Raw genomic sequence first — 62,416 nt, 5'->3', positions numbered from 1 at the left:
TATCACTGCAGGCGGAAAAACCCTATAGAGAGTTGAGCACACGCTGGTTGGAGATATGTGGTGTGTATAATGATTTAACGAGTGGTGGTGGTGGTGGTGGGGGGGGGGGGGGTAAAATAACATAATAAAGGAAGATATGGATTTCTATAATAATCTGGAAGTCAATATGTCAAAGAAGATAACAGTCGTGTTGACTTCACTGCAAAGCGAGATGTAGCTACCGTTCACAGATATTAGATAACAGACTTGAAAAATACATTTACAGTCAGAAAAGGAAGCAACACTGATAAGAGTTTACATGAAAAAATACACGTTCATGTATTCAAATTTCAGCCTTTTAGAAATGTCAGTGAAAGGAAAACTCTACTATATGTTAAAATACTTTCCCCTGTGCACTAATTTAGGTGTATTTGAGGGAAAACGTACCAGTTAGATGTCATGTCGGTGAACATGACGGCCCTCGGGATCCACATCCCAAAACAAGACATGGTGGCGATGACCTGAAACAGAGTCATACATCATGAGCATGAATTTAGATCTCATCTTGTTTTTCAGAGGGCCTCACACCGGAGAGCTTGAAACTTGATACTAGATTGATTATTAGAAATAGCAGGTTTATTATAATATCAAAACAGGCCCGAATGCTTACTGGTGCTGCACCACTTATCCAGATGAGGGTCGTCTTCTTGGGGTAGGGCAGTTTTTTATAAATATAGACGCACTGCTCCAAGTACAGCAGCAGGGAGACGCAGGACATGAAGGTGAGCATGGAGTACAGGCACCATTCAAACACATCTAGCTCTGATTTAAAACGGAGAGCAGGGGAGAGAGAGGGCATTATTTCATAGTACAGAACATATGTATTTATATGACACTTAAATAATAATAAATACACACAAGCAGCACAAAACAGATTTAGCTTGGGTGAAATATTAGATTGTTTTTGAACGGAGTCAAATAAAAAAGGGAGAACTCAATATCATTTGGTTCATTTAAGAAACACAGCTGCACACGTGACACTGCTGAGAGAGCTGTTAATGTCATTAGCTCAGACTGTTGATAAGGACACATTATCAGCGAGCAGGATTTGGTAATGTGGATCACTTACGCTTTATTACGTCCATGGCCAGCGGTGGCTCTTGTAAACAAGCTGGATCGATGGTGCTGTTGAGGGTTTCCTCCATGGCAGGCAGATATTCCTCTTGACCGAAGTTTAAACAGAAATGTCTTTTAATTGAACTCTGCTTTCTCTCCTTGTAGAAATTACTTCACTAAAACCTGATCAGTTGTACATAACAAGGTCTACTTAAATGATTGGTCTTGCATTACATTGCTGTGTCTGCCGGTGGATTCTAGTAGCAGATTGAACAGCATTCAAGTGTACTTTACCCCTGAGGTGACTTTGAAGGAGTGAGGGCGGGATGACACCTTACAAGTTTATGAGAAAACCATTGTTAGTCACAGTCACTCATTCATTCACAGACTTAAGTCAAAGTTATTAAAATAAACACAAAGGTCAACGTTTTAGTTAAAAGGGTTTAGACCATTGAGTGTCACAGGAGATGTGAACTTTGACAGGGTGTGTTGTTTCCTTCCCAGTAAATATAGGATGTAAAAAAATATCAAGGAACTTCCCTCAAGTTCAAGCTACGATAAATCTATGTATTTTATGATAATGTTTTAGTGCCATCAGTCCAACATACATCACATTACATTCTTTGCATTATTTTGTCATTATTTTGTCAGCTCTCTCCCAAAATCTGATACTGACGACTACTTAACTATGGAAAATTATTGCTATAAAGAATGTGTTGTGAGCATCACTGTAATGCAGGCAGAAAACATCTTTGGACATAAGGGTTATTAATCAGGTTTAACTAGTAAATCTGTGTATTATCAATGGGGAAAAGAAAGATTCACCTTTTACACACAAATAATCACTAAATGTCAGTTGGAGAAGCAAAAGAAATGTAATTCACTGTTGACGAAATTGTTCTTCTTACACATCTAGATTGAATGGAAAATTAAGGTTTGCAATTTACTAAGAATGTCAGCATGACATCAAAGTGAGAAAATAAACAAATAAATAAGTGGATGAAATTTGAAATAGAAAGTTTGCGAATGATAATTAGAAAAAATATCTTATAAGGAAGCTATTACAGGTTCTGAGGGTTTACTTTTTCCAAAGTCAGGCACGAGTGAGAGGTGAATGGCACTGAGGTCATTCACCTTTTTCTGGCAGCAATCCTGATCCCAGCTCATCATGTTCCTGTGCAATAAAAGTCAAGAAGCACAAAGTGCTTGTCTCAACACGCCTCAACTGTACTTTAATGAGCTTTTAAAATGAAGGACGCACTCTAGTGTCACAACTATCTCTGTCAAAATCTCTTTGGAATTGTTCCACGTGTTTTCTTTATAATTTCTCCTACACATGTTTGATGTTGGAATATCCACCAATGATTTCTTTACCTAAACAAATGTCATTGACACATTGTTCTTGATGGCCACAAAAGATCCAGTGACCTTCAGATATGACAAGACCAGAGAGTCAGCAGCCATGTTAGCAGCTCTGTGAGAGGTACTAACACACAGCAGGGCTTTGAGCTAACTGCTATCGTCAGCGTGTTTGGTAGGCATAATGTTTGCCCTGCTCAAAAAAGAACAAGCTGGTTCAATTTAAAATAATTTGTAACCTGGCGGCCTTAAAATGTTGAGTTTGCACTTGATTTTGAGTTTCTGCTCCCAGCAGACCACATGACCACATGACAATAATAACATGACAATAAAAACCTGTGCAATACATTACACATTACACTGTGCAATAATAGTTAAAAAAGTTAAAAATAGTTAAAATAGTTGTTTTTTTCTCTGTCTGTAAATATAATATTTCAGTTATTGTTGTTTTTTCTACTGTTTTTTTTTTTTATTGCTTATTTATAATACTTGTTTCATTTTATTTTTCATTTTTTATTTTTTATTTTTAGCTTGTCTTCTTCTACTATGTCTCTTGTGTGCACTTTACTCTACGCTGTTGTAAGTCTGCAAATTTCCCCGCTGCGGGACTAATAAAGGATTATCTTATCTTATCTTATCTTATCTTATCTCTTATCTTAAACTAAGAACAAATAGTTGGGCTGACAAAGGGGCGGCTATAAAAGTAGTCCCAACAATTTTATACTTTAACCAGTTTAACCAACAAGTTTTTAAGCACCACCAACAAGACATTTTAAATTGTACAAACCTAAATCCTAGTTGAGACAACAAAGAATGACTAGTATAACCAACACACTTGTAATGATATCCTGAACTGTACAAAATTGGAATAAAAGTAGTTTGAACTAATCTTGCTGAAACAATTTATAATTTTTAGTTGGGAAAATATAGTAATAACAGTTGACTCCACTCAGCATCTTGTTAAATTAACTTATGTTTTTAAGGCAGCCAGGTTACTTTTTCAGGAATAGTTCATTTTAGTTACAATGTTAAGTTCATTCAAAAAAATCTCAAGTCTGCAAGTTTTGTTCTACGCCTTTTGCAGGCCTTTTTTATCATAGGCCTTGTGTTGAGTGATCAGTGAAATCTGATATAATCCCAATCTGACGATTTATTTTCAAGATTATGAGCAGCCTGCATTTCTCAGGCACAATCATATATGTCATATAAAATACAGCTGGACAAATCCACAGTGATTTTGATAAACTGTAATCCAGTCTGTCCTCTGCAGAGCTGTGTCACTGTCAAGTTAGAATTCCAATTATTCTCATTTGTTACAAATGTTTAAGATGAAGTGTTTAAAATGAAGAATCACATATTTATAGTTTCTTATAGTATTAAACATTTATTGTAACAGAACAATGAAGGTCACCCTGTGTGAACAGTTTCATCTCAATGAATAATAGTTTACAGGCATAATTACATTAGTAGCTCTATCTGCTTGGGATGCGTTAAGCAAAGTTCAGTAGGTGAAGTTATTTATCAAACTACCGTGAGAATGTGTAACATTAACCATTTTTATTATCATCGTCTTCTGGTCACTAAGGCAAACTACACACTGTGCGTTGTATAATTTCCGCTAAAATGAATGTAACACAATGAAAGAGCAGCCAGGAGCACAGAGATGAGCTATTGTGATGACACCACCCCACTCTTTCATTACTGCTATATAAAGTCTGCCTTATCTATCCTGGTTCAGGCTCAAGGACACAGGATCAAATGTCCTTGAGTTTCATTATGTGCTTCTACTTTCTAACCTTCAAATTAATCTTATATTTCAACCAAAACAAACAAACAATAAAGAAGACAGATTTAAATCATTGGCATTAAAACACAAGTTTAAGTAAAAAACAAACACACACTGTTGCAGAGGATTGATCATGAAAGTGAAAACATTCTGTGGAAGAGCTCAATACACATTAAAACAACTAATTAAATATAAATAAAACAAAGAACTCATTACAATAAAATAAATACACTGAAAGACAATTCATTTATAAAAGCTTGAAAAAAAAAAGAATTACAAATATCTATAGTGCATATTCGTGCAGTAACACAAAAACGGAAATCTCTTTGATAATAGTTACTCTCAACTATTGGACACGTGTTTTAAATAGTTTGACATGAGATGAAACCATTTTAAAATAAATTAAACAGTTTTTGGTCCTTACATTTTAATCCCATGTTACCTTCATTTGACCACAGTATAAAATTTGAAATGTAAAAAATAAATCTTAAAAGTGTAAACAGCCCTTTAAATATTTCCAACCATATAAACTAAATCAGACAATTTGATAACTGACTGCTGCTCTTAATAAGTGCACTGTGCTTGGAGTTTAAAACTGATGAGACATTTGGCTCACACTGTTGACAGTGTTGAAATGTCTCAGCATTTCATATGAGTTATACACATCGCTCTCTTTTAGTTATTAATGCTGGATTAATACTGACAAAGGTTGTTTCTCTAGTAGGAATGTATCATGTGATTAATTCATGTATATAAAAACACAGACAATGTAGACGTGCATTGGCTCAAGATGGAAAAAGCAGTCCCAGAGTTTTTCAGATGCAATAATAGCAAAACATCATTTGAATGTCTATGGCTCAAAAACAGGATTAAACCTGTGAATCACCTCAGACAGGTGCAGTCTGCGAGGCCGCTGTACAGTCCATGTTGCCGTGACAACAGTATTGTTGTGGTGCTGTTTTAAAGCACGCTGGATGAAGAACGGTCCGTTTAAAATATATAGAAAACAGGTGTCTTGAGGCTGCACTGTCAAACCCATAATGAGGGCGGAGGACGGCTCCTCTAGAGGTGCTGATGCTCCCCGTTTAAGGCGTCATAGATGTACCTGCGACCTGCAGCAACAGCCAAAGTACAAATAAACACGAGGACAAACCAGCAAAACTCTACAGTATTCACATCAAGTTCACATACCTGCTATGGCTCACTCTCCATATGCACCGAGACTACCTGGCCTCCGTCTGAAAAGTAAAAAGTGACGACACAAGAGGTGTTTCAGGAACTGTTAAACAGTTAATTATTGAGCAGGAAAGTAAATACAAAACTTTTGAAGTAACTACAAGGAACTTTAATTTGTGTTAATTTTTGGCTTTATGTTTGCGGGGAATCTGACCCGATGACAAGCATTGAGAATAACTATTTAGAAATAGTCAATATTCTCGCTGATGTAGGTCATATAGAGGCACCAGTATTAAATTGAGACTGTTTCATAGCTAAAAGATCCTTGTATTAACTCAAACATATAAGCCCTAATTCAACAAATGAAAAAAAATCAGAAAAGGGATCAACAACAAACCGATTTTCTCTTTGCTGTCGTCCGCTGTGTGTTGAATATTGTTACCAAGCACACAAGGGTTGGCCTTTCCATCAGCTGGGCTGTAATTAAAGTTGCATTAGAGGTTAATACCCAGGCAACAGAACTGAAAGGAAACTATATAAAAAAAAAATTAAAAAATATACTAGCCTTTTGCCATTTTGCTGGAGGACACTGTTTGCTTGTTCAGGATCTATGTGTACCAATCTGGTAACAAAGGAATGTCCATCTCCTAGACTAATAAAAAAAAAAAGAGAAAAACAGTATCAGTAAACATGTCAGCATTGGATGGATTCAGGGTGAATTGTGTTTTAGGGTATTTACACCATTAAATAGTTTCTTCAACAATAATGATAGAAATTAAGTTAATACATCCGCTACTACAGAGTTAAACTTAAGGAGGGTGTAGAATAGCACTGCCTATTTATGTGCATCATTTTAACTGCTGAAGTGATTGAAAGCTGCAGTTATATCAGTTCAAAATAGACTCACCTTGAGAAAACTGGAAACATCCAGTACTTTGCTTGGTCTCCAAACACCTCAGCTGCATTTCGACTGAAGCCTAGAGAAAACCCATTCTTGTCCTGACCGTTTGAAAAGACAGGAGCCCGAAAAGCTTCTAAAAATGGATGGAAAAATACAGTCAGTCAGTTGTTTCTTTTAAAATGATGTAATCAAAAGGTGAATTAAATTGCATATTTATTTATAGCTACCTATTGTGGTCCTGTTCTTTCCCACAAGCCACAGATGGTAGCTGAGAAGTGACAGGATGCTGATACAGAACAGAGCAGCCACGAAAAACAGAAACAAGATGTGGAGTTTGGCGTGTGTGTCCGGCAGCTGTTCCTTTAGAGGGGAAAAAAGAACAAAAGTGTTAGTTTATTCAGTCTGTAAGAATATTTCCTGTTCAAATGCCAAGTTATCTTAACAACAGTCTGCAGTAAATTGGAAAACCAAACATTTTATTCTTATTTCATTGCCTCACTACAGCATCTAGCTTGGTATTATCTTAGTGTAAGTATTTTTTTTGCTATAACACAATATACTCCTTCACTGTTGGACGACATGACAAGAGCCATTGTCTCATGCAAAGCAGTATGCTGAAGAGGATCTCCTGATAAGTGATCACATGACAAACTTGTGCAACCCAATGACACAAACAGTAAATAGCGTGATATCTTACAATGCAATCATCACATGCCTCCACCCAGCCTGACTGCACTAGATGTTTTAATTTAATTCAATAAAAAAAAAAAAAATGTTGTCATTAAGAAAATGTAAGTTATTTAAATCTTTTAAAATGGCAACATTACTAAGTTTTAAAGAAAGTTCATGTTTTTTGAACCCAAGGCCGCTGAGTGCTCCCCTTGCAGGGCAGTAAGATCACGCGAGAATTGCAGGATCACATATCACACAAAAATCCATCTTGTCAGGCTTCAAGTAAACATTTTTTTTGTCCGGTAATGCAGTGCAATCATGCAAACAACGTCCTGTGAGGAGCTACTGACAGCTACGTAGGTGTGTGTGAGACGACGCGGAGAGGCCTGAAGAGGTTAGCATAGATGCTACTATAGCATCAGTTATAACAGAACTGGAGAGTATTTCTACATTGAAAGGAGAGCAAAGACCAACACTTAAGGCTGTTCTCGAGGTAAAATGTGTTTTTACTATTCCATCGACTCGTATCGGTGAGAGTTTGATTGACTCCAATCACCAGTAAAGTATTTTTTGTGCCTGCCCTTTTTAAACAGTTTCTAATGATGGCTTCTCAGATGGTTTCTGTGCAACAAACCATCTGGCGTGTGAGGTTAGTTCAATGCTGAACTTAAAAGTGAAATGAGCGTCAAAAGATAAGACAACCACATTAAATGAACAGCTACCACAGTAAGCATTCATGCGCAAGAGCACGCCACTTTAAAAAAAAAGTTTCTGTACTCACTGTCCAGAATTTGATGAAATACTTGATGACTGTAGCACAAATGACGACACAGTAAAGTGAGGCGTAGGCCAAGAAAAGCACAAAGTACTTGTAGTTTGAGAATCCAACACAGTTATTCACCCTGAATGAAAACACGACAGAAACATGACACAAGAGTTAAAAATGCTGATCTCTCTGCATTTTGTGTTAAAGAGAAATGATAATAGGCTGACAGACACCACGGCAAGCCAACCTTATCATGATGGAATAAAAACACTTTAATGAGAAAAGCCTACCAGGGGCAGTGATGGTCCATTTTCAGCACACACCTTGAAAAATGAGAAAAAGGAAAACAGATCTTATTAATACCAACCTGCAGATGTTAATAGACATTTTGATGACCAAGAAGTACCCAGAAGGACCTACAATGCACGAGCAAATTTAGACGTCAGAAAATAATTAGCGCCCAATATTTCAAAAAGAAATGTGAATTTATCTGTGTTGTATTTCAAAACAGCAAAAATATACGTTCTGTTTAACCATTTTATTGACTTATGTCTCACAGCAGCACATTTGCATTTTCTCTTTACTTTCTGTTACCAGAATCTTCAATGTTAGCAGCAGCCAGAAATCATTTTAGGATATTTGGGCACATAAAATCCAATTGAGAATCAGTTTAAACACATCTGCTCCTTAAGGGGAAACGGTAAAAAAAAGGTAGAGCCTAATCATACAGTGTGTACACTTAGAAAACACTCACATCTCGCAGGTTGAGCAGTGATGGCAGCGGTCAGGTTTGACAATCTGGCAGCTGTCGCAGTATCGGACAGCTATTTAGAGAAAATGAAAGCAGAATTATTAAAAGTACCGCTGTAACACTATTACTGTTATATGAAAGGTGGTACAATCACCGTGTATGTGAAGTAGCCGATATTTAAACAAAATGTTAAAAAGGTGTATTTTTCTGCGTTCACATTTCCTCCGTTTAGAAATGTCCTGCTCTTTTAAATGCTTTAACTACATATTCACAAACAAGTTGAATGTGGTTGATAGTGTTATAGTGTCTTTTCAAATGTAACTGTGAAACTGAGTAGGTGAGATCATGATTGTTGTTAGGTAGATGAGCCAGGCGTGGCCTGTAGAGATAACGAGGTGCACCTGAGTCAAATTAACCCTCCTGATACATGCAGCTCCGTAAACACAAGACAGATGAGCATCAGCTGCATTTGCAGGGAAATATCATACAGTGCTTTCTTCTATAAAGAGATAAACAGTGTTGCACTTATATCCAAAAGGGGAAGAAACACTGTTGCAACACATTTATGCAATCTCATTTGAGGCAATGTTGACAACAGTAAAACAGTTACATAACAGAGTTTCCCCCAGTGGTCTGCTATAAAGCAACTGGGAGTTAAAATAGGAAGCGAACCAGTCAGTTTTGCAGCTGCAGTAAAAAGCCTCACCTCCCCCCGCCGTGCGTGTGTACACGGGTAAATTTCTCGCCACTTTCTTAAGAATTTCTTGTTGCGTCTCGGCTCGTTCCTCTCTTTCGTACAGTTCCTTCTCTACTCTGGGCAGACCGAACTATCAAGCGGAGAAAAGACTGAGTCAGAGACAGGCCAATAAATAACATTCTGTAATTGACAGTTTATTTACCAAATCCTAAACATGAAATTAATTTTAAAGCTTACTGCTTTCGAGGGTCCGGCAGGTCTGGACCAAATCGTTTTCCAGTAGGACCATATAAACATGGTGAGGAAAATGTGAAAGATGACCAAAAAGCTGACTGTTGAGAGAAGGAAATACATTAATTTGCATTTATTACAGATCTCTGACATGACATTTGCTATAAATGATTGAATGATGATCACGTACTTCGTTCTGCATTATTTGGGATTGTATCTGCATAAAGCAAACAAAAAATAGATATTAGTGAACAGTAATGAAAGTCCTAATAGTGCATGACTACACATCCCCCAACACACACACACACACACACCACCCCTTTCTCACACCATGTGGCGGCAGCCTGGCACGGCCAGCAGTGACCCACCCATAACAGAGAGCTTTGTTTAAGCAGCAGGGATGTCCCTGTCCCTGACCACAGCTGAGTTACAGACATAACTACAGTACCAACGATAATGCTGATAATGGCATCATCAGTTCCAGGCTGAAATAAACCTACTGTGAGTGGGGGGGGGGCAGCGCACATCACGCCATGCACAACCTATCAACATGTGATGAAAAATACCAACAGTATTCATATAAGCCACTTTCCAACCTGCTTGTTTTAAGCTTGAATGGTCACATTTGTTCATGAGATAAAAGTAGGAAATAATATCCTCTGCTGAATGATGAGTCTATTTACAGTTGTATGTCATTTAAAATCTCTTCGTCTTACTATTATTTTTCCTCTAGGTTTTTGGCTGCATCTCCTACTTATTACAAATGTTTAGGTGAAGGAGGTTTAGTAGCTTGTTCCTAAACAGTTGAACGGGAGGCCATCATCCTCCTATAAACAGTGAATAACTGATGATGCATCGTGTGGTTAAATTATAGCCAACGATTTTACAGCTGGCTTCCAAGGTTTATCCCCTATCGCTCACACAACAATTTAGACTATTGTCAATTGTAAAATGTAATTTTGTGTTCATGGAGATATATATTAAAAAACAATATGCATGCTATTGATGTGGCATTTATAAATAAACAAAGGAAACAACAACAGTGAATTGTAATTAAAATATTCGTATAAAAACTTGCAAAAAAAATAAAAGAGAGCTAGCCTGTCCATTCATTTTCAATACACTGCATTATTAAAACAAAAGGGAAAAAAAACATCTGATAAAGTTCTATCAATCTCTTGCACTTTAATTCCAGTTATTCCAGTTATCTGACTTAAATATTGAATTTTAGCCAGTGCATTACAATTATCATGATGAAGTTATTAATTATGCATTGATGATGACTGCAGAAACTAACCACACAGAAAAAGTTGCCGGATTACATTACAGTTATGAGGAATGCATGTCAATGGTCTGAAACAAAACGATGTAATGTAACATTGACCTGAGGTTTAAATGCATGTTTACAGTATGCAGAATATTTACAGTATGCATCATATTTACAGTATGCAGCATATTTACAGTATGCATCATATCTATAGTATGCAGCATATTTACAGTATGCATCATATTTATAGTATGCAGCATGTTTACAGTATGCATCATATTTACAGTATGCATCATATTTATAGTATGCAGCATGTTTACAGTATGCATCATATTTACAGTATGCAGCATATTTACAGTATGCATCATATTTACAGTATGCATCATATTTACAGTATGCAGCATATTTACAGTATGCATCATATTTACAGTATGCATCATATTTATGTTTACAGTATGCATCATGTTTACAGTGTGCAGCCTGGGGGTGCCTTTAAATCTCACTTCAACCAGCTTATGAAAGTTGGCAACCCTGAAACTGGCAACTCAAGCCCATATCCGCCGTGCGAGAGCTAAATACTTAAAATAAAAAAAAAAATAAAAAAAAAAGTGATTGTACTTACAGACACAGAGCTCCACAACATAAGCGTAATAAGACCAACCGACAACCAGGTTTATAAACAGGACAGGTACCCAGTTCAAAACCCGCTGACAGCACCTCAGCGCATGAGAGGGCGCCATCTTTAATCCGTGCAGGACTTTAGCTGGCGGTGACGTCATGGCCGGGGCTTTTTATACGCTCCGGCCAAAGACCTGACGAGCGCAAACTGGAGACCGGAGGCGCTGCGGAGCATGCGCAGACGTGTTCGATGAAACACAAGGACAGACCAACGTGATGTGCTCTGTTATGAGTACTTTTAAACGTACGAACCAATAATAATAATAATAATAATAATACACGAGTCAGACATCTTGCATTTAACGATCTTTGTTTGGCTGTGAAAATGAACTTTTAACTAAAATAGCCTATATTGAAGACTATTTATGTTAGAATTAACAACATAAGGAAGATTTAAAACAACTTAATTCATGGTCAATACAAAAATCTACTTGTTAAATTCAGTGGCTTAAAGTACATCCATTTAAAGCTGCAATTATTAAATACTTTGGCAATTTGGGGGGGAGAATAAATCCACAACAAGCTGAAAACTCAAAATGTTATGGCAAACGTGTTGGCCCTAAATTACCTGTACACATTATAATTCATATGGACTCATATAGCCACTTGGGTGGTGAACACAACTTTGCCATATCATTCCCATTTATGTTGATATGGTGAACTTATCTTCAGCCACCTCCCACATTTACAGGAAGCGTGTAAACTAGGACATTGAATGGCAGGGACATTTGGGTTGATTATTACTCAGTCTTAAATTAATATAATTTATTACTCAATAACAGACTTCTATAAAGGCGAGTGTGTGTTATCTATTAAGATACTAGACATGTCAAAGAGTAACAAATGATAGAAGAGGAATAACATCAAAACAACATTTAAATGTTAATTTCCTTTCTTTTAAGTGAAGAAACATTATGTAAATTATGATAGATTGCACAATAAACCAGAATAAAGTTCTTCCTTTTTATTTCTTCACTTAAATTACCAGCCTCCTTAGATTAATAACCAATAGTCTGTTTGAAGACCAACAAAGAATCACCAAATCATGATGAGCTTATGTGGAGGCCGCCTTGAGAGAGGAGCGAGTGGCCTTTTTCGTTGAGGAGGGGGAGGAAGGAGGGGAGATAGAGGAGGAGGATGCAGAGGCAGCTGAGGAGCCGGGAGAAGCTGAGCGTCTTCTGGTGGGACTGCTGCTGGGGGAGCCTCGGGGTGAAGAGTACGGTGACAGGGCCTGGATCATTCGGCCACTGCGCTCCTGAATAGCATGCTAAACAAGGACAGGGACAGAAGAAAGTTTTAATGTGCTCTAATGTTGTCTTTTGTACCCACTTTTAATTAAACGTAAGTTATTCCCCACATTACCGGGAGTTCCTTTTATCACTGCCCATAGAAAGGACAAAATGTTGTTATGTTTCGTCATGAGTTAAGTCCATTTGTATTCTTAATTTTCCACTGTATAAACCAGTGTTGGTGCTAGATGTGTTGGTGCCCTCTGCAGATCCTCCTGTTATTAGCAGTTCCTGATTACTCTGAAACTATGGGTGAAGGGACAATATCATATTTTTGATATTGAAGAAACATCTGAACATGTTGATTATAAAGCAAAATTGGAAATTATCCTTTTTTCTATGATTTTTAAGTGAATTTCTCAATTTGCAATGGAGATGGAGACACCATCAGAAATACAACTATCCTTTGTTGCCTATATTAAAGGACAATTTGTGGTTTAATGGGGATATATGCAGGACTATTGTTTTTTCTAATGGTTGCCTGGCAACCACAAGATCACAAAAAGACATAAGCAAATGATATCACTTAAACCTCACTTAAATAATTATCTATCAAAATACAACAAATGTCACCCTAAACAACAAACTTAATGTAATGCTAACGTGGATGAATGTAAAAGTGAACGTGCCCAGGCCCCATCAGGTCCAAAAAGCTCCAGGAAGTTGCAAATGAATTCTCGCGACTTCTCCTCCCACTTGTGGATGAGGTCTTGGCTCTTCTCTTCCACTCTGTAGACAAAGTGTTTGGACTTTTCCTCCACCGTACGGACCGTCTCTTTCATCTTGTCCACCTGTTCCTGGAGCCGGTATTTCTTCTCCTGTCAGTAAAAATTAAACATTTGTGAGTTTGTTCTGTATTGTTTGTTTAAAAAACGTCGATATTCAGCTTTTTAAATTAAATAAATATAGTTTCACTTACGTTAATGAACCCAACATTCAGTTCTCGTGCTGTGTAGCCTCTTTGCAGGTTGCGTCGAGCATAGATGTCATAGTCTCGGACAATACGAGTGATCAGATCAGATGTGGAGATTCCTTCTGTCCTCTCAGTGGCCACGAACATCCCTGACATTCAAACACAAATGATTATCATTAAATCAAGTTATATGAGAAATAACAGGACTAAAAAAAACATTACATGAATATTCATGTCTTCACCTGCTTCCTTGATGTGTTTATAAACATCCTCTGATCCAGCAGAGGTGTAAGGGATGTCATCATGGGCCACAAAGTCAATCTGTGAGTGTCACATGACAGTGTTCAGATTGATTGAACACCAGATACTCTTGTGTTTGTTGCCACTGAATGACATTGTGAGAGGCTGAGTTGCCTGTGACTGCGTGACCTTTGACCTTGTGTTTCTTGAGGAACTCTGTGGAGAGGGTCCAGGGAGCATCACGCACCACCTCGTCAACGTAACGACAGTGCCTCAGGGCGTCGTAGCGTTCATCCTCGGACATCACCGTGTAGCCCTTTAACTTGTGGGTGAGCTCGTCGCTGCAGACTGGAGACACACAGACAGAGTCTTAGAATAAGTATAAGACGGAAGTAAGGATCAATCTTGAATCATTCAACTGGAAGATGTAGCCCAAGAAGCCGTAAGATTGAGATCCTTTACAGGCCATTTCGTTCTAAGATTAGGATTCATATTAAGCTAATAGAGAACCATTTCATTTACACCCTAAGTAACTTTTTTCCTTCATCAGAGGGTGTGAGATCAATACTTTACCTCCGACTATCAGGTAGGTGTTTGGAAACACATTTTGGCCTGCATCAGGGCCCGAGCGTGCCCCGAATGGAAAAGATCAAAGATACCATCAGCATAGATTCTCACCGGACGTTGAGCTACAAGATAAGAAAATATGAAAACACATTTTTAAAATAACATGAGTTTATACAACCTCACCTTCTTTGTGCCATTATTTTAAGAGCTTTACTGATGTAGCATTTTGAAGCTGATAACAGTAAATCATCCACCATAAAATACCTTAATAGTTTTAATCTGTTGCTTACTCTTTAGTCGAATGACGTGACACATTCATGGAGACAAAGATCATAATGAAACCAACCCTAATCAGACAAATAAGTGGCAGCAAAACAATATTATACTGTCGCTCAAATCCCTTTTTACAGCTGATATCAGCTGATACCAACATGCTGAAGCATCTGCAGTCTGTAATATCGCCACTAGTCTTCCCTTATTCCTTGCTGCAAGTAGCTGGGACTGACAAGTGGACTGACTGACAGGTGCAATATATTAATTAGCAATGGAAACAAAAAGTGTTGATAAGTATCACCTGGTGTGCCTCTTCGGGCTTGGGCAATGGTCAACTTTTCGTGGGGAATCTCTGAATCACAACCTGTAGACTTGGCAAAAGCAGCTGGCTCCCGAAGAGCCTGAATACAGAAAGATAGAGAGCAGAGGAGGGAAAAAACATGTGAAGTTTCATCAAATGCTGTATTTTTCCAATTCATCCATCTTCTTAACCACTTATCCGGTTCTACTTATCTTATTGTGAATTAAGTGACAGAATAAGTACAAACTAAACATTCATATTTGCATTCACTCCACAGAGTATTTGTAAAGTTTCCAGTTTGCCATGTATTTGCAGTGTGGGAGGAAACGAGTGTTAATGGAAGTCAAGCATTCAAAAACAAAAGAGGGCAGGGAAACAATTTACAGGAACCAGGTTACTTCTGAATTTAGAGTTCAAGCTCTTCGATATTAACAGTGCTGTTAAATGTTTATTTATTTTAATGAAACAGAAAGGTTTTTGAACTTTACAGGTGTTCCACCCTAGATCTGTTTAAGAAAAGATGTCATCAATGCCTGATAAGCGTTGATGATATCTTGCAGACAGATATGAATAATCAGTCTAAAGTACCAAGTGTCTTCATATGTCATACACTTTGTGTTGTGTGTGGATACATTCAGTACACTCAGCTTTCTTTATCTGCTGTGTTGTAATGTACGTTGAACTCTGATTCTGCTCAAATGCTGGTGCTTACTGTGTTAACATGCATGATTGTTTTTCTTACCTGCTTAAATTTAACTTTGAAACTATTCCCGTATGAAAGATGAGAATTTTATCCCTCCATGCTTTGTATATATTTGTCACTTAGTCCCTGTAGTTAGCCCTCATTTCTCATTTTACTCCTTCATGTAAGAGGCAAGCATACATGCAGGTTTCCACAAACACAAATGTTGGATATTAAAGTGCAGCTTGTGCACTTAAATTCTATGAGTCACAATTTTTGATACATGCACAGCAATCAAAACTGAATAAAATCATAACATATTACTTTAAGATGAAGAATTACTTAATCTACCTTTAAAAAAAAAATCTTTCCGAACAAGTGCTTACTTAATATTATAATCATGTATTGCTGTAGTGTATAAGTGTATAAATAAACATGGATGCCACGTTTCATATTGACAGAACAGGACTTACCCCACGAGGGCCTCCTCTCTGCCTCTGTTGGGCCTGTTGTTGCTGGACGTTGCTGCCTCGGCCTCGTCTCCTTCCAGCCATCCCGGATGTTCTGTTCAACGCCACTAATGCACCGACCTGCCGCTCCTCTCTCCTGGCCTTACTAGTGCACACGGGGGACTCCTAATCGTGTGTGTGTGTGTTTTTAAGTATACTTCCCTTTGGCTGGCCTGACCCTGATGACGGGAGAATGTGGTGAGCAAAGTTCAAGCCACTCTGGTGAAGGTATTCAGGAGGGCAGATTGCACTTGACATCAATACTGAGCTTGTAAGAACTACTCTTTCTTCGAGGTGGTAAAACAGAGGCATGAAGCAACAGGATACTGTATGCAGTGTTTTATTTTTAGTAAACTATATAAATAGTCAAGCTAGATGTGAATGTGAAGAATGCTCTTGTTGTGAATCATTTCTCACATTTCCTTTCTGGCTGTGACACGAAGAGACTAGAGGCTGCTAATAGTGTAACATTTTGTGCAGAGGAATGCAAGATAGGACCAAATATAGAAATTTAGCCCAGAGCTTTTACATTGGTAGCCTTCGGGACCAAACACAGAGGGACGAGTCTGTCACAAGCTGCCCACAGAGAACACACAGCTGGATATTATGTAAAACCTGTTGTGAATACAGTTTTGGTACATCTTAAAAGCAATGCCATGCTGCCCTGCCTACTTGTTTAGTCCAATATTATATATACTAGAGATGAATAACAACACTTTAGTCGGTCGGTTCACCACTTTAGTTCAGATGAAATATTCATTCATGATCCCCAGAAGATGAAGCTTACAGAGTTTTCTGCGAGCACCACCTGACATTTGGGGCTACATTACCTTCATCTCCCTCTCAAGATGAATTATTATAACTTTGATGAACCCTTAACTTTTCACCATCATCATCATCAGATCAAACATTTCACTTAATGAGTTATGAGCAAATGCCTTAATTTGATTTTAGTGCTAATTAGCAAATGTTTTCATGGCAAAATAATAAATAAACATTATACCTTCTATTGATAAAGAGTTATGGGGGTGGAGAGCGAAGTTGAATCTTTCATTTTATAAAAAAAAACATTGCCCTCCCCAGCCTAACCAGTATTCCTGTTAGACCCTCTCTTACACTTTTATTTTTTTTAAAAAGCAATGCCCTCAACACAGTATCTCAAAACAATATATTTATGGCCAATATAAGAAAATAACAATACAACCGCTCTCTAATTTTGAACAAAGCACTTGGTCATTACAGCCACTAAATGAGGGAACTAGAACCGGCTGCTGATTTTGATTCACACTGTTGTCCTCTACATATGACCAAAGAGCATAAGAGATATGTTTTTATGCAAGTATTACAGTTTGTATACAATACATTGCAGAGGTACGGCGGAAATAAAATCTGGTATGAGGAAAAGTTACTTTCTACCCTTCCTTCAGCAAGAATAAACGAAAGTTGGTTGTCACAGAGAGAAAATAAAGGAACAATTCACCCCAAAATAAAGATTTAGTCAACATCAACTGAGACCCAAGGACCAAGTGACACCATGAACCCCCGCTTTCTTTCCATCAATTTGTTTGTAAAGTACAATTATCATAAAACATATGACATACACACATGCACAGACACACTTTTATATACATATACTTATAAAAGACATGCATTCATTTCAAGTAAACAAAAGGTTGTGCAGGAGAGGTGGTAAGCTGAAATAAAGCTTATATAAAGGCCTGCTCTAAAAACTCAAGGCAAGTTAAACATTGAAAACTGAGGGATGGAAATGCTAATACAACTTCCAAACCTCTGAAATGTTCATGACAGGTTGCGGACAATACATTTTGTACTAATTCATAATCAGTGGAATGTGAGAAAACCTTGAGATTAAATTACAGAAAATGATTTGTTGTGCAACTTCTCGCAGCTGTCAGTGTCAGCTGTCTCCAGGTGAGTTTGACGGGTAACTTTGGGGTGAAATATTTCTTTATGCAGAAGTGACACATTCTTGGAAATACCCACAACATGTTTCACTTTCACTCAGACTTCTTGCTCATGAATAAGAATGGAAACAAGCAATGGAGACTGGATTGCTTTTACAGATTCAAACGATCAACAGAAACACAAGAAACGTCTCATAACCGGTTTGTGTTCACAGGAACCAGGAGTGACTTCACAGGAATGTTTCACCTGTGAACACAATGACCTGGGGCAAGGGGTGTGGTTATCCTGGGGAGAGCAAGCAGGGCGGGAGTATTGCTTTGCTGTACCTCCTCTCATTTCCTGAAGTGAACACTGCCCAAATATGTGGAGATACAAACAGAGGATGACCTGTAATGTTCTGGACCTTTAACCAGAGCAGGAATTATTAGCAAAGGTAAGACTCTGATAACAATGACATTTTATGCTTTCTGGTTGTTGTCAAATTTCTTGAGTTAAACCTTGGGGAGACACTGAACACTCAGTAAACATGAGTCGTCAACTGTAGCAGAAGAAAGACCAGATTTTTGCAGATTTGCGTTTTGATTATAATCACAATATCATTGGTTGAGATGAATCGCTCTAGGCGGGGCTAGAAAATCTGTTATTTTTATGGCACAAAAAACATAAATTAGTTTTTTTTCCAATCAATCATACCATTGGAAGGTATGTAAATGAGCAACTAACCTCGTCCCTTTGCTTCGGTCCAGTGAAATTTGCAATCAGAGCAAAAAAATATAAAACTAAAAAAAAAAGTGTCAGAGAGCCACCTGAAGGGTTTGGACTGTATTCTCCCTGTGTTGCGGTTCCATGTTATGTGTTTTCTGTTTGTTATATTATGGGCCAAATCATGTCCGACTGGTGTGTGTTTATATATTTTTATGGTCTGACCGATACCTCTGTCTACAGATCATTTACGCATGCTGGTGTAAAGCATGTTCCTGTGGCAATATCTGACACTGCTCCTGCCGATAACTGTTCAAATATGCAAAGGTAAATCCCAAAGCAAACACTTTGAGTTGTAAATGTCAGTGCACAAACACACACAAACACACAGCCACTTTAGACAATGAGTGTAAAGCAAATGTGCTCCACAAGCAACATTTGAGGAATTGAATTTTCTTATGAAAAACCAACACAGAGCAAATGTTGGTTACTGTGGTTTGCAGAGACCAAAGGCACCGTACAAACATAAACATGTCTCTCAGCTGATATACATGCAGCCATGCAATGGTGGTTTATGTATATGGAAAGCCACATCTATTGTGTAACAGTTCAAAGGTATGTGAACAACACTTGTTCATTTGAGTGCTGTTTTTATTCAATATTCAAATGTTCACACAATGTTAGGTCAATAACAACAGTAGTTCACATACTTAAAAAAACCATAATCCAGTTGCAAACAGACTTCATTATTTCATTTGCTTAGCAGACCGTTAGCAGGCTGTTAGCAGAAACAGAGATGAATGGGGTTTTTTTAACTTTTTGTTCAGTTATTATGTAGTTTGATAACTGATATGTTATCCGATCATGTAATGCTACAGAATGAAACAACACACATCACAGTCTTTCTTGGTTTTTATTCTATTTTTTTGTTGGTTTGTAATCAACTTCATTGTGATCATTTGAGCACAGCCACATCTATACTTCACACCACCACGCCATGTGATTGGTTTGTAATGATCTTACGGTTTGTCATAACCACATCTTGTGCTATTCTGAGGCCCTATGACGAGATGTGACGGTGATCTACTTCATGTGAATTGTCTGCTTTTGACGTATTGTTCCACAAACCCTAACAAGAAGTATTGCAATCTCAGAGTTGCTTCCCAGTAAAAACTTGTTCATGACGTGTCTGTGTGGTGGGCGAAGCTTTGTCAGAATTCAACCTTGTGCTGCACTGAACACTCCCGCACTGAGTCATATGTGGGACTACGTCACTGATAATGCCAGGAACTTTGTATGATAAGTCACTTAAATATAAAAGGTTTCAGGTGAAGGTCAAAAAGGGTCATGTCTCATATAGGCTATACTTTTTTTTTGCCATCCTCCCCTAACCAAATACACCTTTCTCTGCTCCTTCTGTTTTTCACACCATCACTTCCAGCTCAGACATGTGAAGAGTTTTCAGATCTAGATCTCAGCCACGCGATCATTGGGACCAGCCTCAGAATCAGGTTGTTGCTGTACACCAGGGATAATGTCACATGTGGTTCACTGGTGCCCCACACGGACCTGTCCGCACATCCCCGGTTTAACTGCTCCAGGCCGACCACCTTCATCGTGCATGGGTATCGGCCCACTGGATCTCCACCGATGTGGGTGGAGAAGATCACGGAGCTGCTGCTGGTCCAGGCGGACATCAATGTGATCGTGGTGGACTGGAACCGAGGAGCTGCTAATGTCAACTATTTCAAGGCAGTGGAGAACACGCGCAGGGCAGCCAACAACCTCACCGCGTTCATTCAAATAATGCAGGTAGTTGACATTCTCTGCGACCATCTGATGTGTTGTGTGTAACAAGACTAAAGGCTGGTCTTTTTTCAGGAGCATGGTGCCTCTCTGAGCTCAATCTACATGATCGGGGTCAGCCTCGGGGCTCATGTATCCGGATTCGTAGGCGCAAACTTGAATGGAGCAATTGGAAGAATTACAGGTAAGAGGCTGCACTTTAAAACTCAGATTTCTCTATCAGAACAATCCTAAATCAAACCCCTCAGACATAACTGGCAAACAACACAAGAATGATAATAATAAAACTTCAATTTTAAAACAGTTTTGCTAAAATCTCTGTTTCCTTCAGACTAAACAACTTCATGTTTTTGTCCATTTATTGTTATGGACATCTGTGGAGAATTGTGGCATATTCTTACACAGGTACAGAAAAGGCCACTTCAAGAATACGTGACAAAAAAAATTAATACAAAGTGTTTTAAATTGTAATTAGTAAAAAAAAATGGAATAGGTGAAAATTCACTTGGTACGATTTATTGTAATAAGATGTCATATTTAGGCCTTTCAGGAGCAAAATAAAATTAGAAATAAGCTGTGAAAACTAATTTTAAAGATACATTTCACTATAAGAAAGGGATTTTGTGTCATAATAAGCATGCAATGTTAAAAAGTTTAACTTAACAGGATATTCAAGATGCATTGTCTCTAAACATGTCCGTAAATCTCGGTGATTATGTCTTACATTAATATTTTGACTAGTTATTAGACAAATGTGGTAAGATTTGGGGGTTTTCCTAAGTTGATATCTACATCAGTAGAAGAAATATGGCACAAATTGCCACCACAATTTTTATTTAGTTACATAACTTACTTAACTTATCTTCTGCATCAGGTAATAAACATTATAGTTTTGGCTGAGGTGCTTATCAAGGATATTTCATTATAATTGTGAAACTCAAATGAACTTTAATTCTTAAACTGCTAACATAGCAAGCAACTAAGAACACAGAGTGGCAAAGTCCTTGCTGACAAAGAGTTTGGCAGATGTTGGGGACTATATGAAGGTTGAGTTGTTGAGTTGCAGCCACGTATCACAGATCAGGTTTTGGCCATCTGGGCAGGGGTCACCATGAAAATGAATCCACCAGAAATCCCCGTGGAGAGATTTTTGTCTCCACACTGTCTGTGACCACAGATATCTAGGTCAGCACGTCTGGAGTTCAGTCATATAAAACATAAACCAGACATGACGGTATCAAATTACATGAAAAAATATAAAATATGTTTGGAAAAGAGCAATACTGGTTTGTCAGAAATAAAGGGTCCTAAAGTAAGTGATGCCTAAATCATTACATTAAGGTGAAAATCAGTCCGCCATAGAGTGTTATTTCTAGCTTCAATCAGCTAATGTTGGGTTTGAGAATAAACTTGAAGCTCTGCTGAGATCTACTGATGTGATGTTTTCAGCTCTGGATCCAGCCGGGCCTCAGTTCACCGGCTCTGCTCCAGAGGACCGCCTGGACCCCACGGACGCCCAGTTTGTAGATGTCCTGCACACAGACATAGATGGTCAGTTAAACAGAAATACTGTATCATATGTTGACTCAGTTATTTGCAATTGTTTTTAATTTGTTATGTATATTATTGTTTTGACTTCCACAGCCCTGGGCTTCAGAGAACCTCTGGGTCACATTGATTTCTATGCTAACGGTGGAGCGGACCAACCCGGCTGCCCAAGGACCATCTTTTCTGGTAAGGTCTGTAAAATAATGGTTGAAGTTGGATTTATAATCCCACACACGAGGATTATGTATTATAAGAAATGGAACAACGCTGTATGGTTAGAACTCTGACTTACCCCTGTGCAGGAGGATCCTATTTTAAATGTGACCACCAGAGATCAGTGTTGCTCTACCTGGACTCTATGAATCAGACCTGTACCAGCATGGCCTACCCCTGCACCTCCTACAAGGACTTTCTGGATGGTGACTGCTTGAGCTGTGACCGCTTTGGTGCTGCTGGATGTCCTGTCTTTGGTTGGTGCTTTAACTATCTCTTAGTATTGAAGAACACACATTAAAAAAATAAACATCAACACAATAATGAACAATCGTGTTATTTGAATAATTCAATGAGACATAAATAAGTGCATCTTGAAGCATTCTATATATGTATCATCTAGATAAAAAGTTAAAATGTGATGGTCTTTTTAAATGGATGTGACCTGATGCAGCTGTTTCACTCAAATCCAGGTTACGGTGTGACAAAGTGGAAAGATGTCCTTCTGAAGCTGGGCCAAACAAAAACCTACTTCACCACAAATAAGGTCTCTCCGTTCTGCAGTAAGTAATAGAACACTAACAATCGTAATCATAATGCTGCAAGTTAAAAACCTCACTTGAGTATATCCACATATATTAGTAATGTTTAAGGGATTCATAGCAAGCTGCATATCAAATATGAAACTGTGTGTAAGTTTTAGTGGCATCTAGTGGCTTGTGGCAGGTTGCAACCAACTTAGTACCCCTCAGATCAAGAAGATATTTATAATTTAGATAAAGTTAAATATTGTTGTTTTTTTTTTACAGCAAAGTCACTTTATAAAGTTATTGATATCTCACTGGAAGCAAATGTAAAATGTCAAGTAATTAAATAATGTTACCGAGTGAAGTTTATAAAGAATCAAGAACATCATGAGTTATCTGGAAATTCATCAGTATCAGTCGTTTCCAGTCGTAAACATAGCGGCGGTGGCCAACTGAATTAGGTTCCACTTTTGTTTACATGTACACCTGCAACCACCTTTTGCTCCATGTTAACGAGGAGTATAAAATAAGAAAATTAATTCTAATTTCATCTGACGTTTTTTCATTCACGAGGATGATTTCAGCCAAAAAATAGGTCATAAATGGTCTGCCATCAGTTATGAAAAGAAGTCTATATATACTACAGTAGTACACTAAGCCTTTTAAATACATTATTTATGTATATAAAATGTAAAAAAAAAAATGGTGGACATTTTTTAATAAAAAATATGAATCTCTCAGTGACAAACTACAGGGTGGAGGTGATGATATGGAACGAGGAAGTACGTTATGGATACATCACGGTTAAACTTCACAGTAACGGTAAAGAAGCAGTGGCCACCATTGACCAGTAAGTCTTCACTTTATTTATCATTAATTATGTTGCAAATATTCCACCAGGACTTCTCTTTGTCCTCCTGTTACTGCTTTCTCTCAGTAATGTCTATTTTCTTTTTCTCATCAGTAAAGAATCGGAGTTCAAGAAGCACACAGAGACCACGTTGTTGGCCCATTTTGACAAAGACGTTCAGTCAGTGAAAAAAGTGTCTCTCAAATTCTCCACTGGGAATGTATTGAAGCCCAAATATAAGCTCCGTGTTCTACGAATCCGTCTCACACATCTGGAACGCAAGGAAAGGTATGAAACACAAGATTTATTAATAATGTGTAATATCTTTCAGAAATTTGATCTATTTGACATTGAATTTTAAGTGTTTTCCCTATAGTAATGTTTTCTCTGTCCTTCATAGGCCTCTCTGTCGATATGACATCCTCCTGCAGGAGGACAAAGAGGTCACCTTCAGGCCGATTCCCTGTGAAGAGTCCAACTTCTGAGACAAAAATTGGACACAATGTCAAAGATTTCAAACTTTGCTCGTCTTGGAGGAGAGTTTAGTCGACTGTAAAGGAAAACAACAAGGACTGCAATGATAGCGTATCAGAAAAACTAAGCTGGCTGTGATCTTTTCAGATTTAGAAATTAAATGTTATATACTATATACTGTAAATGTTTTTTTAAGAGAAAATATATATTTTTTAAGTTACATTTTGCCCGAAAAAGGTTATTTATTTGCGCTTTATTTGTAGGGTGAATTGGATTTTCTGAATTGTAAATGAATTCATCTCATAATGATTTATTATGACACGTTATATCAGTAATGGGCATTGTGACTGCGTGAAACTAATGCGACCCCAGTTTTAAAATAAATATAATACTAATTAATGACGTTGTTTTCTTTTTGTCTGCTCTCAGTCTCCAGTTTAATTCAGGAAATCAGACCAGTTATGTCCATTTATGATTAGGACGTAATTTACTAAGATTTAGAGACAAATGATTGATTATCATGCTAATGATTATCGGTCAAACATTTTCCAGATTATTTTGTAGAATCACACATTTATCATAAAGATTGAAAATGTTACAGATATGAACAATTATTGCTATAAAACAAACCGTTGATCCCTGACTTTCTCTCTATTAAAAGTACTGCACTTATGTTCTAGAGGATGTTTCCTCAATCACATATGACACCACTAGTTACTAATATTTATTTTTGTATATGGATGCATTCTTAATCAATAAAATCACAAGTCAATAATGGGAAACATTTTTTATGAATTCACCATCCTCCTACATACTAACAACCAACGAATTCACTGACAGCTTGGTCAATACATTTTTTGTACGATCAAAAGGCAAATTTACATTTTTGAAAATGAAATGCACCTAAAATAGGAAAGAAGCTTCATATTTATGACTCCACATCACATTATTATAAACTAATGATAGCTGATCAACTGCTCTCATTTTATGTCCTCTCTGTTTTACTGTCAAATGTTTACACACAGTTGGATAACAGACAAATTATTGAAAACTAATTTAACAGTGATGATTTAGGATACATATTCATGCCAGGAGTCATGGGAAACAAAAAATGTATCATCATTAAAACCTAAAGCCACAACTTAGACAACATTTACCCTGCTAAAGGATGCTTCAGATGCTGTAGTTATTAAGAGTCCATTAATAGATATATATCCAACAAATTGAGGACACAACAACAACAGGACATTGCACTGCCCATTTCCAGAGAGAACGGTCTACAAATACTCTAGTCTGCTACCACTGTGCCTCATCATAAAACCTTCGGCCGACACATTCACCACTCCAGAAAATTACCACCCAAGCAAAAACATTTTCTAAAAAATACAATCAAAAAGGAGCAAAGATGATTTTTCTCACACTTAGAAAAATATAATTTATCAGATAAGTATACAACAGGACCTTTAAACGTGTCTTTGATAACGGAGAAGTTCTCAGATCCACTCATTTAGACATACGCTTCTTCATATGTTGAATCTCCATCTAAAACAAAACAACAAAAATACAATGAGTGCAGTGGCAAATATAAAAAGTCTAATATTGTCACCTTTAAGGTGCCAACACCTACACTGTTTTTTATGTATTATTCAAAATAACAAAAGAGCATATAAGAACAAAAAAAACATTATTTTTAAATGCTTCATTTCTTCTTGTACCTGCAAAGTCAAGCGAATCCTTTTCTCCTCATCGAGCTCATTCATCAGCAGTTTGATTTCTTTGCTGGAGCACAAGATGTTGTCAGATTAGTGCAGAAGAAAGTGATGCAGTGAAACCCAAAGGGTCTGAAGCTAGGCAGGTAAAAAGACAAGAGATTACATTTAAAAAGCCCTACTTATGCTGACTCTTCATCAGCTCAAACTGGTCCCTCAGGTCCCTCAGGTCCGTCTGCAGTTGCTCCAGGTTCGGTGGATTTCTGTTAGGCTGGGGGTCGGAGTTAAGGCCTGGAGGAGCCGTCGGATGTAGAACAGCAGAGAGAGCCTTTGGTAACAGGGAGGTGAAGGACACACTTTTGGGTCTTGCTGCCTGTGGAGAAAAAAACAAACATTACATGCTGACAACCCAACAAAAATCTGAATTTTAAATCGTAATTTAAAGTGCATAAAGCCATAACTTTTTCTTTTACACTAACAGGCAGGGCAGACCCATTTTGGCGTGTTTCCTGAGAGTTTTCTTGAGGCGTTAAAGAATCCGGCTCCTCACTCTGGATTTCTTTTCTCCCCTTCTCCATCATGAGTGTTACCTGTAAGTTTAGTCTAGTTTGAGACATCTGATAAGTAAAAAATACATTTAAAGTTTGGACACACCTTCTCATTCAACTGCTTTGAAGAATCTAAAATATAAAACATATTCTGGTTTGTTGAGCATTTGTTTGTTTACCACATAATTTCATATGTGTTCCTTCATAGTTTGGATGTCTTCAATATTAATCTACAATGTAGGAAAAACTTTTGACTGGCACTGTATGTATGTAAAAAAAAGTTTTTATCAAAGTGAATTACAGCAAATGTAGCTCATATTCATTATTAGAGTAAGTACTTTTTAACCCTGTTTTGAGGAAGGAGTTTCAGTAGATACATTTCACTGCTGTGTGTATGAGTTAAATATATCCCAAGGTCAGATGGGACACAAACACACCAGACCACACACCGACATACAGTGAGCCAAGTTATGGTAGTATTGTTTAACTGGATAATCAAACTCTCTATTATTAAAAGTGTATACTTCCCAGAGTCTGAAGCTCTGACTGTAACCTCTCGTCTGCAACATGAGCTACCTGCTCATTCAGCCTCTCCGAGAGCGACACAACTGAATTAAACTCTTCAGTGTCTTTGAGGGAAACGGAGAGTGAATGTTAAAGCCAGATTTAAACCACCGTGAAGAACAAAGACCATTTTTCACAGTAATAATCCGACATCTTTGTGATTCCAAAGCCTGCATTAACATTTTGCCTTTTTTTAAACATGCAGCATTCAAGCGTAGTAGTGTTTTAAAGTATGTTGCAACAGATAGCTGTAACAATAATAGTTGCGAGGCTTACCAGGAATGAGGGCTGAGCTATAGCTGCCCATGGTGACAGAGGGTAATACAAGTGTAGAGAGTGAAAGACAGAAAAACTTGCAGAGTCTTTAAGTCTACATCTACAAAATGACAGATTGGAGCAAGTCAGTGGAGCAGAAACAAACAGACGCTGAGTCTCACATCGTGCTACACCTTTAAGAAATTGATATATATTAGAAAGAATCAACGTGTAAATACAAATATCACATGTGCTCTTCAATTTGTACATTAACCTGAGATTTATCAAATTGCTAGAACCACATGTGGGTGGTAAACTACAGGAGGCTGTTTCTCTCGTGCCACAGAAGAGAAAAAACAAAAGTGCAACACATGCTGGGACCAACGTAGAGAAACAGCACAGTCACAGAGTATATTGTACAAATCTTTAGTAAACAAATAACACATATTATTGTCAGTAACGGTCAGGGATCTGGGGCACACACTCACCTTGTTTGGCCGGCAGCATCGGTGAGATACAGCAGCATCTGTGGTAACGGGACACCGTCCATTGTAACCCAGTGTGGTCTGCAGGGTATGTTGTGATGAGGAGTGGCGGCCTGCTGTCAGGGCTAAGTTTAGCTCCACTCCGCTCACAAATGTCACTGGAGCGGCAGAGCGAAGGGCGTCACAGGCTGAAGGGCGAGGGGCGTGTTCAAAGGGACAAACCAGAGCACAGTTATACAAGAAGTGACGTTTAAATCGGGAAGGAGAAAGAAAGCAGAAAGGGTGATGTTTTGCTTTTATTGTGAAATCTCAGAAAGTGTTTTTATTGGCTTTCTTCAGTGCTTTCTGAAGAGCACTAAGAGGAACACTCCAATGATTTTACACATGCAACGATTAATTGATTAGTTGTCAACTATTAAACACCAACTATTTTTGACAGTCGATTAATCATTGATTATATATTTTTTTTTTAAATAGAAAAGTACAAATTCTCTAATTTAGCTTCCTTAATGTGAATATTTTGTTTATTTGCCGCTCTTTGACAGTAAACTGAGTTGTGGGGGGGAAAAAAAGACATTGTAGGACTTCATTTTCATTTCAAAGACCAAACAACTAATCAAGAAAATAGTCGTTGGTTGCAATACTTAAGTCAAGTTTGCTCGTCTTGGGAAGTGTGATTCAGCCTGTGAAATATTTTGTATAGTGTTTTCTGTGGATCTTGAGGAAGATTGCAGAGGTCTAGTTATGTTTTTTTTTTCTTTTTTCTGTTGTTTTTTTTAAATGAGAAGTGGGTGTTTAGGAGGGAGGGGGATCTAATAAAGTATGCAATGGAATTGCATTATGAGAAATGGAGGATCCAGCAAGCTTGACCATCCAATAGATATCTCTGCTTCAATTTATGACCATTCGTGTTAAGGTCATATTGTCTTTAAGTTATGGAATAAATTTGTCAAATCAATATTTTCCAAAAAACTGAATATAAAGGAATGGCCGTAGTTAAGATTTTACTGCTAGGACAAGGTTCAGAAACCTGTATTATAGCTTTGATTCTTAAAAACAGTATTATGTATTCTGTCTACAAGCAAAAAAAACAATCTCAAAAAAAGAGCTTGTTAAATTTGGTTTTATTCCAAGTTCGAACAATAAACTGAACATGTGATTATACAAGTTTTACAAGTAGTAGCTAAGTGTTATTCAACAAGCTGCTGAGTCTAATCAAAACACCCATGATTAATCAAACAGGACATTTCATGTGATTAGTCTTTACAAACAGTAAAGGTGAGATTCTAAAGTAAACGCTTCTTGGGACTTCACAAAGCTGAAATCGATCGCTGCTGGTAAACAAAGAAAATCTAAAACTATCTCAGTAAAATGAAGACTGCCAAGACAGGCAGAAGCTCCCAAATATTTATACATGGGGGGGGAGAAAAGCAGGACAATATAACGCCATGGCATCCGTTACAAATACCCTAAAACAAAAATACTGCAGTACCTCAAAGATGCAACTGAAACACATCCAGAGAACAAATTTAAGCGACAACACTTCCACAATATACAGGCAGATGGGGATTGTAGTGAGAGAAGAGTTTGTTCAGTTGACCCAGCAGAGAACATAGTGATGAGGGTTTTCTAACTTTCTCCAGTATCAGGTCTGCAGACTGTGGGAAGGAAAACAAAATCATTGGAATACAGCATTGCTAGAAGATCTTGTAAATTATAAATTGTTTTTTTGTAATGAATACAGATTTCTTGACTAAATGACAATAAACCTACTAATGAAGGTGGACAATTCTCTACCAAATTCTACATAGTGAACTGGCACACATGATGGAAACTCACCAGAGGTTATCACCAGCGCTGTTGGTTTGGCCCTCGGTTGTACGGGGGACGCTGCTGACGCATCACTCTCATGGTGCGGTATTTGGACATGATGCTGTGACTTTTTCTGAACACTGGCCTCTGATTTGGGAAGGGACGTGTCACTAGGTTCTCCTTAAAAAAAGAAAATAAATTAAAATATTAGTTAGAAGGCAGAGTCAATAATACTTTTCACATTTCCAAATAGAACCGAGTGGTCTCTGGAGAGGGTATTCATACCATGAGCGGTCTTCTAAAATTTCCAGACATTTCAGGGCCCGTCCTCCCCCGACCGCCAGTGAACCTCGGTCTCTGTTAAACAAAATGATACAGTATACAATTACCCTCATTTATTCCTTTTACATCTAAAATGAATACAATACCGTGTGGGTGTAAAGGTTTATTCACACATCAGTGTCCAGTGGTCATAATACAAAAACTGTAATGTTTAATCTGCTAAAACAAGCCAGCTGAAATTCTTTAGAGGTGGTTCAGAGTAATTGTAAAGCTCCAATTATTGAGTATACATCCAGGAAGCCAAAATAAAACTGCTTACAATAATTGAACGCATAAAAAATAATACAAATTAACACAATTTAGCTGCAAATCTTTCAGGTCACATTTCAAAACTGTGATATAGCTCTCATTTATAAAATATGCAAGTTTTGCCTGTGAAAACATAAATATTTATTCTTTGCGATTTATCACAAACAGAGGCACCAGCTCTGCACAGTCTTATGTGATAATTGTCTCACCTGCATGAATCCTTGTCCTGGTCTCCTGAAGGGCCTCCCGGGTCTGTAGCTCTCCTGCATCATATTGAACGGCCTGCAAAGACGTAAAGGAACATCAAAGACAGAAACACAACGCTGCATAAAGCTTGCATTTCACCCAGTGGAAACACTGCATTTTATAATGAATTATAAACATGATTCATACACAGAGAAAAAAAACTGATGGTATGAAATGTACCTAAACACTCTCTTGTCCACATAGCCCTGTCTTCGGTCTTCAGGCGATGATCTGGAATCATTCGTCTTTGAGAGTCGACTGCTCGGTGTGGCATCTTGATCTGAATTCCGGTCTACAAGGAGACAAAATAAATACACTTAAACAGACATTATTTTTTTTATTTATTTTTTACATATGCTTATGTTTCTTTTTCATATTCTTTTGTATATTCTCTTTTTTTTTTTATTATGTCTGTATACTATTGTACTGTTTATTGTTATGCACCAATCACCAAATTAATCAAAATCACCAAATCCCTTGTATGTGCAAACAAACATGGCTAGAAACAGTTTCTGATTTTGGTAATAAACATGTATCTGACGTTTAAAAAAATTAATAAAACCTAAACCTACAGAATATAGGAATGTTTACAGAAAGGAAAGTGATCTGAATCATGGTATCAAAACAATTTCTACCGCAAATACTGGCCTCTGGTTTGCCCTTAAAATACAGACGAGAAACCACTTACCGTTCTTTGGGCTGCGATCTTTTGTAGGCGAGTCGTCCTTAGTGGACGAGCTCGGCCCAGGAGGCCAGTGGGACAAAACAACAAGGTCACGTTTCTCTATGGGAGAAGATCTGAGGAGAGATTAGTGAAGGACGTGTTAATGACATCAGCATTCCAATACCAGTATCATGTGAGGATTATGTCAGTGTACGAACGTCTTAGAGGTACAATAACATCACAACATTCAAGTTATCACAGCGGTTAACAGAAACAGATTGCAAGTAAAAAATAAAATCACCTGAATTCTTAGAAGTAATACAATTTAAAACCAGTAATGAACAGCACTGTTTTTTTGCAGGCAGACAAATGATCATAAAGCCACGCATCACATGGGTACTTACAAAAACCATGGAATGTCCATGCTTCTTTACTCCTATTTTTGTACCCTGAATCAATCTGAGCTCTCTTCGTTTACTCAGTGATCGTTAGAGCGGGCAAATCTTGGAGACAACTTTTAGATACCGGTCTAGATCACATCACCATTTCTTCCATCATCCCTCTCGCAGGAAGCACACGAGGACAATGCTTTGTTTTCACAGTCAGACCGAACTTTGGTTTTTTTTTCCTGAACTTCGTCGTCAGGTAGTTCCTTTTTTCCCCGTTTTAGTGGTTTTCAACCTTTGTCGTCCAAAAGGGTTTGACGATATTTGAGTCTTGAAGACTGAAGAAGTTAATGGCTGAACATGTCCAGGCGGGCGATCTTCTCAGATTAGTAACTCATTTGTCGTAGTTGTGCGGTGGTTTTAAGAGATGATCCAGTGTTTGTCTGCTCAGAAACAAGTCCTGGTTTCAAGGCAACCGACAGAAGGCTTTGTAGTGCCCACAAGTGAGACTTCTAGTCGACGGTTTAGGTAAAGGCAGGGATTTAATGGAGGGGGGTCATCTGATTGGTACTGTTGATGAATCACAGTCAAGGAGCTAGCACTGTCCTCTTCATGTGGTAGTGTCAGGGCACAGTGGGGTTAAGAGAAGAGAACTGACTGAGAATATCTTTTGTCCATCATCAATGTCTTCGCAGGTTGACTTTTGAAGGTTTGGGTTAGAGTCAGTGCTGCGGACTGTTAAGCAGCTACTGAACATTCTGGTTTCAGGTTGATGATGTGCACCATTGATTAGGTTTAGGTCACATGTCAGATTAGACATTGGAAGTGACAACAGCACATGCTGACCTGTTGGTCCAGACCAAATGCACTCACATTAAGAACATGGTAGTACCAAACTGGTCTTGCTTCTGTCAATGTAGGTTCAGGTTGGGATTCTCTCTCTCATCTTGTTCTCGTCTACTTTAAATCCGTTCTCTCGGTGCCGACTCGTTTCACAATTTGTGTCTCGTCATTTTTTTAAGAGCTTGATGTGGTCTTCTTGTTCTCAGGCGCTTCATAATATCTTTTTTTCAGCCATTTACATGACACATCAAGGCCTGTTTCACTGCAGGCATCGTTGATATTATTACAATAGAGGTGGCCGAATAGCTGCGTTATGGTCGCAGCTTTGACTTGACGGGCCCGTTCCCGGTGCATATCGTCAAAATTCTCCAGCATCGACGTGGTTGTCTGAATGTGTCCTTGAATTTCTCATCACTGCCGAGAAGCAGAAGATTCCTGCACTTGGGTGCACTGAATGAAGTATTGCAAGTAGTAGTTAAGCTCCTCTTCGTTCTGCTGAATGGGAATGTTGGACGTACACAAGGATTCAAACGTCAGCGGGTACAGAAACACGTCTTCGGTTCTGATAAGCAAATCCTTCTGGCATTAATCTTCTTTGCACACGCCGAGGATACAATTTCTACTTTCCAAATCCACTTGTGTAACACAAAAATGTGGCATTACTCAAGAGTATAGGATGCATGTGTACACGTAGGTACGCATCTGACTAATGGGTGATGATGAGGCTGTTTGGCGACCTCTTTGTCTTGGCTTTAGAATATTTTTTACGTCTGTTGTAAAATGTAATTGCATAAACAATGATTATGGAGTTATGTATCACTTAATTTATCAGTAAAAAAAATAAAATGCATGAACGTCATCTAACCACTGATGCTGGACAGTTATGTCCTTCAATGAAATCCATCTTCAAAAGGTTTCTGGCCTTTGTTGTCTTCGTTGTCAACAATCATGTCATCCATCTTGATATCGTAATTAAACTCAAAGTAAAACAAGGAGTCACAGTTCAGGACTGCTTTGTGTTGGGAAATCCCGTGATCGAACATGTCATTTGACTTGTAACTTTGTGGTCTCACGTTTTAGTTGGGGCTGTGAACGGTCACCAATTTACATTGGACATTTGATGCATCTCTCTTTCCACGGTCCATGATTGGCCGACATGTTGCAAATAGTTTTAAAAGGGCAGCTCGTCAATTACAGCGTAGCCGGTTTCAGTGGAGTCCTTTTCGTGTCTTCATTTCCCATTCACAGATATACTGGTTTACACGACGCGTTGTAACTTCAGCTTCAGTGTGCGTTGGTTCTCTAACGAGGCTGAAGGAGACTTCTCAACATACTGAAGAGCGCTTCTTTCAAGCTTAATGCTGACAGACTGAGGAATCCTTCAACGGCACAGATGTACAATTTTTCCACACTCTTCATCAAGGGTATTAAACATTTGTCAGGTGTTAAACACGTTGGCTTTAGCGATATGGTGAGTAACTCAGAGCCCCTTCTCTTCAGCCCACTTCATAGGAAGATATTTTTGAAACATGAGGCAGCACGCAGACAGGGAGGCATTGGAAAACCTTTGCAGTTTTTCATCAACTGAATTAGAGTTGCACACATAGCTCATCCCGATATCTCCTTTCTCCACAGCTGGCACCCCCTTCACATAGAGACATTCTTTCTTGACCTCCTAATCATCATCAAGCCCCTGCGAACAGTGCTAGAAGGATAATACCGTACCTGTGTGTGTTCAACCGGCGAGACTCCACCTGTTCTTTGCCTGAATCAGAGTCTCTTGAGGACTTGCTGGCATTGCCTTCTTCTCTGGGGGGTGACTGTTGTGGTTTGCCTCTCCTTGGCTCCGGCTTTTTCAGGGGAGCTGCATTTGACTGGAAACGTCTCTTCCTGATAGCAAGAACAGAGCTGACATTCTCCTGTGAGGCAGGGTCGTCCAGGTTAGGCCTGGGTCTCACAGATGTTGGTATTCTGAGCCTCATGAGAGACTCTGCTCTGACTTGTCTGTTCTTAACCAGGTAACTTCTATCCCTAAGAGACAAAGGTTTACCACCGAAGGGCCTGGGGATACTGAGCAGCTGAGGCCTCTCTCTCCTGGGTTGTTTTGCATTGCCGTGCTCCAGAGCAGGGTCTGAGGGGGGCATGCTGGTGTCTGATATCCTCCTCTTGCGGGGTCCTACCACTGGCCTCTCCTGAGGGTTCCTGTGGTAGGAGGAGGATGGCGATGGACCTCCTTTCCATGAGGGGGATCTGAAAGGGGGCAGGTGAGGGACATCCTGTGCCCTCTCTCTACTGTGGGATCGGCTGCCCTGCCTCTCCACCGGACCCCGCTGCCGCCTGGAGTCTTGCTCAGAGGACCACCTGCACATCCATCAAACAATAGAGAAATCATTACAACGACAGATCCATTGCCATGTTTAGTTGGAGACGAAGCTTTTAACTTTTATCTTAATGCAGCCCCTTCATAATGCCAGAATGAAACAGGTAGGGGAAGTAAATTTTCAAAGGGGCAATTACGATCCAACACTCCACTCAATGGCAGTTGAAACCACATTTACATCAGACCCCCAATTAATCCCATCTAATATTTATGAGTTGGGGTAGAGTAGAGGTAATCATTACGACCCCAGTGACTGGGAGGACTGGGCCAGCTTCAGGCCTTCTCTTTAATAATTTTACCCAGCTGGGGTTGTTGCTTCACTCCTGTACCTCTCTGGACATGGGCCTCTCCCATGCATCTCTCTGGGGTTCCTCTGTGACCCAGAGGGCCCGTGTTCTCCATTGTGTGGATGTGAGAACGCTCCAGCCTCATTCCAGCGCTTCATGCCATGACCTGAGTGCTCATAGGGCCTTTCTCTGGGATTGTAATTCCCACGAGGGTCTCGACCTCGCTGCTCCTGATGCTGAAAACCTGACTGCCTTTTGGAGCCCCTGAAGGAACCCTGGTAGGGTGGTGCAGAGCCGGGCCTCCTGTCAACTGGGTGGTTGCGAAAATGTCTTGGGGAGGGTGACCTGTGACCTGAAGGGTGGCCATGGAAAGGTGGGCCCCTTTGACTCGGGGATCCTTGTACAGGACTGCGAGAGGATGACTGATGCTGGACATGAGGGGAGCGATTCTGCCTGGATGGAGAGGGCCTCCTCTGGTTGTGGTGTGGTTCCATTTTGGGAGGGTATGATTGAAAGGAATCCTGATTCTGGGACCTCCAGTGATTGAAACGTGGCTCCCTTTGCTCTCCCATTAGGGGGGCTCTTTTGGTAACTGGGGGACGTCCTCTACCTCTGGAATCTCTCCAGTGAAAGGGTGGCTTTGCTGGGTAGCCCTGGACATCTCTTCGACTTTTGGCGTTGGGGTTGTAATTCCCATCACTGGGTCCGATGCCATGACCATCTCCGTAAGGTCTGCTAGGACACGAGAAAAACAAACATTTTCGGTTAACAACACATGACTTTGTATAAAGATTTAACAATCATGAACATAACACCAAAGTGGCGTTCATCTCGAAATAATCAAAAGACATTACCTGGGCTTCAAGCGAGGTGGTCCAAAATGTGGTCGAACCATCTTTGGAAGTGAGTGAATAATCTGTGAAAAAAAGAAGAAACCATATATAGTTTTGACAACCGTAAGCAGATATGTCAAATTTCCTAATAACACAATCTTTGAGTTGACTCCATAGTCTGAAACTGAGTGAGTTATGTAGGTGTTAATTCATTTCAGTCTATCTATATCTATTTCTTGTTCTCTTTATTTCATTCATATTTTAGACAAACTGGGTAGTCAGTAAAAGTTACTTAAACATTATGAATATTAAATCCAATCCATCCAATACTTGTAAATTGCAGTCAAATAACCCCCCAAAAAACTACGTTGTACTTGGGAAATGATCATTAAAAATGACATGCGACTTAAAATAGATGCTATGAAATAACCAAAAAAATGCTAGTATCACTTGAATTACTATTCGAAAAATACTGCTTATTTTCAAAAAATGCTTTTTTGCAACTTATCAAAATGTGTATTAACTGTCAATACATTTTATCTTTTATATTACAAAATGAAGTGTGTAGATTTTGAATTATTAATAGTATTCAAGATGCATAACTAAATTGTAAATCAAAACGAGCAAATTCAAACCATTCAAAAGCAATAGTCCAAAGTGCATTTTTTTAAAAGTTAAAATTGCTAAAGACAACCCACAGCAATGTGTAAACTATTAATCACAGGTGAAACTCCAGTGACTGAGGTTAACCTAACTAATCAGTACAGGTCAATAGAAACTACTCATTGCAACAGAACAGGTAGGACGTCCCCTAAATACTGGACTGAAATAGACAGGAGATTTCTACATGCTGATATAACTTTGTCCTGGTTTACTAAACACTCACATCTTAGTGGAACATGTGAAACATAGTTTGAATTGTTTTAAATAGATGACAAATCAAAGTAACTAAAGCAACCAAAACAGATGAAAGGGGAGCTCAGAATAGGTCTAGTTTAAACTTGATCCTGTGGTCGCAGTGGGGTCAGCCTCAGTCCTGATTAATCTGTGCAGAGCGTGTTTCCATTTATGGTACTCACGTTAGCTAGCTAGCTTCGCTTAGCTTAGCTTAGCTGACACCTGGCTCAGAAAACAACACGACACATTCAACCTGTCCCTTAAGCGGGTGAAAGGCAAACCCCTTTTAATTAGCAGCAGTGGGTATAAGGCGACGTAAATGAAGCGATGTTAGCTCAATGGGTCGGGTTTGTTTTGATTTAGCAGCTGAAAAAACAAACGCAGGTCGAGCTAAAGGCTAGTTAGCAAGCTAGCTAGTTAGCCTGTGTTCTGCTAACTCGCTGCTCTCAAACTCCACCGAGCTGTTAATAAAAAAACAACATCCACGTCATGAATTGGACGACATATAGCACCAGACGTTACTTTAGCTATCACAACATGTTATTAGTTCATGGCGCTGACTACTTACCGGAGAGAAATCGTCGACTAGATTGAAGCTCCGTGCGACACAGCTGCGCTACTCTTCGTGGTCGCTCCTACCTCGCCCTTCATCAACACGGCGTTTACGTGAGTCAGCCGAACGGAGGCGCCACCTGCTGCCTCGGAGTGTGTACTGCACGGTCTGCCCGCTTTAATGCAGAGTGGGGCCTAATAATATTCAGTTTCTCTTGGGTGTTTAGTTAACTTCAAGGTCATTTTTTATGATGTATACTTTTATATTATTATATTATATATTATTTGGATAAAATTTAAAATATTGTTTGAAATCAAGACCAAACATCCATAAAGATAAAGTGTGAAAAGGGAAAATACAGACATCATTGTTAGAATGACACAAATAAACATGTCATGTCAATTCTTCTTCTACGACGGCGACACATTTCGGCCCCAAAACACTTTTTAGGAGCAGTTTTTAAAAAAGGTAAAACCAGCAGCATCCGAACGGGAAAACCTTCCCAGTGTCCGATCACCAGTTAATGTTTATTCTTATCTTTGTTCTTCTTTGATATCCTTGTTTATTTGTCTATTTCTGTGTATGTACATTAGTGACAAACAAGTTGCTGGGTTGATGTAGACAAGGATCAAAGCTGTTCATCTTTCTGCCGATGCATTCTAATTATTGCATAACAAGAAAATAACAAGAATGCTGTAAAAAAAATATTGGCGTGTGTCTACTCCAGAGATTTCACACAAGCCAACTCGTAAACATGTAGATAACTGCTATGCATGCTCTTAATAAGCCAATTAATAAATCACATCATAAACCATACATGCCCTGTTTGCATTTTTACAGCTACAAGGCATACAGAGAGGGGTAGAGGAAGCAGGGGCGGCAAGCAAACGTAAGTATTTGCAGGGCGACTGAGTAACATACTAACCTGGTGGTGAGACAGGCTTCGTCTCCACCTGCTCCTCCTTCTGAATCAATTTTGATATCCTTGTTTATTTGTCTGTTTCTGTGTATGTACATTAGTGAGCGGAAGAGATCAGAGTCAAATTCCTTGTATGCATACATATGCATGGCTAATAAAGCTGATTCTGATTTATCTACACCATTTATATCAGCAAGGGTAGACTGAAGTTTAGACCCACATCTTACTGTAACTCATTATGTTTCAAAAACTACAGCTTCAATCCTACATGACAATAAAGTTTAAACAAACTACAGCTTCAATCCTACATGACAATAAAGTTTAAACAACGTTTAACACCGTTTAATAAGAACTTCATGAAGCTACTGCAGGATTTATTGCAGAGCTGTTGTATCAGACAGCTTTGGTTTTAGCTAGTTGTATTAATGGACAACAACAATATATCTGTTGGAGTGATTTATTTTCTTGAGTGATCTAATTCTCCGTCTCTGAGGTCTTCCATCTCTTTCTTCGTCTCCCTTCATCTTTGTGTCCCCTGATACCATTTACTTCTCCCCATGTTAATTGCTTAATAACACAAACACACATTAACACACAAACAAAAACACAGACCTCCCAGTTTTACATTTTATTGTTTCAGATAACATCGTTATGACCATGCTAACCATGCACAAAGTCTACAGTAATTACAGAATTTAAAGTTTTTAGAATTTAGAGTTAAGCTGACTGTGAAAGACTGTTCTGAAATATGGGTATGAGCAAACTTGAATACTTTTCGTGGTTGTATATACTGTGTCATTTCCTTATACTCGTTTGGTTTTCTTTCAAATTAGCTGCTTTTAATGTGAAACAGCAGTTTTTGAGTATGCTAAACATACAGCCAATCCTCGATTTTAAGTACTGTATGCAACATACTTATCAGGCTATTTCATTTAAGAAGATTAAAAAGCCTCTGCTTTGCCAGATGATGTATTGTCTGAGCATCACAAATCTAAATGCCACTTTATATTGACATAATAATGTGTATATGCTATTGGTATAATGTTCTTTTTGCAGCAACCAACGTTCAAGTATTACAGGTCACACACAACAATCCCAGTAGCTTAAACAGAAAGGATGCACAATCAGAAGACTGTAACATGGTTTTGCATTTAAAAAACAGTAACTAATCGGTCCCTCATAAGGCATCTCTACCGAAATTACATTTAGACAAAGAAAATGAAAAATGATCATTTATCATGTATTTTTATGAATCTCTCAGGAAGTTTAAGGAGCTCGCTGGATAATTCCTACACAGGACCAGACAGATGATGGAGGGATAAACAACTTTAACTGCATCTTTATAGCTACAGGGCTCATTTACAAGTTGATCGTTAGGGAAACATTCCTGCCACAGTGCACTTCAGTCCTACACTTCAACAGCCAGATATCTACTGTTGGGAATCTATGTACTTTACTGTATGTCGAATAGATTAATGCATCCATTAACGCTGTGCCTTGGAAAACCTTTACATAGCAAGGCACACCAACAGCAAACCTTTTAAATTACATTAAGCTGCTTAGCTGCCACTATTTTTATCACTGGAAATCCATAGAATCATTGAAGTTAAATAAGCTTTTATGAATGAAATAACTATATATTCACAATAGAGTGCAAGTAAGCAATTCACTCTAATGTGTAGCAAACATGGAGTATAGGTATGTGCCATATTTTTCTCAATGTTCGAACATTCAAGTCAACAGCTTTGGAATCGTCCTCATCACTCATGTGCAGCTAGAAAGTCCCAGTTAAAGACTAAAAAAAGGATAAATCATCTCATAACAATCCCACAGTCGGACCTTGCTGGGTTAGAAAGAGTGAAGGAGTCCTGCTGGAGTTTAGATAGCCAGATAAATCCTCTAATTTCCAGCCAAATTAATCATCAACACATGCACGAACAACATGACCTCGGAGAAACATTTTTGAAGTGTTAACAAGAAAAGGAAATCGTCACGCCTTTCCAGGAACACTGCATTAGATTTAAAGGCTTAAGAGGGCATGTGGAAAGGCATAGGTACAAACGCTGACATCAACGCTCTGATCTGGCTTTGTTACACCTGTACTGGGACTGAACTGGGAACCAGTGAGGAATCTGTGCAGATAACTTTAGAACTCCTACCATACATTAGCAATAGTGTGTTTTCTAAATGTCTATAATGTTCAAAATGATTTCACATATCCAGACACGCCTTCTCTCCCTGACCCTCTTCACATGTGCTCATCCACCACACACACTTGATTTAACAAAATCTTTGACACATACTTTTAAATTGTCAGTTGCTATGCGTTTAGAATATAGAATATTTGTATTTTTTTATATTGCAAGTTATTACAGTTTATTTTAAGTCAATCTCTATGGCTCTATTCCCATATATGTAGTGACACGGGGCACACACTCAAAATGTGACGTCCCTTGAGTGTAACTGTGTGACAGAGAGAGAAAGAAAAGAGAGAAAGCGAGCGAGAGAGAGAGAAACAGATAGAGATTATTTACAGACTACTTGATGCTAAGTTTATTTGAGGACGGAGACGGCATCCCAATGAGCTTTGAGTCTGCCATGGGACTAACTACACCCTCAATGAGGTTCTTGTTGCAGTCTCCAATGTTGTCCTCAGAGGACATTTTGGGGTATGTGACGCTGCCTGTCAGGTCCATCAGGTCTTCAAGAGCACGGGTGTTGCTCACGCTGCTGTGCTGGACTTCGTTGACTGGCGAGAACTCTGGGATTGAAATCAGTTCCTCCCTTGAAGCCAGGCTGGAATATAATAATAAAGAAAGCAATTACATGTAATATTTGTCCTTGAGGACCACCTGTGTAATGTGGTGAGTACTGCTATAATAATAATAATTATAATAATAAAACAGGGTTACCTGATGACTCACCTGACCTCCATGGACTGCACCTCATCACAAGACCCCATTCTCTTCACATCCAGCTGCTCCAGCTTGATGATTGGCGGCGATAGGTGTCCCAGCGGCAGAGGAGCCACAGAGGGTCTAACGACCTCCACCTTTGAACCTCCTTTAGCAGCTGTCGACACTTGCAGGCTTTGCTGTTTGCTTACCTCAGCAGTTACATGGCTTCTCTTCAAGGCACTTCTTTCACCCTTTACGGCTCCGTTCATCATAGCACCCTCCCTTTGGTTGACTTTAGCATCTGCTGTCGGCTCTTTATGTGTTTGGTCTGCGGCTTTAACATGTGCTCTGTGCTGCTTGTTTACATTCATTTCCACCACTCTTTCCTGCTGCTTGAGTACACAGGCTTTGGCCTCTCTGTTGAGTTGGCTGCCCTGCTCTTCACTGGTTTGTTTGGTGTCCGGTCTCTTGTCGGGAACACTGCGTGTTGGTGTCACTTGATGAGTGTTGTTTTTAACTTGCACACTCTTCTGGTTGTCCATCTGTGCTGCTGCTGCTTCTCTCTTCACCAGGGCGCTTTCCTTTATGTTGACCTGCTCTTTAACCTGAAACTCAACCTTTTTGATCGTTTGCTCATTCACCTGAGCATTAGTTTGAACAGTCTTTACTTCACCTGTGGAGAATGAAAAACATCACAGTGGGTTTCACTGTATTTGGACTGTCCAGTTAAAATCTACTGGATTTCATTTGAGTTGATCCAAGTCTTGGATGCCACATATTAACGTTATTACTGGACAAGTTCATGCTAAATATTGACTGGCTCATTTGTCAAACCCAAATGAGTTGAGAATTAACACTGGACACTCCAAATAAAGCGTGAGGCTCACACTGCGCCGAGCAGTCCCTGAATGAATCTTCCAAGGGCGTTTTCAAGAGCAGCTAATTTTACAGTCAAATCCCAGGACACTGCTCAACATTAAAATTTGCTCTATCAGCACCAAGAGAAAAAAGTCCTTGGCTGCTGCTCCATATTACACAAAATATTGTATAACCTCCTCCAAATGGCTTTAAATGAATGACCCAAAGAACAAACAAGTTGCTGGGTTGATGTAGACAAGGATCAAAGCTGTTCATCTTTCTGCCGATGCATTCTAATTATTGCATAACAAGAAAATAACAAGAATGCTGTAAAAAAATATTGGCGTATGTCTACTCCAGAGATTTCACACAAGCCAACTTGTAAACATGTAGATAACTGCTATGCATGCTCTTAATAAGCCAATTAATAAATCACATCATAAACCATACATGCCCTGTTTGCATTTTTACAGCTACAAGGCATACAGAGAGGGGTAGAGGAAGCAGGGGCGGCAAGCAAACGTAAGTATTTGCAGGGCGACTGAGTAACATACTAACCTGGTGGTGAGACAGGCTTCGTCTCCACCTGCTCCTCCATCTGATTCAATGCAGAACAGAGACGATCAAGTCAATGTTTGTGGTAATCAGGACACAAAAACCAAAGTATCACCAACAAAATAATTTAATAAAGATGCACAACAGAAACAGAAAGTCAGACTCTTAATAAATTAAAGTTTAAAAATCACATGATCAGCGGGTTCTTAAAGGCAGCGGGACTACTGTACGAGGACAGGGGGCGTCTCTTACAGTACCTTCAAGTCAGCTTCTCCCTTCCTAGTTCTCTTCATAATCTCCTCAATTCTCTGCAAAAAAAATATATGAACATTCAATCACTGTGTGAACTTTCCAGAATTCAGAGTTTAAAATAGTGCAACATGCAGTCAACATGCAAAGAGTGCTTTGACTGTCCTGAGGAGGTTTCTGTTTAAAATGACCTTTTTTCTCAGCTGCCTCTCATCCTCTTCCTGTTGCGCCTGCAGTTCTCTGTCTTGCCGCTGACGCTCTGAATCCTCCTGAGCTTGGACTTGGGCTTTCTCTTTCTGTTAAGACAGAGCACAATTTACACCACATGCCAAAGGTTCTCCTGAAGAAACTACCAAAAATCTAAATCCAATTAATACATCAACAGGGGAAAAAACAACTGCTTCAAATGATCTATCACCTCTTTGTCCATCTGGATCTGTTGCTCCTTCTCCTCCTTCTTTTGTTTGTCCTCTTCTTGTTTCAGCCTTTTAAGATCTTCCTCTTGTTTCTCCTTTTCCTTCAGTTGTTGAGTCTTTGCCTCCTGCTGCTGCCGCTCTTGTGCGAGTTGCTTCTTCAGCTGCTCTTCCCTGTATCTGATAGGCAGGTACATACACGTATTAAAAACGTTCAAAGATTTAAACCCAACAGATAAATCATTGCAGTCTCTTACTCATAATTTCTTCAATGAACTCACCGTTCCTCTTCCTCTTGTTCCCGCTTTTTATCCTCCAGTTCTTTCTGAGCTCGAGCCTGACGCCTTCGCTCTGCCAACAACCTGGAAGCCTCCTCTGCGTTTGTCGTGCCAGCTGCCGCCTTCCCTGCGGACGCACATGGTGCTGATTCTGTCAAACACACAGAAAGACGGGGGTAAGATCATCCAAGTGTATTATAAAATCTTAATGCAGTGTAAGGTCACAAATACTCTGCTGTCATTTGTATGAAGTCCACCTTTTTTCTTGTCTCCATCCTGACCGTTGCTTTGCATCTTCTTCTCTGAGACATCCACTTTGGGAGACACCTGGTCCTTTCTGTCAGGGGACTGATTTTTTTCAGGTGTGTCACCTCTGAGATGCTTATCCAAGGTTTCTCCTTGAGACGGTCTGGATTTAGCGATTTCATCGTTGACCACATTCTTCTCATCCTGTGAAGACGGATTCGTGCCGTTGCTGTCGGTGGTCTTTCTCACTGCTTTGGATTGCTCACTTTGTCTCTCCAGCTTCTTGTCTTCTGGTTTCCTATCATCAGGTGACGAGTTTTGACGTTGTCTTGTAGGAGAGTTATGGTACTGATGTGCATTGCTCGGAGAATGGGAACGCATTTTAGACGCCAGCCTGCACACAGATAGAGATGTTTGGATTAAGAATCAAGTGTTACATGACAGGAGAGATATGTTAAATTAATGCTGTGTGAACAAGGTAATGCTTTCTGCTGACAGCAGCGTTTGCCCACCTTTTACCAAACGAGCAATCTTACTTGGAGGTAGTAGGGGAAGCCAAGTGCCTTGTGACACTAGAAGGGGATTCTGATCTTCTCAAAGGGGATCCACAGCCTGGAGATGCAGTTCTTCTCTCTCTGCGCAGCCGCTCTTTCTGTAAGCAGCTTGTATCCATTAGTGTTCGATTCGTACCGATGCGTGTATGTAAAGGTTGAGCACATGTATGAGGTCTGACCTTGGGGGTATTGGGAGTGGACTGAGAGCCTCCCTGAAGTCCAGCTCTGTTGGGATCTGCGGGGTTCAGGGAGCTGCGGAAAGGTGACCTGTGAGGGCTGCAGGGCGCTACATGATGACAAACACCACTCTTATCAAATCTCAAAGTGACAGAGGGGTACATATACAGTAGCCATGGGAGGGCTGGACGGGACGGTGTGTGCTGCACCCAGACGAAGCTTACAGACTCTGTTTTGCAGTTAAAGTCAGTTGGCAGATCTGTTGCATTTTTATCAAGAAGGTAAACATGGATACAGGCATCCATGTTTAACTGGGTGATACTTTTAATATTCTTTGGTTGGAGTTGTGCTAATCAGCTTCTGGAAAAGAAAACCTGCAAACTCACAGCTCAAATCTAGAAAATATTTTTAAACGGAACAATGTCCAGGTCAACGCCCAGTCAGCACCTCTGTCCTATTGGACAAACATGGAGGGAGACAGCCTTCATCTGATTCTGCCAAAAAGAGGCCATCGATTTCCCAGAATTGAATTAGGCCTGACTGAGGGCAGGCTATTGAGCACTTCTTTTTATTTTAACTACCAGTACTTTCAAATGATGCAGCCGACAGTCAGACATAATGGGGTGTGTTAATGACACTGCTATCTTTAGGAATTAATCCTGAGTTTGTATGCCACTATTCAGTGTGATGCAAGCACACACATGCCAGTATGGCTGGGAACAATAATCCCGAACCCATTTCCCAAAATGTCTCTATTTGCAACGACCTAAACAATTACAGCAATCGAAAATGCACGCACACAGACCTTTTTCAAACTCACAATCACAAAAGCAAAAGCCCTACACACAGAACGCATCGTACAACACCAGAAGCAGTCTTCTTGCTCTCACTTGTAACTTGTCATCCATCTGTCACCATCTGCAAAGTGTAATCTCCAGAGACAGCAGCCCTCTCAGTGAGATGGCTGTATCTGTGTCTATTTTATTTCTATTCTAGGTCATGTGCGATTAATCCCCAAAACCGTCTGCTCCAGGGACCCGGCATCAGAACCACTCAGCTGCTTTTATTTTGAAAGCCTTGTTATTAAAACAAAAATTAACAAATACTTTTAACTCATCTACAAGCTGAAAATAATACTTCTAGTGTTTAAGATCATTGAGATGTCCATGTCATTCTGATCTGTTGTCCTTTAGCCTGTTTGTAATTGCTGAGAGGTTTCTAATCTGGAGAAACTAATCCGCAGTTTGACTTCTAGGGAAAATTGAAAGAGCGTCATATATATATACTGAACATGTGTTCTTACTTCAGCAAGCATACAGGAATATAAGGCTGAAGGGGACAAATCAATGGAGGAAAACATGTCACTGCCGAAAATATTTAGCCGATGCATTTTCTTATTGTCCTCTTTTTCCTGCATGGTGGTCAGTTTGCAGACATAATGCAGAGTTTGCATTATAAAACGAAAGTCCCTCAAGAACATTAGGAAGACAGAAATGCTTCTGCTTGTTTTTTGCCTTAAAAAATGAGGTTACATCATAATAAGCACAGTTTGGATATGTGCTAGTAAAAGCTCCTGCACCGATAACATGTTCCTGTTAATTTGCATTCCTGCAGCCTGTCTCCACAGTGTTGCTATTCCATTCTGCAACGATGACTCAAAATAAAAGCCACTGCAGCAGAGCACAAACACAGCAAAAACACCAGAACCTAAGTAACATAGAGAGTACTTTGCCGAAGGATATTATATCTTACTTGCACAAACGCTCAACAAAGTGCAGCTTAGCATGCATGCCTCACAGGAACAACATGTTTGCCTTTGGTTTAAGTTTCAGCTTGCCAAAAGGCGGACAAACGCAAACATGGTAACTGTTGGTTGAACAGAGGGGTGATATATTCGGGAGGGCAAGGGGGGCTTAACATTACCGGATTCGCTGACAGCAGGAAGGGGGGAGGCAATGCCATGGGAAAGAGCGGAGGCAGCAGAGAAAGGGAGTGGGGCATTCTCACTGTCACCTATAGGCAGCGGGCGGAGCAGAGCAGAGCAGATAGAGCGTTATGGACAGTTTATCTGGGCAATTCCTCATCCAGCTGTCGAGACCTGGATGGGAGTTAACATACCAGCAGGGGTGTTGCGATGTATTGTAGCCACAACAGGCGTTTTGTGGGTCTGATTTAAAGCTAAGATGAGCAGGCTTTGAAAAACTCCAACTGTGGTGACTCCCCAGCGGTTATCATAAATGTCACTGTGGTAGAGAGTCATGTGCACAGATGATTTCTGTGTTATCTTCACACTTACATTATTTAAATCATCCACCAAAGTCTAAAAGGTGTGATTATGTGCTACATTGACACCAGTGCAGATATGTAACGCCATCCCGTCTCTGTGGGAAACCAGGAACACAGTTCTGCTCATGCATACTTCAGCAGCAAGGCTATCAGCAATGACAGGCCATGAGAAAGGCTCTCCTTTTTTACACACACACACACACACACACACACACACACACACACACACACACACACACACACACACACACACACACACACACACACACACACACACACACACACACACCTATAACATACATACACACACATACTATGTCATGGTGTCTCACAGAAATACAGCAAAATGCAATCCCTCCATATCCTGCTGCTTCTCAGCTTCAGATCATTCACGTCTTGCATCCATTCCTCTCGTATCCAAAAACCACCTCTGTTTGCAGTTGTGAGCTCTTTCGTACCTGCTCCTGCAGGGCAGCCTCTGGTCCAGCGTTTGGTCCTCTGCTCCAGCTGAAGGCTGCGCTCCAGAGAGCGTTTCATCAGGGCCTCCAGTCGCTCCTGAACGCAACAGAGCAGAGACAATCGAATTTGAACACTATCGCCTCACCAGTGGCTTTGTTTTTCTGTCATTTGTACACATTGCCAGCAATAAGTCACATGAACGGTCTTTCTATGTATCCTTCACACACACAATCGCAAATGAGATAGGCAACAGTGTATACTTAGATTAGACAGATTCATTATGATATTTGTTGTTGTTGTTGTTGTTGTTGTTTAATCAGCTGACCCTGTCCTCCTCGAGCTGCTGCCTCCTCTTCTCCTCCACTGCAGCTCTACGGAGCTCCTCTTTCTGCCTCTGCTCGTCCAGCCGCCTCCAGCGTTCCTCCACTGTGCGTTCGTACTGTATCTGAGCTCTGCGCTCCTTCTCCCTGATCAGCTGCTCCCTGGCCACTGAAAGAGACAAGTAAAATTTTACTTCAGGTTCCATGGACAAAAAAATCTGACTTAATGGTCCAGTGTATTCAGCTGGTCGTGTAGAGTTCAGAATATATATACCACAGAGGAAGTTAAAGTCTAAAATGTTTTACTATTTTGCAACAACAATTTGATCAATTTTAATCTCTCTCTTTAAAATACTTTTCAGTGTATTTTTCATCGAAACTAAACATTCACAAAATCTGTCAGTATTACCTGAACTCCTACGTGTTGTAGTGAGTTTGGATCTGTCAATACACACCCGAGACCCGATCATGTAGATAAAAACCCTTGTCATCATGAGGCCACCGCTGGAGCTGCATGATCACATGACCTACTTTTGTGGACTTTTACTCTCACATTGTCTCAAGTGACATAGCTCATCATATCAAAAAGCCAGTGAACTCAACTACTACTGGCTAGGAAAGCCAATTAAATTGTGGAGAGTAAAAATGTCATGACAAAAAACTTTGCAGGAAAACTTCACTGAAAATAATCCCATCAGGAACAGGAACTTAAAGGCAATTCAGAGTTTCTCAATTCAAACAAATCAACATCTTTATTTGCGAATGAAAAGGACATAACCTACCCAGGCTTCTCTCCCTCTCCTCACGTCTCTCTTTGGCTAATCGCATCCTGTCGTCTGTCTTCATATAACCCTCCACAACTGAAAGATGAATAATGATGTCAGAGAACAAAAAAAAAAACCATTGAAAGGAAAGAGAGAAAATACATTTTAACAGAAACAAACACAGAGACTTACATTGTTTACCTGCATGGTTGTTGTTGTTGTTGATGTGTGAAGGCGACGCATGTCCATTTATCTGTGGCTTCTTCTCGGTGCTGGATGGAGCTGGGATCACCGTGACAGAAGGAGAGAGAGAGCACACTCAGCATGAGCTGAAGAGGAATGACATCAGCACCTGAGCACTGACCTGCAGTGGTGCTCTGATACCAGCAGAGGGAAACATTTGGTCAGGTCTCTGTGTGGGGGGGCTGCTCCGTGTTAAATGCATTGTGTTGCAAAAAGCCAAGAAACCCTATGCCAAGGGCAAACTGCAGCAATATGCAGCAGAGAGGAGGAAGCTGCCCTTGCTGAGATAGCCTGTCCACATATGCTGAATGCCTCTTTCGGTTATTGTTGCTGCTGTAGCCATCTGACTAAAAGAGCAGCCCTGATTTCTTGTATAGGCCTACAGAGTCATGCAATGCATTCTATGATCTTTCTAATTGTGCCATAATCCAAATAATTGAGTAGTCAGTGATTTGCATCCAGATGAAACCAGCTGGAAGTTAAGAGTGCATCATGTGACAAAAGCTGGAGAGGATTACTCACTAGTTTTTCCAGTTCGGGCCGGAGAGCTGTGACCATTTGTCGGAGATCTCTTGTCAGGAAGTAGAGTGATGGACGGTGGTGCCATCTTTTCACCTAACACACGAAACAAATAGAAGAATACATAGAGCATCGATCTAAACAGCAAGCTGCTATTCTCACATCAATATCACAATGGTTGTTTATGGTTGAACAAAGAAGATGAAGGAAACCACAGTCACAGGTTATACAGAGGGAGATCACAGGGTAATCTCGTTTTATAGTTGAAATAAACTCATTCAATTAAGTATTAGAAATATTTATTATGTAATGTGGATATTGAGAGTTGATAACAGTCTCCAAATAATGCTATCCAAATATTGGATGTGCCTCTAAATTGCCACGTGAGCTACAGAAATAAAATGCAATGATCAATATGTGACTGTCATAGTAACTGCCAACAAAGTCCATCGCCTCACTTGATCAAGTGCATTTCCCTCTTTTCAGTCAGGGCTTTTATTGTGTATACTGTAACCTAGCAGACGACACTAAGGCCATCTTAAAGGACCAGTGTGTAGGATTTATTGGCACATCTCCCTTTGAAAGCGTGGCGGAGAACTTTGGTGACCTTTAGGTAACATAAAAACGCTAAAGGCTCTTTTAAGAGCTAGTGTTTGGTTTGTCCGTTCTGGACAATAGGCTCATTCTAAGCTAACAAAAACACGATTCTTAGTTTCAGGTGATTACACATCCATGGAAACACAGTTATATTATATTTTATTTCTGCTAATCAATACCTGGCCTTTTAAATGTAGTTTACCTGATGTCAGACAGGAGAGCTGTTGTTTTAACTTGACCTGATATGTTATGCTCTACTGACTTACAAAACATATTCATCATGCTTAACTTGTAACATTTATCAATTTACAAGATCACATTTTATTGATTTCTACAGTAAATAATTAACAGTGTCTCACTGTTGGCCATTTACGGTAGCTTTTATGGTTATAAGGGGAATATAATAATAATAATAATAATAATAATAATAATAATAATAATAATAATAATAATGAATCCTTTATTAGTCCCACAATGGGGAAATTACAATTCTCTGCATTTGACCCATCCCGGAGGAGCAGTGGGCTGCAATGAAGCGCCCTCATACTCTGTTATAGATTTATCTTGTCCTGTCATACTAATAATTATATTAATAATTATGTCAAATTTGATGATCAATCTGCAGGGAGATGTCACTTCTTTCAGGGCGTGGAGGTTAAACACAGTATGAGACACATTATCCAGTTCTTTAACCCAAAAAGTCATCCTAAAAGGGTCTGATGCTCAAACATAACACACAGTATAATCCATGGGTCTGTCCTGGGTCATAGGAAACAACCCAGCCGTCCTCTCTCCACCCATTTGAACCCTTTTATCCGATTGAATTGCGTCATCACCCTAAAAGGGCTCCACACATAGCCTGGTTTTGCTTTCAAGTGACTTAAATCTGTAATGCTGATACCCCCTCATGAGAAAATGAAAAACAATGAAGACAGAATGACACAAACGAAGCACCCAGTTCTGCTTTGCTCACTTTCCCTCTTGATAAAAACCGCCATAGGCCTTTTGTGTTGTGTTTATTTTTTTTAAATATATGAAAACGTGCACTTTTTTTTAGACCTGTATCCATTGAAAACAACCCTTTGCGAATAAACCAAACAGTGATGCCGGATCATGACTGCACAGCTCCGCATCATGCAACAAAAGCAGTGGATTTGTCAATTGCGTCATTCATGAGTCTGCTTTAAAATCTCGGATCTAAAACACAAACAACAGATCCCGGTAGCGAGATGATACCAAACCTTTGCAAAACGTTACATCAGGCTTACCTGTTATTTCACTGGATGATGTCACTGTTTTCGCCATGGAAGCTTGCAAACAGGAACAATACACACTCAAATGAATGGACGCGCTGTCACCGAAAAACAGTCCGCAGTGATGTCGATGCAGCACAGGTATACGCAGAAATACGCGCAGCCACAGCGGGCAAAAAACAGCCAAACACCATTCAACTAGACGGGCTGAAGGTCATTGTGGAAGGCTGGAGATGATGGGCAGGACACCAGAGTCTTGTGCGTGTGTGTGTGAATGGAGGATGGAGGATAGAGATGCAGAGGCTGGAGCGGAGATGATGATGATGATGATGACACAACCGAGTTCACAACCAGCGTAAGCTCTCCCTGATGCACCGGTGGACGGGGGAGACTTCCTCTGTGTACGCGGATCAAACCATATTAAACTGGCTTTAATGCAACAACATGCAGATGGACAACACGCAGAATCACTGTGTGCCCGCCTATAGGTCGAGCTTGCACTCCATGTATTAATGCAACAATTAACTGTTTCCTAACTAGATGTTATGATCTGATGATATGGTTCACTTATTGTGTATTATGATATACACAATAAGTGAAAACCATATCATCAGATCATGTTAAAGCTGACAAAAATGCAATTTTAGATGTAATTGAAAATAGACTGAAGTCTCTATTAGTCTCTTACATCTCACTTGTAAATCTCTCGTGAGTTGAACTAAAATACTGTAAATAATAATAATAACAATAATAATAATGAATGTTGATATTATTGTTATTGTTATTGCTGTTGTTATTGTTGTTGTTACTATAAATACCGTTGCATTTTCTGATTGCTTTTTTAAAAATCAATCTGGGAGAGCCATGAAATAAAAAAGGCTCATCGATCGAACATATATTGACAGGTCTATACACCAGACACCATTCTGCTATCACAGCTGTGTGACTATAGCATTTAGATAGGATCACATGTGTTCACTATTTTGAATAGTTGCTGTTTTGATAGTATCCGACCATGATAAAAGCCTTTGCAGTGGTCACAGTTGGTTTAGGGCCACTAGTGCAGAAATGAGCCACGGGCCCCAAAATCCTCCCCATTCTTCCAACTCTCTGCACTGAGTGAATGTAATGTTGTCTTTAAGTGCCCATCAACTAAAGTGCACTGCAGACTACACATGCCAGCTTTATTTTGTCTATAGTCCAAAAAACAACTTTTATTCCTGTACTGAAATACCTCCAAGGTAACTGTGAGTCAGATAATAAATTCATTTAAGAATATGCACTCATATGAGGTTAAGCTTTTAAAATGAATCTGACGGGACAATGAAACAGGTGTGACCTGAAGGCCCTTGTAATTTCTGAAATCTCTAATCAGGTCACAGAATTTGATGGGTTACAGAATATGGTGCTACACTAACACCTGTTATAATTGGGCATATTCTTGGTCAGTTTCATTATTTAAATGCAGGATAACTCTGCTCTGATGAAGGTCTTTTGGACCGAAAGCTCAAATAAAGTGTGCTCTGCATAAATCTAAGTGTGCGGATACCTATTCTAAAAGTCACAAGTGTTTATTTCCAATGTTTCGGGTCTCCAGCTGCGTGGTGTTGGCTCCTAGTGGCGATTGGCGGAGCAGTTGGCTGCGTGTTGGAAACGTGCAGTGATAGTGCCAATATTAAAGTAGCAACTAGCCCAGTATCTTACAGGTCCATTGCCCTCACATCAGTGTTATGTAAAACAACAGAGAGAATGGTGTGCTCATTTGATATGCTTGAGAGGAGAGGTTTGCCCTCCTTACCAAAGTGGATTTAGGCTGGGACACTTTACAGTTGACTCCATATTAATGCAAAATTTGGATACGAGGAGGGCAGTAAAGGCAGTCTTGTGTTCAGACTCGGCTGCTTCCCTGATTGTATTCAGCTGGAAGAGATCGAGGGCGAAGGCCACAATTGGTGGAGAAAATCTTGACACAGATTTATAGGCCCGCAGAGGCACCGATGCAATATCGGGTTCGTATGGGTGCAGAGGGAAATGAGATAGCAGAATTTAGGGTGGGAGAAAATGGTGTCAGAGTTTCTTTTGGCAGAAATAAGTCTGGTAGTATAGTTAGAGATGGAATAAGTGAGAAATGGCGGAGAGAGTGTGAGGGGGGAGGAAACCAAGGTTAACAGTCATAGTTAGAAAGTGAAGATGATATCAAGATGAAACACCAGTATGGGGATTAATGAATGTCGAGTGATGGATACCTTTCTGCATTTGATGCTTCACTGACACGGTATTTCCTGTTTTGAGAAGTGGCCACGTTGAGAGTGGAGACTTATACCTTTAGTTCTCTGCTGGGGGAGGGTAAATATATTGGCCAAATTGCTAAAAAAAATATAATTTGCTTTCTTCAGACTACGCTCCCTGTATCCAAGGATGTACAGTACCAGTCAAAAGTTTGGACACACCTTCTCATTCAATGGTTTTTCTTTTTTTTTCTTTTTTCTTTTTTCTACATTGTAGATTAATATTGAAGACATCCAAACTATGAAGGAACACATATGGAATTGTGTGGTAAACAAACAAATGCTCAACAAACCAGAATATGTTTTATATTTTAGATTCTTCAAAGTAGTTGAATGAGAAGGTGTGTCCAAACTTTTGACTGGTACTGTAGATATTTGACAATATAAGAATTACAGAACATACACATTTTTTTTTTGGTCATTGTCTTTATTTGTGTTATTAAAAAAAAAATGTGGCCAAGACAGACCATAACATTTTACAGTTGAACAACTTCTCAGAGCTTGCTGGTGGAGAATGTATGTAAATGACCACAAACATATTTTTTGCTACAGTACCAGTCAAAAGTTTGGACACACCTTCTCATTCAATGGTTTGTTTTTTTTCTGTTTTTTTTTCTACATTGTAGATTAATATTGAAGACATCTAAATTATGAAGGAACACATATGGAATGATGTGGTAAACAAACAAATGCTCAACAAACCAGAATATGTTTTATATTTTAGATTCTTCAAAGTAGTTGAATGAGAAGGTGCGTCCAAACTTTTGACTGGTACTGTAGATATGCCATCAAGCGATGTAGTAACTATTCCGTCCAGAGCGAGGAAGCAGTGCGCTGTACGCACCTAGTCTACCACAAAACCCACGAAGAAGAAACAGAAGCAGAAGCAGCCGAAGAAGAAGAAGAAGAAGAGTGGAGCCGGAAGTACGTAGCTTGACAGAAGGACAGAGCCGTGCGTAGTCGGGATTGTAGTTATCTTGCTCTGGAAAGATGCTGACCAATATCTCTAATGTGCTGAGGGCTTGTGCTCAGAGGAATGTGAGTATCATTCATCCAAACAACGGACGGTTTTAGCAAAGCACTGCTTTACGGCCTCCCTCTAAGACCTCCACGGTTACCCAAAACAAGACTGTCGTCGCTGTTCTGACCTTGTGAGGCCGAATGATAGCTGCTGGTGCTAACGCAGCTAAAGTCTGCACAGAAATCAAACCCTCCTAATAACAGCTTCAGGGCTTTGGTTAGTAAATGCACGGTGACCTATTTAGTCCATAATGTGCATTACACTCATTACACAGTGGAGGCTGTGTTTGCACAGTGGGAGCTCATTTATGAAAACTTTATTATTAACTTGAGTCAAAAATAATGTACAAAGCTCATCAAAATGAGGGTCTATTTTTATTGTCATTTATACCTGTTAAGTATGTCCTCATTAATCTGTCTTTCTAAACAGAATTACATATGTCTTTATTATGACTTTCATAAAAAGTACATTTATATTTATAAATATATCCCTAACTAAATGGATGACATTTGTGGAGTTAGTCTAAAGCACTTTTTATAACAACTTTTTCCTAAATTGGCAAAGATTAGCTGGGAGGATTTCCTGGGACGTCCTAACAAATTGTGTCAATAGGTAACTTGAATTAAATAGAATATGGCATATGTCAATGATGAAGACCAGCTGGAGATGGGTTGACTGGCATGTGTCCAGCTGCACTGAAACAGAAGCTACTTGAGAAGGGCACTGTTGTGATTTTTGTTATTTGGGCTAAGGTGTTGTCTAATACACTTTGTTGTCTTAACAAGTTGAATTTAAATATATATATTTTCTAGCCGTTTCTATTTGTGCTCTGCTGGTGACCCAAATATCACGTCTCACTAAACAGTAGCAGATTTTAGATCTGGGTATCAAACCTCCGTACTCTTTTGGTATCAACCCAAATGTGTTTTTTTGCAGACTGTTAAGTACGAAAAGCTGCCATCAAATGTCCGGTCAGGCTCATAATCTTGTTTACTTATTGTTGGCCATGGAGGTCCTGATTGAAATCAATATTTTGCCAAATTCTATTTAGATAAAGCTCCACTACAGCTGCTTTTGATTAGTATAATAATTATATATATTATATATATATATAACTTCTGACTTATTTTGTTAAATGGAAAAATTTAATTTTGCGGAAAAACATTTTCACATATTCTAAAGTAAGGAAAAAAAACCCATTGTTTTGTGTCAATACTGAAACGTGTATAATTCATTTTGTCTGTAGTATTGAAAATGTTAAAACCTTTGTTTTTTATAAAAATAATAAAAAATAAATCTCTTTTTTCCCCACGGCAGGGAGCTGCAGCGGTCGTGTCAGCACGCACATATGCTGACTTCACAACTGAGGCTACCTTTGAAATAAAGGTAAGCTTTAAACACCCAGTTTTTTTTTTTCCTGCTAAACTGATCAACACACATGGCAGGTTGTGCATTTTATGGGTATTTTCTTCCCTCTCTAGAAATGTGACATCCACAAGCTGGATGAAGCTCCGGCCACCCAGGTGGTTTTGACTCGTGATGAGGGTCTGCAGTACTACCGCACCATGCAGACCATAAGGCGTATGGAGCTGAAGGCAGATCAGCTGTATAAGCAGAAGATCATCAGAGGGTTCTGCCACTTGTATGACGGACAGGTGGGTGCACTATAATTGTTCCTAGACTAATGCAGTGAAAATATAGGAAGAGTTTCACTTCTAATCACATATTACTTTAAAACTGACGATTAGTATTTTGTAAAAAGATTTACTGCCGGCAGAATGATTTCAAAATATCAATATACGAAATTGTTTTAATCTATCCCAATTTTGCTATGTCATTTTGTTTTTTCTCCTTGTAGGAGGCCTGTGCAGTCGGTATCGAAGCAGGAATTAATTTGTCTGACCACCTGATCACTGCGTACCGCGCCCACGGCTACACTTACACCAGAGGAGGGACTGTGAAGGAGATCATGGCCGAGCTCACCGGTCAGTCTGCAATGCTGAGACTTTAGGATTTCGAGATAATTTTGAGCTCCACTCACAGTTGATTTTGAGATGCAAATAGTTCTTCTGTTCTCCTTCAGGTCAGCTCTCTTATCACCAAGTTTCTGTTTTGAATTTACAGGCAGAAGAGGAGGAATTGCAAAGGGCAAAGGAGGCTCTATGCACATGTACACCAAACACTTCTATGGAGGAAATGGAATTGTCGGAGCTCAGGTATATCACAGATATTGGTTTAAACATAAATCTGCATGTCCTAACAGTGTGCCATCAGTTTGATGTAAGCCTTATATTAAAAGAGTGCTTTAGGGCCTGTGTCAAAATTGTGGGTTTTCCTGAAAGTTAAGCACTTCATCCCAGCATTTCATCAAAAAAGCTTTTAAACATAAGTTGTTTTTTTTTTAACATTACCATGACCACATATTACATCTTTAACCACCGTTGTAGGTAGACTAGCATCACCTGTTTGCTTTTATTATCTATTTCGGCTACTATCTATTTGTTTTACTTTTTTTTTTTTTTTTCACTGAAGTACCAACCGGAGGATGCTTGCATCATTTTTTTGTATGAATGAGGTTGTCACTGCTCAATCTGACAGCCGTCTGTCTTGTCTGACATATAAAGCTCAGGATAGACAAACGCTGCCAAAACAAGCTTCTGATTCATTTTCTCATACAGTGACGTCAACACCGCTTTTCTGATAAATTCGGAGGTTTTCAAGAAGAGGAGTTCAGCGCTCAGAAAAAAGACCTGGTCACATAAACTCTCTCCTCAGTGGAAACCATTGAGAAAAGAAAAAAAAAAAGCTAGCGGTCAGAAAATAAAAGCTGTGTTGACACAGGCCCTTATACATTTAGATTTATATCATGTAACCTAAGACATCTCTCAACTCTCCTCAGGTTCCCCTGGGTGCTGGTGTGGCTCTGGCCTGCAAGTATCAGGGCAAAAATGAGCTGTGCGTCAGTCTCTATGGTGACGGTGCTGCCAACCAGGTATGGCACAAAAAGAGGTTTTAGTCTAGCTCTGTTTAATTATTAGACGGCATCAATAGCAGCTTCGTTCAAAAGAAATGGACAGTCTTTCTTCAGTAGTGAAGGTTTTAGATTACTACTGTACCGTTCCTCTGTGCTCTAACCTGCTTATCTTGTTCAGGGTTTAAGGGGAACATTGGATTAGCAAGTTTATTGATAAATACATTACATTGAAATTAAGTTCACACATTGTTGGATAAGTTTAATAGTCAGTTTTCACTACTTTTGAAACATGAATTTTGTCATACTGAGTAAAATGGTACAACTCCCCGAAAGATCAAATAAGACTCTTCCTAAGCTGTCTACATAAACAGACTTATATAAGATCTACTTTGCTTTATACTTCTAATATAAGCTCACAATGTCAACAAAACAATTCGCAATCATATATTTGTGCTACGTTTAAAAGACATACTTTTATGTATTTTTACAGGGTCAGATTTTTGAAACCTACAATATGGCAGCCCTTTGGAAGCTGCCCGCCATCTTCATCTGTGAGAACAACAGGTATGGCATGGGCACCTCAGTGGAGAGAGCTGCTGCCAGCACAGACTACTACAAGAGAGGAGACTACATTCCTGGTCTTCGGGTACTGTTCTTACTGTTTTTAAACTTTCCCCCCCCCATTCATAAAACAGACTACACAATAGAATTCATTTGTTATTTTAATGTTTATGCACAGCAATGTTTAGTTTGTCAATTTGAGCAAAATATATGTGGTGAGAACAAATATCTGCCACTTCCACAAACGACACAATGACCTGTACACACACTCATTTATCATTTTTTGAGATGTGCAACTTAAATTTAAAAAGTGTTCTTTAGTGAGTTGTTGTCTTTTTGCTGTCCATGTTATCAGTTGATTTGAAATAACCATAATGTATTTCCTAAGAGGCGCACATTATAATTAGATAAAATTTGTTCTTTTGTCCAGGTGGACGGGATGGATGTTCTGTGTGTTCGGGAAGCAACCAAGATGGCAGCGGATCACTGCCGAGCTGGGAAGGTGAGTTTAAAAACATTGAATTATATCAAGCAGGACATGAGATCGTCAGTGATTTATTTATTTTCTTCCTACCTTTCGTCAGGGTCCCATTCTCATGGAGCTTCAGACCTACCGCTATCATGGACACAGTATGAGTGATCCTGGTGTCAGGTAAATGATCATCTTTTGTAATATTTAATTTATAAAAATGTACGTATTTTGGTGAATCTAATTACTATACATATAATATCTTTACAGCACATCTATGCATTAATAATAATCTGACTTACCAATGTTATCTTCACTGTGCTGCTGCCCCTTGCTTCCCCCACTGTCCCACAGTAGTCTTCATGTTCCCTCCTTCCCAGCGTAGTGGCCTTGCAATACCCAGACAGACCAGAGCGTAGCGATGGACTCAACACACTAATGTTATGATTGGGCTTTAGCAAACGAATGGTTGGCATCGTAGCAACGTTAACACAAAAACTGTCAGAGCTCTCCCAACAGTATTAAGGGGATTTTAGTTTTTTGTTATGACTCCAGATTACTGGTCTTCATATTGATTGTTAATAGTGAAAGTAATGTATTTCTGGTAATCAGGATTTAAAAAAAAATCAGGTTGTAGCACTTTCATTTTGTGTCAGCTCTAAAAAAATATATATATATTGTATTAGTGCATCCCCACAACATCCCTGCACCAATTTCTCCCCCCTCAGCTACCGAACCCGTGAGGAGATCCAGGAGGTCCGTGGGAAGAGTGACCCCATCTCCTTGCTGAAGGACCGCATGCTCAGCAACAACATGGCCAGCGTGGAGGAGCTCAAGGTAGCAAACGTCTTCAGCGTGTTAAATGAAAAAAAATATGCTGCTACGCCAAGTCGTCCGCTGAAGATTTCACATATCTGTGTCATCCTTATTGTTTTAAGAAAAAGAAAATGTTTTCTGTAGATTTTGAAATGTTAATTAATCCGAGAGTGCTACCATGTGTTAACAACACGATTGTCAGTTTTAATAATTCTAAAAGTGTGTTAGGAAGGGAGAGAAGCTTATTTTCTTGTGCCTCCCTTAATAAACGTTTTTTAAATGGGGTTAAATGAGGTACTTATCCATAGTCAGTGTTTTACATACAGTAGATGTGGACCGGTATTCCCCCAGTTTGGAGAAACAGACAGTAGATCTGGCACGATACTCCTGTCTGTTTCTCTACCAGGATTACAAATGACTGTGATCTTTTGTCTAAATGTGTTTGTAGGAGATCGATGTGGCGGTGAGGAAGGAGATTGAAGATGCTGCTCTGTTTGCCACCACGGATCCTGAACCCCCACTGGAAGAATTGTGCAACCATATCTTTAGCAACGATCCACCCCTGGAGGTGCGCGGCACGAACCGTTGGAGCAAACTGAAGTCTCATAGCTAAAGTTTTATCGCCCGCTCTTTTCATCACGTCATTCAGCCTATAATATATTAGCCCCCCCCCCCCCATGCCCCTTACATATACACACATCACACAATGTACCATAAACTAGTGCCTCAGATCCAGAGCTTGAACCATCAACAAGTACATTTATTTCAATGCTGTTCAGTTTAACAGTAGGGTCATGTTCACAAAAATGTTCAGAGGATAAAACAAAGATTATCAAAGACACTTAACTGGATAATCTTCAAATGGTTTCAGTTTACAAAACAAGATTATTCATAATCTTTACATAAAATACATGCACCAATTGATATAAATTAATACCTCTTGAGTAATTATGTTTATTTGAGAGGGAAGCTCAAGAAATGACCAAGCTATTTTAAGGAATATCGAGGTCTCTTAACATTTAGCATTAAATCAGAAGGTTTTGTAAATCTGGCCCGAAGTGAATATATTTAGCAGATTCTAAATTTGCTTGTTTGATGGTTTTCTCTGTTCACTTTTGAGGTGAAATGAAGCAACTATCCATCCATCACTGTTCATCTCATAAAGAGACTGACCTGTAAAAAAAAAAAAAAAAAAACTTTGTACTCTTTATACTGAAGTGTACATGATAAATCATTCAGTTTGAGTTAACTAGTTCTTGTCTTTTTTTTTTTTATTTAACCCCTTGTTACAAAGACGCCATAAAAGACAGCAGAGTAAAGACTGCTGTTACTATCAGCTTTCTCAACATGTCTCCTTATGTTTTTCTTTCAAAATACTGTGTTTAAGAGAGGTTGAAGAATACTGAGGGAACGGTTTAGAATATTTTAATTTATCTTGCCAAACCGAACGTGCCTGGCAGATCTTGTGTTGTTTAGAGGACGAATGTGTCTTCTCTTGTTTGTGTCGCACTCCAAACCAGAGCGTCTGACTCTATGAATCTAAAAGTCAGATTGTTGAAGACTCGTTTAACGAGTGTGTTCACATACTCTGGTGCTCAGTTGCCTTGGTTGTGTTTAATGACGTAAAAAACTCACAACAAACTCATTTTCATAAACTCTGAGAAGTTCTTATTCGTTTTCTGATGTACATGTGTGTAAATGGTTTCAGTCACACTCAAGTTGCCACAAGCTGAAACATCTGTTGCCTGCAACAATGGTGAATGTAAACATGATGGTTTTTAGTCAGACTGCATTCATCAGAAAAGCTTCACTGTTCACATCAAATTTCCAAATCAAAGAGAGATTATGTAGTATTGTTGGTTCAGTAGATTTATGGACAACTTGAATGTCTTGTGCTATTTGACCACATCAACCTCGGTACATTGTTGGCTCAAACCTACTAAGATACACGGACATTTTGAATTTCAGTCTGTTTTCTTTCTTGTCAAGTACTTGACACATTGTTTTAAAAAAAATAAATAATGACAGCTCAGTTAGCAAAATAAAAACCTATCAACACTGTTAGCAGCAAGCTGCTTAATTCATTTTCAGTTATGAGTATTCTTAAACATGGCAACAATGCATGTACCCCTTTAAAGGGTTGCAGCAGGGAAGGGTATTTTATTTGTAATGTGAAAAGTATTTAGTCAAATAAGAAGATGGACTATACTTTTAAATGTCAGTACCTGTCTCCGTACAACTGACAATACTCACAGAGAGAGTATTTGTCGTAGTAAACTGTTACATCAACGCAGGCAAACGCGCCATGGAAACATCGGTTTTATGTGCGTGTTCCTGTAATAAAAAGACTGTAAAATACTTTTTTTTTGTATTCTTATTTGATTTTATGTATGTTGGGTAATTTTTTACCTAACTTGGACCACTTACTTTAATGAATTAATTATTGGTTAATAAATGAAATCGGGTGCTAATTTCAACTTAATACATTTTAATTTTGTAGGATAAAACCAGTAGAGGTAGAACTCTTGCTGTTTTTTGGACATTAGAATATATATTTTTTTAGGGTGAGTTTTAAGTCCCATGCCATAAGTAAAGTTACTGGTCATGACTTTACCTTCAAAGTTGTTTAGCAAGCCTATTTGAATCTGATGTGATTATGATTGTGAGGTGTTTCAAACTTACAACTGATGTGTGGCTGACTTTTCATATTTTTATCAGGTTAACGGCCACATTCCTGATTTCTGATATTGGAATCAGTATAAAATTGAATAAAGTTTAACTCTGATGCATGTGAATGCTGAAAATAAATGTAAAAAAAAAAATCAACAGTTTAAAATTTAAGGGAGAAGAGGCCAAAAACTGGACTTGGATCAAAAAACATATTTAGGCATTTAAACTAATAAAATAGGCATTTTATTCTGAATGCAGCAATTAAACCAGCGTGAAGAGCAGTTGCCAAGTACAGAAAGAGTTGATCATTTTAGTAAACATTTAGTGTTGATGATCTGCATGGATGGGGTTACAATTGCAGAAATAGAAACAGAGAGAAAGAAAAAAAAAATTCATGCCAGTTGGTCAGAAGAAATGGAAAAGCAGACGTATTATGATTTATTTTATTGTATTGTATTGTGTTATATAATCAGAAGCCCTTTCGATTATTAAGGTACGGTTAGGGGGAAAAAATGAAAGAAAGTAGGTTATCAGCTACGTCACGAGCCTTAAATATATGGAATTTTCCAGACATTTACTGATGGGTTTAATATTAATATACAGTCTTATAAAGAATAAAGATACACTACAGACAAGCAGTGAAGAGAATCAATAATAGAAAAAGTAAGAACAGTAATGCAAGCAAAACCACTTAAGAGTTTGTGATGAATGTCAAGAAATGAAAAGTAGATAATGCACTAAAACATAAGATAAGATAAGATAAGATAATCCTTTATTA

The 62,416-nt window shown here is 39.1% G+C and overlaps 7 protein-coding genes across 9 annotated transcripts in view; 2 read left to right on the top strand and 5 right to left on the bottom strand.

Annotated features, from left to right (window-relative positions):
* The window catches only part of LOC129114050 (organic solute transporter subunit alpha-like), a 2,883-nt gene extending 1,699 nt beyond the window's left edge, over positions 1-1,184 (bottom strand). Inside the window, exons 1-3 of the mRNA XM_054626556.1 lie at positions 1,109-1,184; positions 650-801; positions 427-500 (exon numbers count right to left, since the gene is read on the bottom strand). Coding sequence (XP_054482531.1) covers positions 427-500; positions 650-801; positions 1,109-1,184 — 302 coding nt within the window. The remainder of the gene's footprint in view (positions 1-426; positions 501-649; positions 802-1,108) is intronic.
* Positions 1,185-3,849: 2,665 nt separating this feature from the next.
* Positions 3,850-11,480, bottom strand: LOC129113405 (palmitoyltransferase ZDHHC20-B-like). Its single transcript, XM_054625674.1, has 13 exons — positions 11,324-11,480; positions 9,625-9,651; positions 9,441-9,535; positions 9,213-9,333; positions 8,510-8,579; positions 8,046-8,078; positions 7,771-7,891; positions 6,545-6,677; positions 6,324-6,450; positions 5,982-6,068; positions 5,814-5,893; positions 5,432-5,478; positions 3,850-5,352 (listed from the first exon to the last, which is right to left on the bottom strand). Exons 1-12 carry the CDS (start codon positions 11,478-11,480, stop codon positions 5,435-5,437), a joined length of 1,095 nt encoding a protein of 364 aa, XP_054481649.1. The 3' UTR covers positions 3,850-5,352; positions 5,432-5,434.
* Positions 11,481-11,994: 514 nt separating this feature from the next.
* Positions 11,995-16,310, bottom strand: LOC129113487 (choline-phosphate cytidylyltransferase B-like). The gene is given in 9 exon segments (XM_054625813.1): positions 11,995-12,646; positions 13,298-13,486; positions 13,588-13,730; positions 13,824-13,902; positions 14,018-14,169; positions 14,395-14,427; positions 14,430-14,510; positions 14,963-15,062; positions 16,118-16,310. Coding segments are annotated over 9 exon segments (1,071 nt in total). The 5' UTR covers positions 16,199-16,310; the 3' UTR covers positions 11,995-12,433.
* A 2,064-nt stretch (positions 16,311-18,374) lies between these two features.
* On the top strand, positions 18,375-24,616 carry LOC129113693 (lipase member H-like). The gene is made up of 11 exons (XM_054626132.1): positions 18,375-18,512; positions 19,025-19,108; positions 20,223-20,593; positions 20,663-20,771; positions 22,037-22,138; positions 22,232-22,321; positions 22,438-22,605; positions 22,822-22,911; positions 23,617-23,725; positions 23,840-24,013; positions 24,126-24,616. The coding sequence occupies exons 2-11, from the start codon at positions 19,051-19,053 to the stop codon at positions 24,208-24,210; spliced, it is 1,356 nt and encodes a 451-aa protein (XP_054482107.1). The 5' UTR covers positions 18,375-18,512; positions 19,025-19,050; the 3' UTR covers positions 24,211-24,616.
* A 4,257-nt stretch (positions 24,617-28,873) lies between these two features.
* On the bottom strand, positions 28,874-37,409 carry si:ch211-114c12.2 (uncharacterized protein LOC336578 homolog). Of its 3 annotated transcripts, none has more exons than XM_054626225.1 (10): positions 37,268-37,409; positions 35,824-35,885; positions 34,982-35,704; positions 34,028-34,663; positions 31,098-31,207; positions 30,590-30,701; positions 30,373-30,445; positions 29,858-29,929; positions 29,600-29,752; positions 28,874-29,418 (listed from the first exon to the last, which is right to left on the bottom strand). In XM_054626225.1, the coding sequence occupies exons 2-9, from the start codon at positions 35,862-35,864 to the stop codon at positions 29,609-29,611; spliced, it is 1,911 nt and encodes a 636-aa protein (XP_054482200.1). In that variant the 5' UTR covers positions 35,865-35,885; positions 37,268-37,409; the 3' UTR covers positions 28,874-29,418; positions 29,600-29,608. The 3 variants fall into 3 exon arrangements, with proteins under 3 accessions (XP_054482200.1, XP_054482202.1, XP_054482201.1); XM_054626227.1 differs by having other exon boundaries at positions 35,012-35,704; XM_054626226.1 differs by having other exon boundaries at positions 34,982-35,701.
* Positions 37,410-40,708: 3,299 nt separating this feature from the next.
* Positions 40,709-50,891, bottom strand: LOC129113874 (ensconsin-like). The gene is made up of 16 exons (XM_054626358.1): positions 50,855-50,891; positions 48,993-49,085; positions 48,429-48,509; positions 48,246-48,323; positions 47,469-47,632; positions 47,143-47,239; positions 44,401-44,507; positions 44,187-44,239; positions 43,679-44,061; positions 43,425-43,572; positions 43,149-43,323; positions 42,922-43,026; positions 42,739-42,789; positions 42,485-42,524; positions 41,096-41,741; positions 40,709-40,967 (listed from the first exon to the last, which is right to left on the bottom strand). Exons 1-16 carry the CDS (start codon positions 50,889-50,891, stop codon positions 40,709-40,711), a joined length of 2,517 nt encoding a protein of 838 aa, XP_054482333.1.
* Positions 50,892-54,047: 3,156 nt separating this feature from the next.
* On the top strand, positions 54,048-60,990 carry pdha1a (pyruvate dehydrogenase E1 subunit alpha 1a). Its single transcript, XM_054625156.1, has 11 exons — positions 54,048-54,165; positions 55,466-55,534; positions 55,630-55,803; positions 56,007-56,133; positions 56,273-56,364; positions 57,048-57,140; positions 57,613-57,768; positions 58,114-58,185; positions 58,268-58,335; positions 58,881-58,989; positions 59,417-60,990. The coding sequence occupies exons 1-11, from the start codon at positions 54,118-54,120 to the stop codon at positions 59,579-59,581; spliced, it is 1,173 nt and encodes a 390-aa protein (XP_054481131.1). The 5' UTR covers positions 54,048-54,117; the 3' UTR covers positions 59,582-60,990.
* The last annotated feature ends 1,426 nt before the right edge of the window (positions 60,991-62,416 follow it).

Source organism: Anoplopoma fimbria, chromosome 24 (assembly GCF_027596085.1).
Source record: "Anoplopoma fimbria isolate UVic2021 breed Golden Eagle Sablefish chromosome 24, Afim_UVic_2022, whole genome shotgun sequence".
In the NCBI taxonomy this organism is placed as follows: Eukaryota; Metazoa; Chordata; class Actinopteri; order Perciformes; family Anoplopomatidae; genus Anoplopoma; species Anoplopoma fimbria.
Note: the sequence above shows the minus strand (reverse complement) of the source record. Positions and strands in the feature narration are given on the sequence as shown.

Coding starts and splice junctions, on each gene's coding strand:
- LOC129113874 (XM_054626358.1), bottom strand. CDS start 50,891: ATGGCGAAAACAGTGACATCATCCAGTGAAATAACAG. Junction 48,510..48,992: donor GGCCCGAACTGGAAAAACTA/GTGAGTAATCCT, acceptor CGGTGATCCCAG/CTCCATCCAGCACCGAGAAG. Junction 47,633..48,245: donor GGAGAGGGAGAGAAGCCTGG/GTAGGTTATGTC, acceptor TGTCTCTTTCAG/TGGCCAGGGAGCAGCTGATC.
- si:ch211-114c12.2 (XM_054626225.1), bottom strand. CDS start 35,864: ATGGTTCGACCACATTTTGGACCACCTCGCTTGAAGCCCAG. Junction 35,705..35,823: donor CCACCTCGCTTGAAGCCCAG/GTAATGTCTTTT, acceptor CTCGTGTCCTAG/CAGACCTTACGGAGATGGTC. Junction 30,446..30,589: donor GTGGACAAGAGAGTGTTTAG/GTACATTTCATA, acceptor ACGTCTTTGCAG/GCCGTTCAATATGATGCAGG.
- pdha1a (XM_054625156.1), top strand. CDS start 54,118: ATGCTGACCAATATCTCTAATGTGCTGAGGGCTTGTGCTCAGAGGAAT. Junction 54,166..55,465: donor GGGCTTGTGCTCAGAGGAAT/GTGAGTATCATT, acceptor TCCCCACGGCAG/GGAGCTGCAGCGGTCGTGTC. Junction 56,134..56,272: donor GATCATGGCCGAGCTCACCG/GTCAGTCTGCAA, acceptor TTGAATTTACAG/GCAGAAGAGGAGGAATTGCA.
- LOC129113405 (XM_054625674.1), bottom strand. CDS start 11,480: ATGACGTCACCGCCAGCTAAAGTCCTGCACGGATTAAAGATGGCGCCC. Junction 8,079..8,509: donor CACTGCTCAACCTGCGAGAT/GTGAGTGTTTTC, acceptor TCATTTTTCAAG/GTGTGTGCTGAAAATGGACC. Junction 6,678..7,770: donor ATTTCATCAAATTCTGGACA/GTGAGTACAGAA, acceptor TCCCCTCTAAAG/GAACAGCTGCCGGACACACA.
- LOC129113693 (XM_054626132.1), top strand. CDS start 19,051: ATGTTCCTGTGGCAATATCTGACACTGCTCCTGCCGATAACTGTTCAA. Junction 19,109..20,222: donor AACTGTTCAAATATGCAAAG/GTAAATCCCAAA, acceptor CATCACTTCCAG/CTCAGACATGTGAAGAGTTT. Junction 22,139..22,231: donor CCTGCACACAGACATAGATG/GTCAGTTAAACA, acceptor TGACTTCCACAG/CCCTGGGCTTCAGAGAACCT.